The following is a 72,089-nucleotide window of genomic DNA, read 5'->3' as shown; positions in this document are numbered from 1 at the left end:
TCATAAATAGATCATAGCTTCACCAAGATTGTGTTGTAGACCTATCTTTGCTATTATGAAAGAGTATCATGATTCATTCATATCTATAATAGAAATAAGGATGACTGTGCTAAGAATTTTTCACTTCTGTAAGAAGAATAACTAAATTAGGCATATAGAAAAAAGATGTTATCAATTGCAGGAAGTGAATGGAGTTAGCCAACTGAAAGAATAGGTATTCTAACAGGAAAATGTTTTATAAATGCTCATTTATTGCAGTATCAGAAATTTTAATTACTCTGGTCCGGAAAAGGAAGATTTGTAAAGTGTGCTCCTCTTTAGCTGACCTTGAAGAGTAGCATACATTCACCTATGCCCAAATCAAAATGAAAATATCACAAAACACTGGACCAGGATGCCAAAACATATAATTTCCATGATCTGTAGCATAAACACAGTTATATATGATGCCATGTTCTTTATCAATATTTGTTCCCTAAACTTGGAGACTATGAGGAGGAAAACAGTCTTTGATTGAAGAATATCTCCTTGTAGTGAATATATTTGCATTCTTCTTAAGTCAGATAACAAAGGAGACAATACAGAATTGCCAGAGAAATTGAAAACACGATTCATAGGAAAGAAACATCATGATAATAAATGTGATCTAAGGAAAGAGAAGTAGGAGCATAGTTGGGGGTGGGAAGCAGGGCAAAGGCATAGAAGGCAGAGCATGCAGTCTTCTTGTTCAGCAGGGTTCCACTGAGGAAAAAGCTAACACAGTGTGCACACGCATACATGAAACCTCTCCATACCAAATAGGTCCATAAAGTGAGCAGCAGTGATGGGGGAACAAAATATGGCTTGTGGGTAATTAATGGACACAGATGAACATAGTTCACGGAAAGTGTCCTGACCTAATGGGAATCAATAATCTCAGCCTCTTGGAGAAAGAACTAAAATCCAGCAATGATAAGAGAGTCTGTGTTCATCAACATCTGGCAGATGACTTAGAGAAGAAAAAAAGCAAATGGTATGTGACAATAGAAAGACAGCAAAGCAAAGATGAGTAATGTATGAGACAGAAGGCATAAGTGAACCAACAACTGGACAAGGAAGTATGGTGTCCCCGTGCCTGAGCAGCTGGGAGAATCTTCCACTGGAGACTCTGAAAAGACAGTCAGGGAGCCTCAGAAACATTAGCTCTGATGCTATAACATTTTACATGCTGGCTGTGCCTACTTCAAGGTGCACTTTTTCTTGTGATTTATTCTCACAGCAAAGTGAAACTAAGTTGCTCACAGTATGAATATAAAGTTTTCCCTGCCTACAGTTCTCTCAAGAGCAGCCTATTGGAGGCCTTTGAATTCTTTCAGCTTATGCAGAGATCTTTTATAATAAATTGTGTTTTTCATGTTAAAAAGGAAACTTCAAAAGAAGGTGTTAACATAATTGAGGCATGATAAGTTTGACAGTAAGTGTCATTATCAGAGTTCCACTGACAGCTTTTTGAAGTTAAAAAAAAAAATCTTTCTACATAGGCACAAAACCTCTTGCAGTGCTTAAACAATTTCACCAAATATATTAATATTCTACAACAGCCTCTACATTCTGAAGGTTACCCAAGTGAAATGGTTTTCATGATATTTGGGGTTTTTAATCTATTGAACAAAGATGCAGTACTCTCTGGTATTCAATATAGAGAAAATACAAAAGTTTAAAAGATAAGATGAATGATAAAATATGAAAAGGTGTTCTCATGTTTGCCTTCTGCACACCAATGACTCACCTTGTATGCACACCAGCATGAACACCCTACACTTTGAATATCTTCACTAAGTAGTGTGGAAAACATGGATAAATAAAAAGTCAGATAAATCTGGGTCATTCACAGTTTGCCTAAATTTAGCATAAAACCAAGATGTGTTTTCCAAATGAATTTTTCTTATTTTTAGAAGTCCCTAAAAATAGAGTATCCCTTGAGAATCCCATGGACAGAGGAGCCTGGTAGGTTACAGTCCATGGGGTCAGAGAGTCGGACAGAACTGAGTGACTTCACTAGTTGAGAAATTCCTTACCTCTATGAGAGTCCCTTGGACTGCAAGGAGATCCAATCAGTCCATTCTAAAGGAGATCAGTCCCTGATGTTCTTTGGAAGGACTGATGCTAAAGCTGAAACTCCAGTACTTTGGCCACCTCATGCTAAGAGTTGACTCATTGGAAAAGACTCTGATGCTGGGAGGGATTGGGGGCAGGAGGAGAAGGGGACGACAGAGGATGAGATGGCTGGATGGCATCACTACTCGATGGACATGAGTTTGGGTGAACTCTGGGAGTTGGTGTTGGACAGGGAGGCCTGGTGTGCTGCAATTCATGGGGTTGCAAAGAGTCGGACACGACTGAGCGACTGAACTGAACTGAACTGAAGTACAAGCTGCTACCTCTCATATAGGGCTTCCCTGATGGTTCAGAGAGTAAAGAATCTGCCTATGATATAGGAGACCCAGGTTCAATCTCTGGGTTAGGAAGGACCCGTAGAGAAGAGAATGGCAATCCACTCCAAGACATTTTAAATTCTTTCTTAGAGTTTTCTGATTTCTGAGTTTTGGTTTACAAAGAAATTACTACTGCGAATGTCCAATAAAATAGCAAAGAACATTCATAAAGAATTAAGCAGTGATGTGTTGGCAAGTAAATCTTGGAAGGAGAAATGTGTGATTAAAAAAAAAAGTAAGAGACAAGTGTGGGACAGAAAACATCAACTGAAATAATGTAAACAAACAAACAAAAGTCTGCAATTAGATAGAGCTCGGTTTTTAACACTCTTCCTTTGTGGCTCAGCAGTAAAGAATTCACCTGCAATGCAGGAGCCTCAGGAAACACGGGTTCCATCCCTGGGTCAGGAAGATTCCCTGGAGAAAAGAGTGGCAACCCACTCCAATATTCTTACCTGGAGAATCCCATGGACAGAGGAGCCTGGCAGGCTACAGTCCATGGGATCACAAAGAGTTGGACACGACTCAAGAGACTTTGCTCACATGTACACATTCCTTTGAAGTGCCTTGAGGGAAAAAGAATTAAAATTCATCAGAAAAGAAACCTAAGGAAGACTCTGGCTTAAACATATTTTTCCCCCATATGTTTTATCTTACAGAGGGTAAAATTTAGTGAAAGTTGAATTTTTTTTAATTTGTGTTCTACATGTATTTTAAATATCCAGTATTTTAAGTTGGATACACTGTAATGATATTAACTTAGGGCTTGCAGTTCTGAACACATAAGCACAAAGCAGGTGCTGAAAATAATGCCGAATAAATAAATAAATAAAAGTAAATCTATTTATTACATTGTGTTGAAAGAGCTGAAGAAATCAACCACTTTGACATCATTTGACACAATTTATGAATATTTAATCTGGTCTTACCAGTTTTTAAATTTTCTCATCCTTTATAAGACCTATGGGAATAAGTATTACATTATAATTTGTCATTTCTCAAATTAAGAAATTAATATGTGCTGTGCTGTGGTCAGTCATGACTGCTTTTTGCATCCCCATGGACTATATAGCCCACCAGGCACCTCTGTCCATGGAATTCTCTAGACAATACTGGAGTGCGTTGCCATTTCCTCCTCCAGGGGATCTTGCCCAGGCAGGGATCGAACCTGCATCTCTTGTGTCTCCACTTTGGCAGGTGGATTCTTTACTACTAGCCCCACCTGGGAAACCCAAGAGATTAAGATACATTGGCTTAATTATTGTGCTTCCTGGCTGGTCCTCCCTCTAGCCTAAGTTATTTCCCAATATTAATCAATACAGATGGGGAAACCATCCATAAAATCAAATTAATTCCCTAAAATAATAATCCTACCATGATATATCCTTTATATTTATTAACATATTCATTCAACAAACTATAGGCTTTTCTTTGGCTCTATCACTTTCAGTTCAGTTCAGTTCAGTTCAGTCATGTCCGACTCTTTGCGACCCCATGAATCGCAGCACTCCAGGCCTCCCTGTCCATCACAACTCCGGGAGTTCACTCAGACTCACATCCATCGAGTCAGTGGTGCCATCCAGCCATCTCATCCTCTGTCGTCCCCTTCTCCTCCTGCCCCCAATCCCTCCCAGCATCAGAGTCTTTTCCAATGAGTCAACTCTTTGCATGACGTGGCCAAAGTACTGGAGCTTCAGCTTTACCATCATTCCTTCCAAAGAAATCCCAGGGCTGATCTCCTTCAGAATGGACTGGTTGGATCTCCTTGCAGTCCAAGGGACTCTCAAGAGTCTTCTCCAACACCACAGTTCAAAAGCATCAATTCTTCGGTGCTCAGCCTTCTTCACAGTCCAACTCTCATATCCATACATGACCACAGGAAAAACCATAGCCTTGACTAGACGGACCTTAGTCAGCAAAGTAATGTCTCTGCTTTTGAATATACTATCTAGGTTGGCCATAACTTTTCTTCCAACTAGATGCTATTTTTGTACATTAACAGCCTCAAAATGGGCACCCAGTAAAAAATGGATAAACAAATAAGCAACAAAGTAAATAAGATGTGAAGTAAAGATGTGTAATATAGTGACTACAATTTAGAAAACCAAGAGACGTCTAGGGGTAGAATTGTACATATACAATTGAAAAAAGGAGCCACCAAAAATTGTGGTGATAAGTCAGGTTTAGAGAAAAAAACACACAAAATAAATATCTGAAAACTTAGTCTGAGTCATGGCTTTGCCACTTACCACTGGGTTACCTCAGGCAAGTAACTTAAAAATTCTGAATTTCAGTTTTTGATTGATTATGCTGGAGAGAATAACACCAACTTCCCAAACTTTTTACTAGAAAGTAAATAATGATTTCAACTTTTTATAATGGTGGGCCATAATTTGGACCAATTCTCCTGCTAAAGAAACCTATGGCATGTTTTTCAAGCCAAGATCTGGGAAACATTTGAGATTAAGAGAAGTGGGAGTCTGACATTTGGGGATGTTTTTTCCCCTGGGGATGTTAACCAATCTGAAAAATTTCAGTAAGTTTCTGAGCACCTAAGAAGTTTTGTTTTTTACTTATTCTCAGTGTTTTGAGAGTGACACTGTGGATACAGAGCTAGTCATTGTGTGTGTGTGCCTGCTAAACCACTTCAGTCATGTCCTGCTCTTTTTGTGGCTACTTGGACTGTAGCCCACCAAGCTCCTCTGTTCATGGGATTTTCCAAGCAAGAATACTGAAGTGGGTTGCCATGCTCTTTTCCAAGGAATCTTCCTGACCCAGGGATCGAACCCCTCTCTCTTAAGTCTCCTGCATCGGCAGGCAGGTTCTTTACCACTAGCACCACCTGGGAAGCTTTAAGTCATTGCGTAAGTTATAATAAATCTCACGACCTATGTGTTAGGACACTTACAGTTGAACCATAGGTACAAACATAAACTGGAAATAGTAGGTACTGCAACTCAATTTCTGAAATGTGCAATAGTAAAAGTGGAGACAGTATCCCCTAATTGTTGGTGAACCTAAGCATCTGAGAGTAATCTAAATCTACCAATCTTATAATTAAATTATATCTAGAGGTGAATGTTTCAAGTAAAGAGTTCTGTCAAAATGAGAAAAATAGCTAAGCATGGGAAAAAGTGACCAAAGTGAGTCATGAACTAGAAATAGCACAAATACAAGTCCAGATTATGTATTTATCAGAGATAATCATTCATAAAATAATCCGCCTGCTGTGCTTGAGAGAAAAAAAAAAAAGACAAATTGAGAATCTCAGAAAAACTCACATCATAAATAAAATGACATGGAAGATTCCTAAAAATAATGAGCCATTATGCTTGAAATTAAAAATGAAATAACCCAACTTAGAATAACAACAACAACAACAAAAGCTTTTACATGGAAAAGAGAATTCTCAGTCTGGAAACAAAGTCACAAGAAAATAACAATGAATCGTGTGAGGAAAAAAAAAGGGAAAATGAAGAATAGGAGATTTAGGATACAAAAATACAGCAAAAACATGAGGGCAAAAAATTATAATTTAAATAAGGCCTTACCTAGATTATGTTTGTGAGGCCTCTGTTTGTATGAGCAATTTGATTAAATTTTAATAAAGAATTGATGAGTCCATTGTTGTTATTATTTAGTCACTAAGTCATGTCTGACTCTTTTGCAACCCCATGGATTGTAGCCCACCAGGCTCCTCAGTCCATAGGATTTCTCAGACAAGATTATTGGAGTGGGTTGCCATACTCCAGGGGATCTTCCTGAGCCAGGGATCAAATCTGCTTCTCCTGCATTGGCAGGTAGATATTTTACCACCGAGCCACCAGGGAAACCCTGATGAGTCCATAGTGAGTTCAGTCAGTCAGTCAGTTCAGTCACTCAGTCGTGTCCAACTCTTTGCAACCCCATGGAATTTTGCAGGCCAGGCCTCCCTGTCCATCACCAACTCCTGGAGTCCACCCAAACCCATGTCCATTGAGTCAGTGACGCCATCTAGCCAATCTCACCCTCTGTCATCCCCTTCTCCTCCTGCCCCCAATCCCTCCCAGCATCAGGGTCTTTTCCAATGAGTCAACTCTTCATATGAGGTGGCCAAAGTATTGGTGTTTCAGCTTCAACATCATTCCTTCCAATGAACACCCAGGACTGATCTCCTTTAGGATGAACTGCTTGGATCTCCTTGCAGTCCAAGGAACTCTCAAGAGTCTTCTCCAACACCACAATTCAAAAGCATCATAGTGAGTTACTTATACACATTTAGAATAACTGGTAAATAAGAGGCATTTACGTACTTGTTTATCATCCAGTCATTGTAGGTTAAATTGTTTTACAGAATTCAAGATTTTCTCTTCCTATTCAGGTCTGGGAACCATATCTAATGTTTGTTTTAACCAAATGAGTGGTTCTTGGCTAACTTTATATTACCCACTATGAGAATCTGCCTGCATTGAAGGAGATATGGGTTCAATCCCTGGATTGGGAAGATCCCCTGGAGAAGGGAATGTCTACCAGTTTTCTTGCCTGGAGAATTCCATGGATAGAGGAGCCTGGTGAGCTCCAATTCATGGGGCTGCAAAGAGTCAGACACAGCAGAACAACTAACACTTTCACTTTAATGAGAAAAGTTAATAACATTCACTTCTTTCATGAGAAAAGTTAGTAACACTCACTTCTGTCTTGGCTCCTTGGAAACTGTATTGAGTGAGTTCAGATGTTCTTGCCTCTGAAGTTCTTCAGTCCCAATTACTAAAGGCTGGTTGCATCACTACGTATACTGTGGCTTATCCATCATACCTCCCATAAACATTTTTTCCACTCTCCCTCTCTCGTAATTAGTACTATGCTTCTTTGATGATGACCACAAACACAAGTCTTACCCACTTGAAGAAAATGTCCTTACTCATATGAAGAAAATGTCAGCAGTCATTTGTTTTATGCTATGTTAAATTTACTGTTTAGAATTTTATGACAAAAATAAAGGCCACTATCAGGAAATTCCTTCCTTAGATACTGCTTGCTCCCCAGTCTTCCATACAGTGCCCCGGGAGACAATCAGCAAGGGGCCCAAGCAGAAAGCAGAAAGAGTACCTTTATTCACAAAGGAACATGCATTCTTTATCCAGAATGCCTTGGGGCTTCCCAGGTGGCACAAGTGTTAAAGAACCTACCTGCCAATGTCAGAGACCCAGGTTCCATCTCAGGGTCGGGAAGATCCCCTGGAGGAGGACATGGCGACCCTCTCTAGTATTCTTGCCAGGAGAATCCTATGGACAGAGGAGCCTGGCGGGCTACTTTCCGCAGGTCACAAAGAGTCAGACATGAGAGCACACACACACAGACACACATATACCAGAATGGCTTACACAAAAGCAAAGGAAAGTAAAAGTCACTACAGCTGTCAGGGCAAGAGAGAGCAGGATCAGAAAGGCCCACTGGTTTTGTGGTGTAACGGTCTTCAGAGCCCTCAGAGAAGATAGAAACAGCCATCTCCTGGGGACTGCCTGGATCTCCCACAGAGCCTGTGGACAAGGTGGGTGACCTCTGTAGAAAGGGCAAGATCCTGTACCTGGGGTAAAGGAAGCCTGCTGACGCTCCTTCTGGCCTCTGGGGCTGTGGATCAGAAGTAGCAGCCCAGTTAGGTCATGGGTAGGTGTGGGCCCATGCTCTTAACCACATCCACAGGCAGTCGACCACTGGAAGCTCAAAGCCCTGAACCTATACTGTGTCCAGTGTCAATCAAAATCACTCAAGTTATGTCAGTACCATTCTGGCAGCCCCATATGGGTTGATCCCATAAAAGAAATACTGCTGCAGCCACAGTGAGTGAGTGAGTGAGTTATAGTTGCTTAGACATGCCTGAATTTTTGCAACCCCGTGGACTGTAGCCTGCCAGGCTCCTCTGTCCATCGAATTCTCTATGCAAGATTACTGGAGTGGGTTGCCATTTCCTTCTCTAGCCCCAGTCAGAAGGAGCCATCTATTCACCAGGCTGTCCTGCTGAAATTACGATCCAGGCATAGGGTCCCAGGAAGATTCTATGAACAGAAGTTCTGGAGCTACTTGGGGGTCTGATTGACCCACTTGCAGTAGAAAGCAGGGGTCCTCAACATTTTTGGCACCAGGGGCTGGATTCATGGAAGACAGTTTTTCCAGAGACTGGAAGGAGGGATGCTTTGTGGATGATTCACGCACATTACATTTATGGTGCACTTTATTTCTATTATTATTACATTAGCTCCACCTCAAATCACCAAGCATTAGCTCCCAGAGGTTGGGACCCCTGGTGCAAAGGGTCGGAGAGGTCTTCATATGTTCATATGGAAGAAACAAAGACTAGGGTCCACACAAGTCCCAGTCCAGGCTTAAGCATTCTGCCCAGGTGACACTGCCAGAAAGAAAATTTTAAGTTCCCTGAAGCATGGGACTTAGACCATAAATCTTGCTTTCTTTGTCTAAAAACAGCAATTAACAAACATAGATGTTAGAAAGATAACAGAAACAGAATAAAGTCAAAGCAATATTTGAAGCAACCTGCTAAAAGCAAATATAAACCATAAGGACATACCACTAAATTGGCAAAAATTTGTTGCTGAGTTGTTTTTCAGTCACTAGGTTATGTCCAACTCTTTGTAACCTCATAGACTATAGCATGCCAGACTCCCCTGTGCTTCTCTACCTCCCAGGGTTTGCTCAGATTCATGTCCACTGAGTCAGTGATGCAATCTATCTCATCCTTAGCCACCCCTTCTTCATTTACCTTCAGTCTTCTGAGCATCAGGGTCTTTTCCAATGAGATTGCTCTTCATATCAGGTGGACAAAGTATTGGAGCTTCAGCATCAATGAATGTCCTTCCAATGAATATTCAGGATTGATTTCTTTTAGACTCGCTTGATCTCCTTGTAGTCCATGGGACTCTAAAATTAAGGGAGTAAATAATATATTTTAGGGAGGGCATGGCTCAGTGTGAACAGCAGGTGAAGAATAAAATTGGTACAGCTACTTGTGAAAAGAACTTGGCATTATCCTATGCATTTGGACCCTCATTATTCCCTAACTCAGTAATTCCTCTCCTGTGTGTATATGTATATCCTAGAGATAGTTTTTTTGTGTGTATATCAAGAGAAATACAAGAATGATTTGTGCAAGAATAAGTTTTTATTATGGAAAAAATAAAGAATGAATGCTCATACTAGCATCAATCATAGTTTCAGAAAACTAGGAATGACCCAAAGGTCCAAACAAGAGTGAGATAATGAAACAATGAACCAGAAGTGGTTCATGCATTTTGCAGAAGAATCTATAAAGTCAGTTCTATTCTCATTATACTCAAGACTAAATATCATATTATTTAAGCATAGATTCATAATTAAGAAATTGAAAATAATAATGAAAGAATGACTTTTTAATTTGTATTTTTTACAGAAGTCAGGATATTGTTCATCTCTGGGAGAAAAGCAGGTTATAAGATGAGAGAACCACATAGGAAAAAACAAGATATTGGTAATATTCTAATTTTTAAGCTGTCATAAGTTCATGGGTGCTCATTTTATTGCTATAGCTTTATGACTTCCATATATTCCTTTGTATATACAAATATTAAGGCCAGTATTTTAATAAGCAACAAAAATATGAACTAAGAATTTATATTGAGAATGAGCAGAAAGCCTGTGAAATATCTTGAAATGTGCTAGATTCTTAATGAGGATGTTGTAGATTATTAGAATGTATTCAACCAATAAAAAGGTGGGAGAAATATACGAGCTTTAAGAAAGCTGGAAGATTCTAGAAAATAACTATGATGTTAAGTAAATCATGATAGATTTCATGAGGAACATACACAATGCTATTTAAATCGTGAGAGATGGTCATTTGGAAGTGTCCAGCAAGTTTCATCAGAGAAGGCAATGGCGACCCACTCCAGTATTCTTGCCTGGAAAATCCCATGGGTGGAGGAGCCTGATAGGCTGCAGACCATGCGGTCGCTAAGAGTCGGACACGACTGAGTGAGTTCACTTTCACTTTTCACTTTCATGCATTGGAGAAGGACATGGCAACCCACTCCAGTGTTCTTGCCTGGAGAATCCCAGGGACGGAGGAGCCTGGTGGGCTGCTGTCTATGGGGTTGCACAGAGTCAGACACGACTGAAGAGACTTAGCAGCAGCAGCAGCAGCAAGTTTCATTAGAACATGTAGCATTAGAGAGTGGCCTTAAAAGAAGACAAACTTGACTATCAAAGCAATACTGAGAATATCTTCCAATAGAAAAATGAAAAATTGGGAGTATTAGTGAAAGTCAGTTGATGTCATATTTAGAGTCTAGACAGATATTGATTTTGCAATATATGGAACTTTCCTCTGGGAGGGTAACCGGGGATTGTGGACCTAGAAAGTTAACCTTGTAGGCATATGTAGGGCAAATGTGACTTGCGAGTGACCAGAAATGAGGAGACCTGTTAGAAAGCTCCTGCATCTTTTCTAGGAAAGAGTAAGGGCTCCAATTGGAATGGTGGTAAAGGAAACTGAATTCTCTAAGTCCATACAGTTGGGAAAAAAATTTTCCAAGGAGATTTGTAGCCCTGAGTGTAATAGGTAGAATACTTAAAGCTCTGATTTTCTCATGGATACATTAGAAAAACTAGCCCATCTGTATATAATTCTCCAAGCTCAGATTTTAATGACAACCAAGAAACCAGTCTGAATGAATTGTAGCCCCAATCTAATGTTCTTAGGGTCTTTTAACATAGTTTTGCCCTAGTTTTTCTCAATATGAGGTACTCTTTGGTTTACTAGTTTCCATTATAATTTTGAAAATAATCCCAACCTACAATATGAGTTTAATTCTGGTAGCCTAATAGAAAGGAAATCTTAGAGCTTGCCTAGAGACCATAAAAGATGAGGTGTCTAAAAAAGGCTAAATGAGAGGGAATCTCTACCTTCCCAGAATTACAAGAAGACAGCAGTGATTTTCCTTTTCTATGGGAATTTTTCAAATGAATAGATACTGTCTTTTCTGATAGTGTCATTGCCAAAATTATTGAGAACTTCAGTGTTGAAAGTAATTATGCTATCTTGACACTATTGAAAATAATGAAATAGTGAATCAAGGGGTCTTGGCTTTAAAAATATCTTAAGATGTTTACAAAAGCATTAAATGTATGTGTGTTTATATGTATATATGTATGCATATATACACACAAGTATTCAGATTAGCTATTCTTCCCTATATGCACATTTAAGGAAGTAGGTTGTTGTTATTTTTAACAGATTTAAGGAATTAGTGTTATTCATAGTAAATTATTTGTTTTCATTTGCAAAATTGACCCTGGAAAAATAAATTCAGTGTTTAAAAAGCCTCTTAAATTTTGAAAAGATAGTTGACTTTATTAGTCGAACTCTAATTAAAACTACACTGCACTAAATTCAACAGTGGCCAAAATTTAAAAATTGGAAAATACAAATGTTGGCAAAGATGTGGACTAGCCAAGGCTCAAATTGCTGGTGAGTCTGTAGTGTAAATTGGTAAAATTATTTTTCTAAATTGTTAGATGGGGTCTGCTAGAATATGTACATGTTAGGACTCTGTAGTTTCAATCCTAGAGATATACACAGCAGAAATAAGTTCAGATATTCAAAACATGAAGAATATTCAAGGAAACGCCAGTGTTAGTAGGTCCTAATGAGAAGCTTCCAGAATGCCCAACAATAGCAGACGTGCATTGGTCAGCCATGCAGTCATGTTCAACTCTTTGCAACCCCATGGACTCTAGCCTACTAGGCTCTTCTGTCCACGGGATTTTCCAGGCAAGAATACTGGAGTGGGTTGCCATTTCCTACTCCAGAGGATTGTCCCAACCCAGGGATCAAACCCACATCTCTTGTATCTCCTGCATAAGCAAGAGGGTTCTTTACCACTGAGCTACCTGGAAAGTCTTAATATACAACCCTAATTATATATTCTTAATTACATATGTATATATAAATATATGAATAAAGTTTTATAAAGTATTATTAAATCATTTAACTTTTAATGACCACTGAGAAGACAATAACTTCAGCTATAAAATAGGTAGCTGATAAGCATTTCATAAAAATTAAATGCAAACTGTGGAGGAAGTTAGGACTCTCCAAAGAAATAGAACCAAAAGGATATATGTACTACAGAATGAAATTCATTATAAGGAATTGGATCACATGGTTCTCAGTTCAGTTCAGTTGCTCAGTCGTGTCTGACTCTTTATGGCCCCATGAATTGTAGCACGCCAGGTCTCCCTGTCCATCACCAACTCCCAGAGTTCACTCAGACTCACATCCATCGAGTCAGTGATGCCATCCAGCCATCTCACCCTCTGTCGTCCCCTTCTCTTCCTGCCCCCAATCCCACAATCCACTATGTGCAGGAGGAGGCAGGGTGTCAGCCAGGAAATCAAAAGACGTTTGCTCCTTGGAAGAAAAGCAGTGACATACCTAGACAGTGTATTAAAAAGCAGATACTACTTTACCAACAAAAGTCCTTCTAGTCAAAGTGATGGTTTCTCCAGTAATCATGTGAGTCCAGTAAGCCAGTAGGATATGAGAGTGGACCATAAAAAAGGCTGAGCACCAAAGAATTGATGCCCACAGTGTGAGAGACCTGGGTCCGATCCTTGGGAAGTAAAGATCCCCTGGAAAAGCGAAAGGCTACCCACTCCAGTATTCTGACCTGGAGAATTCCAGGGAGTATATAGTCCATGGGGTCACAAAGAGTCGGACATGATTGAATGACTTTCACTTTCACATTCACTTGAGAGTCCCTTGGACTGCAATGAGATCAAACCAGTCAGTTCTAAAGGAAATCAATCGTGAATGTTCATTGAAAGGACTAATGGTGAAGTGAAGCTCCAATACTTTGACCACCTGATGCAAAGAGCCGACTCATTGGAAAAGACCCTGACACTGGGAAGGGTGGAAGGTGGGAGGAGAAGGGGATGACAGAGGATGAGATGCTTGGATAGCATCAGCAACTCAATGAACATGAGTTTGAGTGAGCTCCAGGAGATGGTGAAGGACAGGAAAAACTGGAATGCTGCAGTCCATGGGGCTGCAAAGTGTTGGACCCAACTGAGCAACTGAACAACAGCAAGAAATAAAGATAATAACCCAATCATCTGAAGAATAACACCAAGAACACTTAAGTTCATAAGCATGTTAACCAATACACCAGTTTTCATTCATTTAAAGTATTTGTTAATATTTCAGTTTGTGTCAAGTGATGTAGCAAATGCTCTGGGTACAATGGTGAGCAAACTCTCTCTGGCTATCACTAGCTCACATTCTGTTGGGAGAGACAGAAAATAACCTCACAATCACCTAAAAATATACCTAACATTAAAAGTGTCATGAATGTCATACAGAAGAGACAAATGCTCTGAAATAGTAAAAAAGGAGCATTTGACTGGTGGGGAAGGATAAAAGTGCTGTGATCTGAAAGAACAGGAGATGCCTATTATACAGGGCAGAGAAAAAAGACTGTCAGAGGAGAGACCATGTGAAAAAAGGGGGTACAAGAGAGCATGGCCAATTCCAGGAGAAAAAAAGTCCACTGTGGGAGGAACACAGGCATCTGAAGTGGTGGGTGTCCAACTATCATGCATCAGATTTTCCTGAAGAGCTAGTTTAAATACACAGTGTTGGGAAGGAAACCCAACAAAAAGAGGGCATATATGTATACATACAGCCGATTCACTTTGCCATACAGTAGAAATGAACACAACATTGTAAAGTAACTTTACTCCAGTAAAAATTTTTTAAATTATTTTTAATTGGGGGAAATTTTCTTTATAATATTGTGTTGGTTAAAATGTTTTAAATAAAATTACACACATACACACTGTTGATCCCCCAACTCCTCCACCAGAATTTCCTTAAGAAAAGTCTTATTTATATATTTGGCTGTACCAGGTCTTAGTTTCAGCATGTGGGGTCTAGTTCCCTGACCAGGAATTGAACTCGGGCCTCCTGTGTTGGGAGCACAGAGTCTTAGCCACTGGACCACCAGGGATGTCCCCATCTCTACCAGAGTTTCTGATTTAGTAGTTTCAGGGTGGAGCCTGATAATTTGTATTCTAACAAGTTCCCAGGTGATAATCTATGCTGCTGGTCTAGAAATTATACTTAGGTAGCATTTAGTGTAGAGAAAACAGAGTATAACATGAGGTTTAATAGGAAGCAGACCACTTAAAGCTTCAGTGGATATGTTCAGAAATTAGTTCTTAATTCTAAAAGCAGTGGGAGAAGGACTTCCCTGGCTGCCCACTAGTAAACACTCGGCACTTCTGATGAAGGGGGTATGGGTTCAGTCCCTAAGAGAGGGAACTAAGATCCCACGTGCTGCATGACACAGCCAAAAATAAACAAACAAAAGCAATGGGAAGTACTAACGTGTTTTGAGCTGGAGGTTGATGTGATGCTTGGTTAACGAATGAAAGTACTGGAAATCAGAAAGCTGTTGTAATGCTCTAGGCAAGGGCTGAAAGGTAGCTTGGATTATGGTCATACTGAGGAAGATAGAAAAGTAAATGTTAGGTTTTGGGACTCATCCTTTAACCATAGGACCCTGTGATGGATTGGACATGGATGGTAAAAAAAAAAACAAACAGACAGAAAACAAGGATTATTCCTGTATCTCTGGCTCTCCTAAGTGGATGGTTGGAGGTGTCACGCACTGAAACAAGTAATAGTGAAATTTAGTTTTGATTGAGGTGTTGAAATGTCTTTGAGATGTTCAGATATAGATATTTAGCGTGCCGTTTTGATTTACCAGTCAGGAAGAGTTCTGCTTGTTCAGAGAATGAATGTGTACACTTAGAGTCACTTGGAACTTGGTTGCCATGAAACGGAATTGGCCTAGAGAGAGAATTTAAAGTATGAAGAGAAAAAGGACTCAGGCTTGAGCCTAAATAAGTTCCCACATTTTGCAGCCAAGTAGTGGTGATGAAGCCAACAAAGGAGACAGGGCACGTTGCCAGAGATATGGGGGAACAAAACAGGAGTGTGTGGTATCTAAAAATTCAAGGGAAGAAAAGTGTCCAGTAAGGTGAAGACTTTTCAAGAAATATATCAAGTGATGGAGAAAATAGGGAAGTAACAGGGAGGGAGATTCATTCATTCACTCATTTTGGAGAAGTAAGCAAGTTGAGCCCATTCAGAGGGAGGGTCAATGTCAGTGGACCCCCAGAGATTTTACGTCCTGTCTCTCTGTGTTTGTCTCTCTCTCTCTCTGTCTCTCTCCCTTTGTCTCTGTCTCTCTCGCACCCATGCAAACATACACAGTAATTATGATGAAAAAGTACACCTTGATTGAAGTGGCATTTTATTACTCATTTAGTTGAATCTATTTAATGTAGCATTACCCATTTGCATTACTTTTTTGGCATATGAGTGGCCTACTGATGTCCTAAGTGTATTTTTTTCTACCGGAGAACTCATTTTTTCTTATTGTTTTGTGACAACACATTATACATATATAAGCTACTTGTTTTTTATTTATTCATATTACCTCTTAAAAACTTGTTATCATTTACTGTTTATATTGTATGAATTCTAAAATGTCATTTAATCAAGGCTATCCATATTGTCCTTTTTAAGCCTCTGATTTTGGTGCCAAGCTAAGAAACATTTTTCCCACATGGAAATTACATAAATATTCACATACATCTTATCCTAATAATTTTAATATGCTATTTTCATCTTTTGAATTTTGAATCTAGCTTCTATTTATTCTTCCAAAGTGTGAGACAGAAACTTATAATTTTTTCCCCCTGAATGTTTAACCTGTTTTCAAATACTAAGTGTTTTCAAACTTAAATTTGAAATGTCTAAAAGGTGATGCCAAATGCTGAGCTGAATTGTCACTTTGGATTTTCCTCTGTTCAAATGGAGAATGTACTTATGCTTTTGGAATTTCCCACTCAAGAGAAATTGACTCTTAATGTGCAGCCTTCATATTCCTTCACATTTTTTTTTCTCTTAGCCAAGTTAAAGTACTAAAATTATTTCCTTTCAAACACACACACACACACACCTAGAAAGTTGACCTAGATTGTAGTTGCCCATCTGTTTAAAGAAACATTCTGCCTGAAATATTCTCTTTCTGTTCTGGTTATCTATTAGCAATTTAGAACCTATACAAGGGTACCCAAAATTCATTACATTTAGAATTTTGGCCCCTTTAGAGATTACTTTTTTCCTTTAGCATACCTTTTTAGTAGCCAAATTATATATATAAAGAACAAGTTTTTAAGAATATTTCCCCTGTCATGGGACAAATAGATTATTTCAAGGGTACAATGCAAATAGCACATTTGTAACAGTCATGATGGAAAAAATTGAGGGCAGGAGGAGAAGGGGACGACAGAGGATGAGATGGTTGGATGGCATCATCGACTCGATGGACATGGGTTTGGGTGGACTCCGGGAGTTGGTGATGGACAGGGAGGCCTGGAGCACTGCGGTTCATGGGGTCGCAAAGAGTCGGACACAACTGAGCAACTGAACTGAACTGAATTGAATAGTCATACTTGGAAAGATAAGTTGCAGTCACGATTTCCTTTATTCCCCTCTTCAAAAGGTATGATATTTAAAATTATACAATAATAATAAATAAATGCTTGTATAAGACCCAGGAATTATGACTGAGTAAAAGGAATGTGTAAAAGGCCACTCTCTTACCACCCCCGCACTCCCACCCCGATCTTTGGTTGTATATGTAACTGGAAAGTTTTTCCTGACTAATGTGCAGATTGACACAGTTGCTTTTTATATTTGGGGTCTTTTTGTTTTGTTTTGCATAAATGAGATCAATGGAAATATATTTTTTTGTTGTTCAATAATGTGTCTTGGGGATTTACTAAGCTTATCTCATTCTTTTTAATGGCTATATAATATTCTATAGAAATATAATTCAGCTAAGTCTGTAAGAGAATAATGATGAGTTTAGATTTTTTTTTCCCTTTCTCTGCTACAGTGTTGCAATAGATATGCAAAGATACTATATACTCTTCCTGACTGGTCTCCCCAAGCCTGCCCTTGCCCTGCCAGGCCTCTGCAATGCAGTAGTTAGATTACTTTGCAAGAGTCTTCTTTAAGTGTGGACTTCTCATGTCAGAGAGTAGCTGGCAGTCCCTGCATTGTCTGAACTTTTGTTTTCTCTCTGACCTCACTTCCTCTTTCCTTCTCCTCACTCAGCTGCACTGGTGTTTTTGATGTTCACCCATCACTGCAGACATGTTCCAGCCTCAGCATCTTTACCCTTCAGGCTTTCCCTCTGGAATGCTCAGTCACTTTTTTCCCTCTTCTTCTGGAAGCTTTTCTCAAATGGTGTCACAGTGAGGCCTTCCTTGGCCATCCTCCCTGAAACTGCGACACATGTGCCCAACCACGTGTAACCTCAGCACCCGCATCCTTATTTTTCTCCTGAGCACTTACTACTTTATGTATTGGATGTAACACTAATATACATACTAATGTCTTATTTTCCTTGTTTATTGCCTACTCCATCTAGGCAGTAACAGAGATTGTTTTCTGTTTCATTTCTGCTGTATCTCTTCTGTATCCATCTTCTCTAGAAACATACCTAGCACATAGTTTCCATTCAATAAATATTTTTTAAATTTTGTTCGTTTGTAAGCAGATCGATTCCTAGGAGTGAAGTTGTTAATAGGAAAATTATGGCCATTTAAAATTCCAATGGTCCTCCAGGTCAATGTCAGTTACATTTGCATGAATATTTATGAGTATTTATTTCTTCATATCCTTGCCAATAATGTATATTACCAATTATCTATGTTTGTTTAATTAATATAAGTGATATTCTTTGTTAAAATAAATTTCTAATTATTTATGAGGAGGTAATTTCTTATGTGTATATATTTATTTCTCCATATGACCTAATTGCTTACTTCTTTGACTTTTTTCTAATTTAAAGGTAATTGTATTTCTTTTTTATTTATTAGAACTGCTTATATATCTTTGGGTTTAATTTGTCCCAAAATTTATAAATATTTTCTTTTGTAATAATGCATGATTTTAGTTTTATGACAACTTCCTTTTTCAGAAATTTCTTTCTGATTTTTATTTATTCACAATTTGTTCTTTCTTCATGGATTCAATTTTATATCTGCATTAAGAAATCATCCCCAACTTCAGGAATATATTTGCCTTTAATGCTTTTGTGTTTTACATTTAAGTCTCACATGTGCCTGAATGGTGGTGTTGTTTTGGGGGGCAGTAGTATAATATGAATATTATACTATGGCTTCTTTGCTAAAATTTTAAATGATTAAAAAGTCACCTCTAGACAGTATTTTATGCTTAAAAGATTTTCATTTCCACTGTTTTTGGAAAGATGCATATATTCCCCTTTAACTTGTTTGAATATTTTAAGGCACTGATATTATATGTATTTTGGTAGAACAAAGACATGTTTTATATAAATTTGAAAGAATTTTGTTAAAGTATATTCTCTCATCCTGGATATTATGCTTTTGACAGCTGAACCCGACTGGCCATTAGTCCTTTGATTTTCACAATACCTTTCTTTACTTAATAGGCCCGAAATATTGATTAACATTTACAGACTCAATTCTGAGCTCTTGCCAGAGAGGTTAGGGAGGGCCTAGAGTGAGCTGTTCCTGCCACTCAAATATTAAGGTGTAATGAAGTTTCCCACCGTGCCTGTCAACTCATCTGCTGAGCAGGTCAGTTCCCACATGGTCTCTTGGTGTTGAAAGAAGCCATTTCCACTTCAAATGTTTCATAGACAATGGGAAAAAATGATACGGTGCTAATATTGTGTTCTTTACCCTGCTGCGGTGGGTTGAATAGACTCCATTATAAAGTAATGCTCTTTTAAATGATGGGGTTTTCTGTCTAGAAAGGCTCATGAGCAGCTCCAAGGGCAACATGGCATTTCAGGACTGACTTGGGCATTTCACGAGTCTTTGTTTTCCTCCTCGTTTCCAGGTGTCAGGTACTAGGGATTCACAACTGACTAAGTACAGAAATCACAGGCATTCACTTCAGCCTGATACTTCCACATATAATCCACTTCAGCCTGATGCATATACATATTTACTGACCCAGCCATGTAGGGGGCTGGGCTCTCATTCCTTCCTTTTGATCAATTATCTTTCAGTACCCCTTGCTACTTTGAAAGATTCCAACCACAAGAACTTGGAAACTAACCCAGAGATTTACACTGCAGTTCTTAAGATCATTCTCATCTCACTGATTTGGAAATGACTAGTTGATTTCTTTCTCCTCAAGACATGGTATAATCTAGAATTTCACCGTTCAGACCTTTTCCTTGTTCTTTCCTTAAGGGATATAGAAGTATGGCCATTATAGAAATCACTTTGCAGCCAAAGGTCCATATACTCAAAGTGATTGTTTTTCCAGTTTGGAAAAGGCAATGGCACTCCACTCCAGTTCTCTTGCCTGGAAAATCCCTTGGGCAGAGGAGCCTGGTAGGCTACAGTCCATGGGGTCTCGAAGAGTCAGACACGACGGAGCAACTTCACTTTTACTTTTCACTTTCATGCATTGGAGAAGGAAATGGCAACCCACTCCAGTGTTCTTGCCTGGAGAATCCCAGGGACGGGGGAGCCTGGTTCATGTACAGATGTGAAGTTTGCACCTTAAAGAAGGCTGAGCACCGAAGAATTGATGCTTTCAAATCGTGGTGCTGGAGAAGACTCTTGAGGGTCCCTTGGACAGAAAGAGATCAAACCAGTCATTCCTAAAGGAGATCAAACCTGAATATTCATTGGAAGGACTTATGCTGAAGCTGAAGCTCACATACTTTGGCTACTTGTTGTGAAGAGCTGACTCATTGGAAAAGACCCCGATCCTGGAAAAGATTGAAGGCAGAAGGGGAGGGGGATGACAGAGGATGAAATAGTTGGATGGCATCATCAACCCAATGGATATGAGTTTGAGCAAACTGTCAGAGATGGTGAAGGACAGGAAAGCTGGCATGCAACAGTCCATGAGGTCTCAGAGAGTCAGACTTGACTTAGTGACTGAACAACTAAAAATGATAGAAATCCTGGAACTCAGAGAGTAAACTATTTAAAACATCGGTCACTATTTGTGAGATCTATAAATAAGCAGAATTTCTACCTAAGGGGTAGCTAATTAATGTCATACACTTGGCAACTAAATAGGGTTATTTCTTTTAAAGATAAGAAGTATCTAAAAAGTAACCCATCAAAATAAATGTAATTTTCTTCATTGGAAATAGTCTAGGAGGGCCATTTTACTTCATTATGGTGAATCAATTTGACTCAGTTATTTTGAAGTGCCGTGCATATGTTTATGTGAGTGCCACATCTATTTTCTTAAAAAAGACTATTTGGAAAGATTTGGAGCAGTTTTAAAGTTTGTTTGTGCATTTTTCCTTTTGTTCACAACTTTTTTTCCTCAATGCCAGACACTCTGCCAATGAATCAAAGTGTTCAGGTTTATTTCTGTTTTTATTTCTGTTTTTCTTGGTTTTCCTGGGCTGGATTCCTAACATTCAAGGTGACTGGTAAGCCTCTTACTCTCCAGGCTGACTAAAAGTATTTGTGTTCATCTCTTGAAGGTGCTCAACTTTCTCTGGACTAGGTACATAGATTCACATGCTCAGTCATGTCCAACTCTTTGCAACCCCATTGACTGTAGCGCTCCAGGCTGCTCTGTCCATGGAATTTTCCAAGCAAGAATACTGGAATGGGATACCACTTCCTACCCCAGGGGTTCATCCCAACCCAGGGATCAAACCAACATCTTTTGCATCCCCTGCGTTGGCAGGCAGATTTTTTTTTACCACTGAACCATCAGGGAATCCCAAGTCTAAAGGTTTAGTTAGCAGTAATCTGGGAAAAGCAGAAAACTCAGGTAAGAGCTTGAGAAGACCCAATCTCCCAGAGCAAAAGCCAGCAAAACAAGAGAAAAAAAAAAAATTTGCCTGAGAGGCATGAGCTACGAGGTTACTATTTCTAAAAAGCAAATAAGTGACCATTGATAAACCAGCCAAGAGCCACTTCTGTGTAGGATTGAAGCAGAAATGTAGGAAAAATGTAGGAATCATGATTTCCTGAGAAGGGGACATACTTCCAGTGCAGATCATGAATAAGAAGAGAGATTGGAAGCCTTAAGGCAAATATCCTCAAAACCTACATTGCTTTGCCTCAGAGGAAAAGAATTCCACTACCCTGATGACTCTCACCTCTCTTAGCCAACCAGTCTCATTCTACATCCTCCATAATATTTAATGTGAAGAATCTCCAGCTTTTGCTTGGACAGCACCTCATAGGGTATTTGCTAACTTATTTACACTAATTTTTTAAAAAAAAGAACAATCATGTGCCAGAGAAATATTTATTAAGTCATGGAGGTTGGAAATATTCAGTTTTCCTCACAAGGAAGCAAAAAGCATCCCCCAATATCTAATCTCCTTAAATGTTGAGCTTTGAAAAGTGCAGACTCCTTCTTCCAACACAATCTTACATTTGAAACGAAACATTAACATACATGAACAAACAAGAAATAAGCAAAAATTATCAACCATTCTCAAGATATTTCTCTCTTTTGGTATTTTATCTGTGTGGTATTTGTGCATAATACAGTCAATGTGATTTTAGGTGTGTTGACATTTTCAGAACACAAGTCACCCCAGGCTGCAGTGCTGCTATGGGCATAGACAAAGTTCTTAACTAGGCAACATCTGCATGATTGGGTGCAGGTAGAAAAATCAAATATAATGAATGCAAATTGATAGTGTCAAATATATTAGCCAGGAATAGAGTAACATGGGAGGGATAGGGTTATTTTTAATTATTTTTCTTTGAGCTCTGTTTTGTTATTAACTAGTTTCAGAAATCAGAGAGCCCCCTTACTTCATGGGGTGGTCATGGCAGCAGTCATGATTGCACTAGGGGAAACTAGATTTCAAGATGTATACTCTTCTCTAAACACTTATTCACTCCTTATTTCTGTGGCCCAGGACAATTATCTTTTCCCCTCCTTATCTAAGTCTCTTCATGCCCATAATCATCAAAAGACAGAAAGAGATGAAGGTCATATTCTGGGAACCAGGGAAGCACAGGAAAAATAAAAATGCCACTAGAGATGTTATTAGGGAAAAAAATACTTGTCTTTAAACTTTAGCAGCACTGCAGCACAAAAAAGTTGACTGTCATGAAATCATTACTTCAGCACTGAGTTTGACATAAATAAGCAGATAAGGAACATTCCTAGTGTAAGGGAATTGGTCATGCATGGTCGTTTCATTGTTATCTAGTCGGCAATTTTAAGACATGTAGAAATAATAAGCAATGGTTTAAAGAAATCTAAGTTCCCCACCTTTCAATCAGATTTGTACTCATTCATATAAGCTAGACTTTCTATATAAAGAGAGAGTGTGTTTCCATGGTAAAATACAAGTTGGTAAATCTGAGTTCAACAGACAAAAACATATTTCTCTAGGTCTTCGCAGATGGAATTCCAGTGAAGCTATTTCAGATCCTAAAAGATGATGGTGTGAAAGTGCTACACTCAATATACCAGCAAATCTGGAAAACTCAGAAGTGGCCACAGGACAGGAAAAGGTCAGTTTTCATTCCAATCCCAAAGAAAGGCAATGCCAAAAATGTTCAAATTATCACACGATTGCTCTTGTCTCACACACTAGCAAAGTAATGCTCAAAATTCTCCAAGCCAGACTTCAACAAACAGTACGTGAATCATGAACTTCCAGATGTTCAAGTTGGACTTAGAAAAGGCAGAGGAATCAGAGATCAAATTGCCAACATCCGTTGGATCATCAACAAAAGCGAGAGAGTTCCAGAATAACATCTACTTTTGCTTTATTGACTATGCCAAAGCCTTTGACTGTGTGGATCACAAAAAATGTGGAAAATTCTTCAAGATATGGGAATACCAGACCACCTGACCTGCCTCCTGAGAAATTGGTATGCAGGTCAAGAAGCAACAGTTAGAACTGTACTTGGAACAATAAGCTGGTTCCAAATCGGGAAACGAGTACGTCAAGGCTGGATATTGTCACCCTGCTTATTTAGCTTATATGCAGAGTACATCATGCGAAATGTCAGGCTGGATGAAGCACACGCTGGAATCAAGCTTGCCAGGAGAAATATCAATAACCTCAGATACGCAGATGACACCATTCTTATGGTAGAAAGCAAAGAGGAACTAAAGCACTTCTGGATGAAAGTGAAAGAGGAGAGTGAAAAAGTTGGCTTAAAATTCAACATTCAGAAAATGAAGATCATGGCATCTGGTCCCATCACTTCATGGCAAATAGTTGGGGAAACAATGGAAATAGTGACAGACTTTATTTTCTTGGGCTCCAAAATCACTGCAGATGGTGACTGCAGCCATGAAATTAAAAGATGCTTGCTCCTTGGAAGAAAAGTTATGACCAAATTAGACAGCATATTAAAAAGCACGGACATTACTTTGCCAACAAAGGTCCATCTAGTCAAAGCCATGTTTTTTCCAGTAGTCATGAATGAATGAGAGTTGGATTATAAAGAAAGCTGAAAGCCGAAAAATTGCTGCTTTTGAACTATGGTATTGGAGAAGACTCTTGAGAGTTCCTTGGACTGCAAGGAGATCCAACTGGTCAATCCTAAAGGAAATCAGTCCTGAATATTCATTGGAAGGACTGATACTGAAGCTGAAGCTCCTATACATTGGGCACCTGATGTGAAGAACTGACTTATTGGAAAAGACTTTGATGCTGGGAAAGATTGAGAGCAGGAGGTGAAGAGGATGACAGAGGATGAGATGGTTGGATGGCATCACCGACTCGATGGACATGAATTTGAGTAAGCTCCGCAAGTTGGTGATGGACAGGGAAGCCTGGCGTGCTGCCATGGGAACTCAAAGAGTTGGGTACAACTGAGCAACTGAAATGAACTGAACTGTCTCCAAGAGGAGAAATAGCAGAAAGCATTTCCAAATATACTGGGACATGGAACATCCTTTCTTACAACATACCTATTAATGTTTCAAGATGCATTTTGGTTCTACAGAACAAAGTTTAGGAAATGTTAAGAGGAGTCAATCCAAACAGCTGTTTGATTTCACCTGTATATTCCAGGAAATCAGAAGTCCCCTAGATGAAAATAGAAAAGCAATTTTTCCTTTGTTCTGTTTAGTTTCTTCTATCCTTGTCTTTGTCTTCATCATCTTTTGTTGCTAGGAGATGGGAGAGATATTCTTAAGTGTTTTTTATTTTGTTTGGATAAAACAGTTCTTTAATATTTTAAAACTAATTTAGGAGGAAATCCCTGTAGTTATGGCCTTCCCAGGTAGCTCAGTGGTAAAGAATTCGTCTGCCTAATAAAGATACCAGAGATGTGGGTTTGATATCAGGGTTGGGAATATCCCCTGGAGGAAACAGCCACCCACTCCAGTATTCTTGCCTGGAAAATCCCAGAACAGAAGAGCCTGGTGGGCTACAGTCCATGGAGGTAAAGCAATTAATGCCCTTGACTATTTTAGAAACCTAAAGGGTTATGTTGGAAATACAGTGTGTGCTACTTATCAGTGATAATGCTGCAATGAAGTCCAAAGAGAAAAGCAACTGTTAACCACATTTATGTCCTTTGTAATAAAGCTATATAGAAGGACATTGTGTCGATATGATTCCTCTGATCCCATGTACTTCTCCTGTTCCCTGACTCAGTATCTATATTTACTATGTAATAGATTCTGTCAAGACTTAATATTTCCTGGGTGGAGACTTCCACTTCGCTTTCCCTTTGATATATACAGCTTGGGAGTCTTAGGAAAAGTTCACTGCATTAATCCACTTCTCTTTTGTGCAGGATATAAAGGGAAAATGGGCTTCCTAGGTGGCTATCTATTAAAGAATCTGCCTGCAATGCAGGGGATGAGGGTTTAATTCCTGGGTTGAGAATATCCCCTGGAGAAGGAATCAGCAACCCACTTCAGTATCCTTACCTGGGAAATTCCATGGACAGAGGAGCCTGGAGGGCTACAGTCCTTGGGGTCACAAAAGAGTCAGACATGACTTAGCGACAAAAAAACAACCAAAAAGGGAAAATATGAGAATAACAAAACCACAGACTATTATACTAAAATTGCATAAACATCTGTTTCACAGAATGTGCAATAAATATAAATATATTTACCTCAACAAGAATCTCTCTTAATGAAGAACTGACTGTTTGGGTGCCCACAGGACTCCCTTTGTACGTTACAGAAGACTGCCTGTGCTCAAAGTAGAGTGGAGTTCAACAGAAAACAGCTTTGCTGGGCTCAGTTTGCAGTGCCGTGCTGTGGCAGGCTGCATGAGCCATTCCAGGAAGTGCTGAGGGAGTGGTCCTTCTGCACATCATGCACTCGGGTGTATGTCTGAACGTTGTCTGTTGTCCATCATGGTTTTGTTTTATCAGAGACTTACAACTGTTATAGGCTTCCCTGGTGGCTCAGACAGTAAAGTGTCTGCCTGCAGTGCAGGAGAGCTGGGTTCGATCCCTGGGTTGGGAAGATCCCCTGGAAAAGGAAATGGCAACCCACTCCAGTACTCTTGCCTGGAAAATTCCATGGACTGAAGATCCTGGTTGGCTATAGTCCATGGGGTTGCAAAGAGTTGGACACGACTGAGCGACTTCACTACTACTACAACTGTTATAACAGGATCCATGCTGCTGCTGCTGTGTCACTTCAGTCGTGTCCGACTCTGTGTGACCTCATAGATGGCAGCCCCCCAAGCTCATCTGTTCCTGGGATTCTCCAGGCAAGAATACTGGAGTGGTTTGCCATTTCCTTCTCCAACAGGATCCATAAATATAAACTATCTAGGCCCTTGATGGCTGCAGTCAACATCTGCAGTGATTTTGGAGCCCCCCAAAATTAAGTCTGACACTGTTTCTACTGTTTCCCCATCTATTTGCCATGAAGTGATGGGACCAGATGCCATGATCTTCGTTTTCTGAATGTTGAGCTTTAAGCTAACTTTTTCACTCTCCTCTTTCACTTTCATCAAGAGGCTTTTTAGTTCCTCTTCACTTTCTGCCATAAGGGTGGTGTCATCTCCATATCTGAGGTTATTGATATTTCTCCTGGCAATCTTGATTCCAGCTTGTGCTTCTTCCAGTCCAGCGTTTTTCATGATGTACTCTGCATAGAAGTTAAATAAGCAGGGTGACAATATACAGCCTTGACATACTCCTTTCCCAATTTGGAACCAGCCTGTTGTTCCATGTCCAGTTCTAACTGTTGCTTCCTGACCTGCATACTTACTCCTTGGAAGAAAAGTTATGACCAACCTAGATAGTATATTCAAAAGCAGAGACATTACTTTGCCAACTAAGGTCCGCCTAGTCAAGGCTATGGTTTTTCCTGTGGTCATGTATGGATGTGAGAGTTGGACTGTGAAGAAGGCTGAGTGCTGAAGAATTGATGTGTTTGAACTGTGGTGTTGGAAAAGACTCTTGAGGGTCCCTTGGACTGAAGGAGATCAACCCTGGGATTTCTTTGGAAGGAATGATTCTAAAGCTGAAGCTCCAGTACTTTGGCCAACTCATGCGAAGAGTTGACTCATTGGAAAAGACTCTGATGCTGGGAGAGATTGGGGGTAGGAGGAGAAGGGGATGACCCAGGATGAGATGGCTGGATGGCATCACCAACACGATGGACATGAGTCTGAGTGAACTCCGGGAGACGGTGATGGACAGGGAGGCCTGGGGTGCTGCGATTCATGGGGTCGCAAAGAGTCGGACACAACTGAGTGACTGAACTGAACTGAACTGAGGCCCTTGATACAAGTCATTTGATAAACAAGGAATGAAGACAAGGTGATGGCATTAGTGGCTCCAGACCATGCCAGCATCATCACAGGGACAGGCAGCAGCTGGATTCTACAGGTCTTCTTCTCCGAGCTGGATGAGGGGCTGTTGCTAGCTATCAGAGGTCAAGGCGACATCTGTGCTCAAAGTCCAGGATGACCTTGAAACGTTACCTTCCTTGTGAATTTGAGAATTACCAGTTGCTCTTGTCTCTGTCATGGTTTCTACTCCAAGGATCACGATATCATTTTTTAAAGTCTAAAAGTTACTCAAGTCAGACAGGTGGCCCAAAGTGAAACTTAAAAGAAAAAATAAAAGTGATCAAGTCCAGAAATAGTTTGAACACCACGATCAAGCTTCCCTACTCGTCTTCCTGCAGGCTGAAGGAAATGAAGTCCCATTAATATATCCAAGTCATTTTCATTAGACAAAGAGCAGGTTTCTAGTTCTGCATAAAGTCAGGATCACTATTCTAAACATTGAAGGAATGCTACATTGGTTATATATATTTTTTTGATAAAACAAGCCCACCTAGAGCTCTTAATTTTTAATTTAACATATAAGTAGTAAATCTAGGGTAATAAAACATTACGTATCTTCTGTCTTATTTCATCAGAGATTCTATGCGTATTTGAACATCCCATGGATAAAATACAGTTCCTGGAGAAGAAGGGATGAGGAGTTAGTGACTGTGAGATGAGTGGCTAGAGAAATTCTCCCAAGAAAGAGGTCAAAAGGCAATATGGTGGCAGTTGAAGTGCTGGGGTGTTGCTATGTGGAGGGGCTGTGTCGTGGTCCCCTAGGAACCACATGCAATTCATCTCTCTGCTGTGCATACATATGCATCTCTTTAGTTATTTATTTTATTCCTTCCATTCTTTTAAAAATGACATTTTTATAATTCCATAAATTCTTTTTCACATAGGTTGGGTCTGTTTTATTTCCCATGTCTCTCACACACTATCTTTTTCTTGTGAATTCTTGGTATCATCTACATCCATAATCACTTCCTCCATCTATCTTTTTTTCTGTGGTGGTATCTCTCTCATTTCACAGTTTCACCATCTTGTTTGTCTTCTCTTCCAAATCTTAAATATATTTTTTCCCTTAAGTTAACAAAGTAGTAGAATTGATATATGTTTGCAATTTTCTTCAGAACTTGCCTCTGAATTAATCTACATTTTCTGCTCTATTCAGTATGTTTCTTTCAGAGAACTGAATTCCTCTTGTTTATTAATAGATAGACCGCCCCTTTATTTTGACCCAGTTGCCTTTTTATACTTATAAAGTTACATAGTTTTATAAATTTTTACTGTTTTTCCACGTTTTTCCATGAAGTGGGAAGCACAGCTGGGCTAGTTGTTGTTCAATATGGATGCTTCTGAGGCAAAAGAATTCTCTCTAGTCTGTACACTCACTTCTGACCTTTGTGCAGGTTCTCACCTGGCCCTGAGGGACATCCTACAGAGCCCCTGCCCACAGCGTCAGCTTCCACACTAGGAATCACGCCCAGGGCTATGTTCTCCATCTAGTTCATGGTGGTGAAGGAAGCCTGACCAGGCATTGCAGCAATGCATTCCCGCACAGAGTTTCTTTTCTTCTTTATCTTCCTGTCTCTCATCCTTTCAAAGCAGTGGTGTTTGAATAGTGTAGGGATTTTGTCTCCATTGTGTTGTTTAGTCACTAAGTCCTGTCTGACTCTCTGTGACCCCATGGACTGTAGGCCACCAGGCTCCTCGATCCATGGGATTTCCCAGGCAAGAATACAGGACTTTGTTGCCATTTCCTTCTCCACGGGATCTTCCTGACCCAGAGATCAAACCCCCACCTTCTGCATTAGCAGGCGGATTCTTTACCACTGAGCCACACCAGGGAAGCCCTTTGTCTCTGTGACCTCTATTTATTTCCAGTTTGCCCTCTATGCCTCCTTCATTACATTCCTATCTTACTCCATCTAAAAGGCATTTTAATTTCCGACCTGTTACAATCATCCTTTTGTTGTAGTCATTCCCACTTTCCCTCTGGGACTGCAGTTTCAGGGATTGTTGGGAGCTGAGGTGGGGGCAGGGAGGGGCAGCTAATCCTTGCCAAAAAGTATTTCCTCCCTTGAAGACAGAAAGCACCCCATTCATTTCCCCTCTTTATTCTCTAGTTGCTCTATTGTGGACTGAATGCTTGTGTTCCCACCAGATTCATACACTGAAGCCCTAACCCCCAGGTGATGGTATTTGGAGGCGGGGACCCTAGGAAGAACTAGCTTTGCACTTTACAGGAGGTCGTGAGAGTAGGATTAGGGTCTTTGTTGGAGACTTGAGAGTGCTTCTTCCTCTCTCAGTCTCCCTGTCCCATGAAGACCCTTCAAGAGGACAGCCTGGCAGAGAGCTCTCACCAGAGCCTGTGGAGGTGGGCACCCACATCTCAGACCCCCGGAAATGTGAGGAAATGTTTTTTCAGCTGCTTGTCTTTAGTATTTGTTATGGCAGCTAACAAATATGGAACAGACTGTTATGGAGCAGACCAAGCCATGTTCCTTCTCTATCTTTTCTCCATTCACTTAACAAGCTTTTCTTGAGCCTCCCGTGTGCTCCAAGATGTATGTCAGACAGTAAATAAAGCAGGAAGGAAAACAAGAATCCTTGCCCTCGTGTTGAGTGGAGGAGGGAAGTGCCATATAATGTGTGTTCCATGGCAACATATCCTACAGAAAAAAAAAATGTAGCAAAAAGGAAAGGTGGGAACCCAAGTGAGGTGATTTGCTCTGTTAGACTCAAAAAGGGAAGTTTGACTGACCAAGTGGCATTTGCACAGAGAAATGAAAGACAGACAGAATAAGAGGAGGTCATGTAAATACCTAGGAAATCCCATGGATAGAGGAGCCTGGTGGCCTACAGTCCATGGGGTCACAGAGAGTCAGACAGGACTTAGTGACTAAACAACAACAATGGAGACAAAATCCCTACACTGTTCAAACACCACTGCTTTGAAAAAAAGATGTCCTGAAAGAAGTACAGCAAGTTCAAAGACCCAGAGGTTGGAGCAGGTCCATGGGGCTCATGGAACAGCAGGAACGCACGTGGAAGGATAGTAGAAAGAGAGCCAGTAGTAAGAGGTGGGTTCAGGGAGCCCCTTAGCATCGAACTCCATGTGGTGCTACTGGTAAAGAACCTGTCTGCCAATGCAAGAGATATAAGAGATGTGGGTTCAATCCCTAGGTTGGAAAGATGCCCTGGAGGAGGGCATGGCAACCCACTCCAGTATTCTTGCCTGGAGAATTTGATGGATAGAGGGGTCTGGCAGGCTACAGTTGATGGGGTCGCAAAGAGTCAGACATGACAAGCAACTTAGCACATGAAGCACCTATGCCCAAAACCTTCAATGGGCTGAAACTGCCTGAAGAATATATTTCAGACTCTTTAACATAGAATTCAAAGTCTTGTTTCACCTGGACTTTCCAATACATTTAGTCTTACTTCTTTACCCTCCTTAGTTCTTCACTCTGCTTACATTCACCAATTTCCCAGACATATTTGTACACATTCTGAGCTCTTGGTGGCTATCCCAGAACTCTCCTTACCTACCAAAGAAAGTTTCATCCTTAAAGATTCAGCTTAAATGCTACCTTTTTTTTAACAACTTCCTCCAGTGTGCCTGGGTAAATTTAATCACCCTTACCTCTGTTCTTCCGTAGCATTTTTACTTTATTTTTACTGGTCTATTTACTTAAATTATTATCAGTACTTAATAGTTACCTACATGGCTGATTCTCCTTCTAAATGATAAGCTTGCTGGGGCAAGGGTCAACGTGCATCTAATATATTAATTTTGTTAGTTATTAAAAGAGAGCTAACTCAGAACCGATTCTTTTTATAATCTTTCAAAAGGAAAATGGACATTTGCCCCAAATTATTTAAATACTATTTTCATAAGCTAAGGTGTCTGTAACCAGATGATATCTCAAGGTTCTTTCCATTATTCCAGAGCTGTGTTCCCACCAACAATTTCAGAGATGTGAAATCTAACTGACTCTAGATTTTGTCTTTGGTGGTCAAGGTCATTCACCATGAATTGCACACTGAAGTTCCACTGTAAAGAAGAACATTTGCAGCCCTCTGTCTCTTAGAAGCCCAAATTAAAAAATCTGTAGCATCATAAAGCATGTGAAGTCCACATACTGCTTTTTTTAAAAAAAATTTTGTGTAAGAGAGGCAGCTTCAGGAATTAGCATCTGAATCCCTGTAACTGCAGGCAACCTCCAAGGCATATTATTCACAGCTGCCAGGTACCTAAGGATACTAGTGGTTTGGATGGACTGAAAATAATTGGCAACTCTAAGGAAGTATTAAGATCCTGGACGAAACACCTGCCACCATTCCAGGAGAGGTGTTTTCTGAAGAGCTCCTGCTGCCTGCGTTTCTCACGTCTCCTATCCCAGCTTTTCACCTAGCATGACAAGATGCTTGTGTCCTATCGCTCTGTTACGGTGGGGACAGATCCAACTTTAGAGGATTGGCAATGAGAATAACAAAGCCCCAAACAGTAAAACCAAACAAAAATTCATGATTTCAAACTTTTCCCTTGAAAACCCATATCATCCCAAGAACAGCTCCCTGGAAGTCTTTCTCGGTTTTCTGGAATACGACACGTGGAAGACTGTCCCTATTTGTACCTTGGTTTCAGGTCAGTGATGGTCATTAGACATTTTTCCCTGCAATTAGAATTTGTAATTATAAGTGATCCATTGTTCACTACCACATCTTGCTCAAATTCTGTTTGCAAATACAACCAAACAATGATCTCTGTCTTGGAAAAATTGGTATAGCTTTGAAATAATGTCTGTCAGGAATAGTCAACTGCGACATGAAGATGATGCCACAAAAGAGACAGCATTGCTGTATCCCCCTGGCTCCTCTGCGACCTCCACCAGCACAAATGCAAACACACACACACACACAATCTCACACACACAGGGAATGACTCAGAGATGTCACAAAAATATACTTGAACTTCAACAATGGGAGAGATAAATGTGTTGTGTCAGAGTTTTATTCAGAAAGGTACTGGCTTTTGTCGTGTTGAAGTTGAACATACTAGCTACTGACCAGAAAACAAAAAAACAAAATTATAAACCTTATTCTAGCAGGCCCAACAAATTCAAAGGTTTTAGTGTCTACTAAATGCTCAAAGGGCTTCCTTGATAGCTCAGATGGTTAAGAATCTACCTGCAGTGCAGGAAACCTGGGTTCTATCCCTGGGTTGGGAAGATCCCCTGGAGAAAAGACTGGCTACCCACTCCAGTATCCTTGCCTGGAGAATTCCACGGACAGAGGAGCCTGGTCAGTTGCAGTCCTTGGGGGTCACAAAGAGTCAGAAACAACTGAGCAACTAACGCAAATACTCAAGAATAGTCCAATTCATATAAAAAGGAAGAATGTCTCTTCAAAAATTAAAGCTGATCGTTATAAATGGGAGTTTGATCCTTAATTTGGTGCTTAGCATGGAGGAATCATATTGTTTTTAAAGCCTCTCATAATGTTTTATGTAACCAATATAAATTAAGGAGAACATGGCAGGATTAAAATTCATTGAAACATTAAAGGCCATGAGGATAATACCATGAAAGCCTCTCTGACCTGGACGTCAGGCACCCTGGACTGTGGTGTTGGTCACACCCTTTAACCTTTCTGGGACATGGTTTCCTCTAAAAGGAGATGTTTGAACTACCTATTTTCTACAACCTTCTCAACTCTAGAATGTTATTTTTACCTAATATAGAGAGGAGTAGAGGGGACAACTATAGTCTGAATGATGATCTTGTAAGACAGAAGCATCAACGTTACCTGGGATTTGTGAGAAATACACATGCTCTGGCCCCACTCAGATGTTCAAACTCAGACGTGGTCTGAATGGAGCCCAGCACTGACCTTTCGGGTGCCCTCCAGGTGATTCTGATGCCAACTCCAGGTGAAAACCGCTCATCTAAGGCCAGTACCTCAGCTTCCTATCCCACACTGCTAATGCCACAGAGGTGGCCATTAAATAAGGTTTATGCTTATTCTCAGGTCAGAAAGGGACATCAGAGGTGGATGGGAAGGAGATGAACAGCTCAGCAGCCCTTGGAACAGGAGATCTCTGAGTGAAAAAGTTGGGCTGAATAAAGGTAAGGCATCATTTAGTGACAGCATTAATGCTTCACCACTGACCCTCGCCCCTGGTATTGGGGAAAATAATGTTTAAACATGGTCCTAAAAGGTTAACTTGTGAGGTCAAGTCTAAGCACCCCTTGTTCTCTTAGAGTTTGGTCCTCAAGCAGGAGTCTCCTTGCTGTCAAATCTAGTCATTGGTAGCTTATTCACAGAGCTTTATAACTAACAGCCTGATCCTGTGGGCTCTCCACACCTGAACCCGGGATTCACCTGGGAAAAGGGGGCTTGGCTGCAAGGAGATAGTCAGGTGGCCCTACTATTACACATATCATACCACTCTATCGTCTTAAGGTTATGCTGCTTAGCATGTTGGAAGGATGTTGTTCAATGGTTGTTGGTCTGATTGAGGGATGTTTGTTGCCATTTGGTGGGATTCCCACTTTGGACTGAGGCTGGAAAATCACGTCCATTCACTGTGTTTGTTGTGACCTCAGCACTGGTCATCTCAGGGTCCACCGTTCAGTGGTCTCTTTGATGTGCTGAAATTCTGTTCCTCTGACAATGGTCTCTTAGCAGCTCTCACAAGCCCCTGATGTGCCCATCTGGTGCTCACAGATCTTTAGTGTCTCCTTAGCTTCTGCATCTGCTCGGCCCAACAGCTCTGGACTCCAGTCTCCACCTCGCCTTCTGGGCCACAGTTCTGTTCTTGACATCTGATGATTTTGTCCATGGCACAGATCAACTTGTGAATTAAAAGCAGCCTCCTCCAAGAGTGTTTTTGAAACTGCTGCCATTTTAATTTGCTTTAGGAAGAACTGCCTGTATTTCCAATATGTTCTTTCATATTTCATATCACATACAGTTATTCAGGGTAAAACATGTTAATGTGTAGTTGTTCTGGGATTAGGCAAATCAAACCTAATGTGTCCACCTCTTAGCTCTGTCAACCAAATTTGATGAGTAGAGGTGCGTCTGTGTTTCCTTTTTACTTCTGAGAGTCAGCTAATAATTAAGGCAATTCAAGACAAAAGTATTTTTTTGGAAAGCAAAAGAGAAGAAAAGTGTAATCTCCCTTGTGAGCTACATTTACCCCAAGTCGTTTTTCATAACATGCACTTTGTTTCTGATTACATCACCCGGACAGCTGGGATGAGGAGGCAGCCACACCGGGAGATTGTCACACACTGTCACAAGCTCCTTTGGCTTCTATCGGTTTTATCTTTATCCATCTTCCAACCAGAAAACTCTTGGTTCAATTCCATTTGAATGTCAACAATAAAAAATAAAACATAGCAAAGGCTTCATGAGCAAATGTTCAAACTTCAGGGAAAAATAATCAAAGGACCTTATGTACTTGCCTAAAGATACATAATACCATTTGATGTGCACATACAATTTAATATGACCTTCTACAAAGCTAAAATGGTCAGAACAAGAAAATTCACAATTTGAAATATTTGGGGAAAAAGTTTTGTATCATCTTTTCACGTGAAACTTTTCTGAACAGTGGCTTTCCTGGAAAGTACAGAAATAACATGACTTACATTTTGGTAGAAGTATATGTTTGGGAGGGCTTCCCAGATGGTGCTAATGATTAAAAACAAAACAAAAAAAAACCTGCCTACCAATGCAGGAGATGTGAGAGACGTAGGTTTGAGCCCTGGGTCAGGAAGATCCCCTGGAGGAGCGCATGGCAACCCTCTCCAGTATTCTTGCCTGGAGGCACTCCCATGGACAGAGGACTCTGGTGGACTATAGTCCATGGGGTCTCAGAGTTGGACACAATTGAAGAAACTTAGTAGACACGCAGGCATATGTTTGGGAATATCTTCCCTGTGATGTTCATGTTGTAATAGAAAAGGAAAGAAGACAATAAGAACTATTGGTCTCGTTTCCTAAAACTGGCTCCTAAATGTAAAGAAAATAAATATGACACCCTGAGGCTTTCAATCATTTCTAATGATGACTGTTATTTTAACGATGGAGGAACGAAGCACAGGTGGGTAAGAAGTCGGAGATGACCTTGTAAGTCGGTTGCTCTGGATGAAATAAAATCCCAGAGGCCTCTTCTTTCTGTGCTTCAGCTGCTGGCTTGTGTGGGTTTTTTATTTTAGTTGTGTCTTGGCTATACATTTTTAAAGCATCTAATGGCATGCAACCCAGCAGGGTCTGAATGTGATTAGACCCAAGTGAAGCACCATTAAAAATGGGAGACATGTTCGAATGACATGACATTTTGAATGAGTGCCCAACGTGGACCCCAGTGTGTTGGCTTTGTGTTTGTACTTGTTTCTTTGATTCTTAAACTGATTTCTTTTCAGAAGAAAATGTGCTTTTCTGCAATAGCTAATAGGATGCTTCATAGGTCACATGCTATTTTCAGGACCAGAGAAGAACAGCATGTGTTATGGATGAAGTGAAAAACATCACTGCTGAGTCTCCCAGCCTCTGTAAGCTCAGGTCAAGGCATTATATTTGATTTTACTTTTCAGTTGTTATTAACTTTTCTTTTTTCTTTGTTTACTAACATGCAGCTTTGCTCCACCAATCAACCTTAACACATTCACCTATAATTTCTCTTTGAACTTTAAAGGTGTAATGGCCTTATCAACCCAAACCTTCTACTGCCTTTAAGACAAGCACTTGGTTCCCTGGTTTCAATTGATCTCAATCAATTCAATACATGTTTATGTCATACAAAAAGCCCTGTGCCAGCCATTGTTTGAAGACCATTTTAAAACTCTGTCTAGCCTATGTCTTATTCAAAAACTCACACATTGTGTGTCCCCATAACCTAAATGTAAATGGATGTATGGGTATGTTTTTGGAATTTTTTTACTTTAAATTTTACTGTATTCAGTAATGGACCTGCTAGACGGGGAAACAGTAGAAACAGTGTCAGACTTTATTTTGGGGGCTCCAAAATCACTGCAGATGGTGACTGCAGCCATGAAATTAAAAGACGCTTACTCCTTGGAAGGAAAGTTATGCCCAACCTAGATAGCATATTCAAAAGCAGAGATATTACTTTGCCAACAAATGTCCATCTAGTCAAGGCTATGGTTTTTCCAGTGGTCATGTATGGATGTGAGAGTTGGACTGTGAAGAAGGCTGAGTGCCGAAGAATTAATGCTTTTGAACTGTGGTGTTAGAGAAGACTCTTGAGAGTTCCTTGGACTGCAAGGAGATCCAACCAGTCCATCTTAAAGGAGATCAGTCCTGGGTATTCATTGGAAGGACTGATGCAGAGGCTGAAACTCCAATACTTTGGCCACCTCATGTGAAGAGTTGACTCATTAGAAAAGACCCTGATGCTGGGAGGGATTGGGGGAAGGAAGAGAAGGGGACAACGGAGGATGAGATGGCTGAATGACATCACCGACTCGATGCACATGAGTTTGGGTGAACTCTGGGAGTTGGTGATGGACAGGGAGGCCTGGCGTGCTGAGGTTCATGGGGTCGCAAAGAGTCAGACATGACTGAGCAAACTGAAGTGAACTGAACTGAATGGACCTGAAGGTTTTGGAGTTGGCAATAGGCAAACTATGAGACCATCTACACTGTCATTTCTGACAATGTTATAGGGAGGAAAAAAGCTTAACCTGCCTTTCAATAATATGATCATTTCCCTTCATTATCAAAGTGTTACATTCAAAGTTATTACCATGAACATGTGACACAGGGCAGGAAAGGGAGGGTGAGATGAAATTGGGAGAGTAGGACTGACATATATATACTACCATATGTAAAATAGACAGCTAGTGGGAAGCTGCTGTGCAGCACAGGGAACTCAGCGGCTGGTGCTCTGTGATGACATAGAAGGATAGGATGGGGGGTGGGAGGGAGGCTCAAGAGGAAGGAACGACATGTATGCATATAGCTGGTTCACGTTGTTGTACAGCAGAAACTACCATGACAGTGTAAAGCAATTATACACCAATTTTAAAAAGTTATTACCATAAAAGGCATTAGGTAAGAAATGAGGGTAAAAAGTTGACTGTTTTTATTTACTATGAAGTTGCTATTTAAATGCATTTCAGTACAGTTGACCAAAACACAACATTTACTTGTGACTAACAGCTCTAAAATCACGGTATGTTAAGATTGTAATTTGAGAAGGGCAACTAGAATTTGTTAACTACCTTTTATAGCCCGTGTATCACTAGGTGACTTCCTTTTAGAGTTCTTATATCAAGCATCCACAGTTTAGACATATTGATAGTGGAGTCAAGAGCATTATTAAATCACTTTTTTACTCCTGAGTCAGGAGTAAAACATCATGACCCTCAATATCAAGTGGTTCTCTCTTCACTACTGCCCGTAACCTCTCATTACCTCTGCTGTAGATGAGCCTGGTGGAATCCTTAGTTCGAAATTTTCTTTTATGAATTTTTTCACCCACTCCATCTCCAATTGAAGATCTATTGCTTCAGAAAATCAACAAATTTTTATTATTTGTTGTATACAAAATAAACCAAATAACTTCATTTTGACCCCCATGTGAAGATCAAAAGCCTTATAACTTAGAAAATGACATTGTAGCCAAACATGATTATAATATCATGGAAATTACAGAACCCACAGGAAAATTTGCATATATTGTAGCGTTAAAGATCGCGTTTTTTCCTGTTTTTAGCACATAGAATTCTTCTTGGTAAGTGTAAAGTGCTGCATATGTACAGAGAACTTGTCAGCTAAAAATGCTTGAGGCTTTAGTCTGTATTTCAACAGGATGTGTTTGAACAGATGTTTATTTCAACACTTCATTATTTGAGCCTTCACTGTATATTTGCCTAAAGAGGAAGAAGACAACAGCTGAAATGGATGAAGGAGGGAACAATGAAATACTCAATGTAAGGCAGAAAGAAGGAAGCAGAGAAAGTCACTTTAGGTGATATTCTAAGTGTTTAACACTATACAGGCTCTTGTATCAGAAAAAAATGCTACCCTTCAATTTCCATAGACATGTACCAATGCCTACCAGCTCAATAAACCCCCTCAGTTGTTCATATCACCTCTGTTTATGGTGTCTTGTAAGTTAGTCTCGTTCTTCAAGGAGAGAACACACTAGAGGTTCAAAGCATGTGCTGCTCTCCTTTTCAAGAGCCTCTGATGATGAAATATCAGATGGTTTATCTAATCTGACATTTTCCTCACTGTCCTGTTTTTCCGTTCACTCATGCTCAGTATACTTCTTTGATTTGTATTTGTCTCCACAAGTATTGGCACTCTGTATATTCCCAATTTCTACCCTCTTTACTTTGTATTCCACTTACCCTCCTTTTCAGGGCTGCCATCCTTCCCATCCTTTCCTCACTGGAAAAGACCCTGATGCTGGGAAAGATTGGGGGCAGGAGGGGAAGTGGGTAACAGGATGAGATGGTTGGATGGCATCACCAACTCAATGGACATGAGTCCATTGTTGGAGTTTGGAGTTTGGGGAAACTCCAAGAGATAGTGAAGGACAGGGAAGCCTGGCACACCGCTGTCGATGGGATCACAGGGTCAAACATGACTTAGTGACCAAACAATAACAACAACGAATCCTTTCCTAAGGAGAGGTGGCTTCCAGCTTTGCAAACCTTCATTTCTTTAGACTGATCATACTCTCTGCTCACACCACCACATGCACCCAACTTGCTGCTCCTCCCATATCACCTACTGCAACCAAGTGCCTCCTGGTCATCCTTAATTCCTCTCTCAACTTCCAATCCACTTGCTGCCCATCAGCAATTGCTCTTTTTCTTACCCCTCTCAGTGTCTGTCTGCACCTTAATTGCTGCCTTTATTTTCAGAGCTTAGTACAGCCCCTAATCATCACTAACTTGGAGAAATCCGATGGTCTCCTAATGCATCTTGATGTCTCCATTCTTGTGCAGCTCAATCCACCTTCTATTCTGCTACTGGAGAGCTTTCTAGAAAGCACAGGAACAGTTGGTCATACCCTGCTTTTTTCCCACTTTCTTAATATTCAATGTGACTCCCAGAGGTGAGTTTGTTTGGTTATCTTCTTTGAAATCACTGGGAGAAAAATCAGCTTTAACAAGAAAAACTGTGAGTAATATTTCTGAATGAGCAAGAAAGTTAGAATATTTTAAAAACCATTTATCGGATAAAGTGCATCTTAGCAGTAGCACAAAGAAAACTTTTTGCCTATAGAAGAAATTTATAAGGCCAAAACAAAATTAATAAGGCACCTACGGCAGAGCTAAATTGCAAATTTAGGTTAAAAAAATGTCAGGGCAGCACCTCCTATATTAAACTTAATTGAACTAGATTAAGCTGAGTTAAAGTTGATTAGACCAAGCCTGACATCATTATGAATTTTAATACTGATAATTAATAATGTTTATTGAACACCTAGTTGATGTAAGGTAAGACAAAGTCCCTTCCCCTGAGTTTATAATCTAAATTAGAAAGGGAGACTAAGAGTCTCCTGAAAAAGTAAAAATGAAAAATAGACCTCAGGGAAATGAGTTCTAATAGCACTGACTCCATCAGGAGAGGATAGCTTAGTGTTGTAATGAAAGTAGGTAACTGCACAGAATCTTGGATTCTTTGTAATTGTTTAAGGGAGGGATAACTCCCAGAAACATTATCTTTATAGTAGTTACTGGTGAGGTGAAAACGTTTGTCAGTTTTAGTGGAAAAGGAAAAATTAAGTAAATAAGATACCAGGTACGATGAACCAGGAGGAAAAATTCACATATCAGTTCATTTTCTGAGGAATAAAACTCACTAAACCTATTAATACATTGGTTTCTTATGCATATTTGCAATAGCTTAATTTCTTTAAACCTCAGTGCTTTCTGCTCAATTTTTATATAAACCTAAAACTGCTCTAAAATATGTCTATTAAAAATTTAAAAATACATTATCAGCCCAACTCATAGAGAACCTTCATACCTCCATGCCCAGTATTCCTAAACCATCTATGGATCTAGGAGTCCTCAGGCACAATAACTGGGTTTGCTGCCAACTCGCTTCAGACGTGTCCGATTCTGTGCGACCCCATAGACAGCAGCCCACCAGGCTCCCCGATCTCTGGGATTCTCTAGGCAAGAACACCTGAGTGGGTTGCCATTTCCTTCTCCATAAGTGGGTTTAGGGTCGGTTTTCTGTACTCTGACAGAAACCTATGTGATTTAGTTTCATAGAGGGCATTTTTTTTTAATTAGAGGTGGTTTTTGGTTTGTTTTTGCAAGCAACAAGGTACCATTTAATCTGACTTGACAAGTACTTGTCAAATGTTTTTACATAAGGACCTTCAGTGTACTCAAGACACATGAGATCACCACATTGACACATTTTTTTTGGTTAAGGTAGTTTGACTTCAGTTATTAGAGCACATTCCATGCTCTGACAATGGAGTTGATGGTTGAGTGGTAAACATATTTCTAGCTGCCCTAGAAGTCCAGCATCAAACCCTGTCACTGTTAGCCAGGGTTAGAGGAAAAATCATTTGGCACATTACTGTCTTCTCTATAGACTGGCTTTCCACACACTTTGAATTACAAAAGACAAATACTGATGGAAAGATTTGACAACATAAAGATCACAGGAGGGGACTTCCCTGGCAGTCTAGTGATTAAGACATTGTCTTCCAGTTCAAGGGAACAGGTTTGATTCCTGGTCAGGGAGTTAAGATCCCACATTCCTTGTGGCCAAAAACCCAAAACATAAAACAGAAGCGATACTGTAACAAATTCAATAAAGACTTTAAGAATGGTCCACATAGGAAAAAAAATGAATCTCTGAAGATGGTTCCTTATATTGAAATAAATGGTGACATCAATAGAATACAGATAAACATTACAATTCCAGGGATTTAAATTAGAAGTGTTTTCCTAATTCCTGTAAGTGTATATCATGCAAAATGCTGGGCTGGATGAAGCAAAAGCTGGAAACAAAATTGCTGGGAGAAATATCAATAACCTCAAATATGCAGTGACACCATCTTTATGGCAGAAAGCAAAGAACTAAAGAGCCTCTTGAAAGTGAAAGAGGAAAGTGAAAAAGTTGGCTTAAAACTCAACATTCAAAACACTAAGATAATGGCATCTGGTCCCATTTCTTCATGGCAAATAGATGGGGAAACAATGGAAACAGTGAGAGACTTTATTTTATTGGGTTCTAGACTCACTGCAGATGGTGAATATAGCCATGAAATTAAAAAAATTAAAAGATGCTTGTTCCTTGGAAGAAAAGCTATGGCCAACCTAGGCAGCATATTAAAAAGCAGAGACATTGCTTTGCCAACAATGTCCATCTAGTCAAAGCTATGGTTTTTCCAGTAGTCATGTATGGATGTGAGAGTTGGACTATAAAGAAAGCTGAGCACCGAAGAATTGATGCTTTTGAACTGCAGTTTGGAGAAGACTCTTGAGAGTCCCTTGGATTGCAAGCAGATCCAACCAGTCAGTTCTAAAGGAAATCAGTCCTGAATATTCATTGGAAGGACCGATGCTGAAGCTGAAACTCCAATACATTGGTCATCTGATGTGAAAAACTGACTCATTGCAAAAGACCCTGATTCTGCGAAAGATTGAAGGCAGGAGGAGAAGTGGATGACAGAGGATGAGATGGTCGGATGACATCACCAACTTGATGGATATGAGTTTGAACAAGGTCTGGGAGTTGGTGATTGACAGGGGAGCCTGGCGTGCTGCAGTCCATTGGGTCACAAAGAGTCGGACATGACTGAGCAACTGAACTGAACAGTAAGGCTATAATCATTGATATATATTGGGGGATGAGTTTTAAGATCCACATAGTCTTGAAGGACCAAATCTGATGGTTTTGTCACAGTCAAAGTGTGGCTTCTTTAGTCACACAGGTGTTATTCATCCAAAGAATGACAAAAATGGGAGAAAAATAATACATGGAAGCTGTTTGGGGACTGCTTATAACTTCTGCCTGTGTTCTATTGGCCAGAATTCACTCATTGGGCACATCTAAGTATAAGGGAGGCTGGGAAATACTGAGGTAAAGGAAGTGAGTATGTTGATAAATATAAATGTAGATACAGTTATAGAGGACTTCCCTGGTGGCTCAGGTAGTAAAGCGTCTGCCTACAATGTGGGAGACCTGGGTTCGATCCCTGGGTCGGGAAGATTCCCTGGAGAAGGAAATGGCAACCCACTCCAGTACTCTTGCCTGGAAATTCCCACGGACGGAGGAGCTTGGTGCAGGCTACTGTCCATGGGGTTGTAAAGAGTCGGGCACAACTGGGCGACTTCACTTCACAGTTATAGATAAAGTGAAGTGTTAGTCATTCAGTCGTGTCTGACGCTTTACAGACCTCATGGACTGTAGCTTGTCAGGTTCCTCTGTCCATGCAACTCAGGGATTGAACCCAGATCGCCCACATACAGGCAGCTCCTTTACTGTCTGAACCACAGTTATGGATAATATAGATAGCTAGATAGACACTGTTATATATCTAGATATAGATGTTGTTATAGATGACTATGGGGATTCCATGGTGGCTCAGATGGTAAAGAGTCTGCCTGCCAGTGTGGGAGAGCCAGGTTTGATCCCTGGGACAGAAAGATCCCCTGGAGAAGGAAATGACAACCCACTCCAGTATTCTTGCCCAGAGAATTCCATGGACAGAAAAGATGGTGGGCTATAGTTCATGGGGTCGCAAAGAGTCAGACATGACTGAGCAACTAGCACACACACACACACACACACACACACACACACACACACCGATAACTATACAGGTATGGGCTTCCCTGGTGGCTCAGCAGTAGAGAATCTGCCTTCAAGGCAGGAAACTGCCTGCAAAGCAGGAGATGCAGGCTTGATCCCTGGGTCAGGAAGATCTCCTGTTGAAGAAAATGGCAACACACTCTCCAGTATTCTTGCCTGGAGAGTTCCATGAACAAAGAATCCTGACAGACTACAGTCCATGGGGTTGTAAAGAGTTGGACAAGACTAAGGACTAAGCATACATAGATATATATAGATATATCCTCCAAGTGCATATAACTTATCCTTTTTTACATTAATTTGTATTATGTATATTAATTAAGATAAGGATGGATTGGAAATTGGGGTGAATAAAATTTGATTAATGAAACAAGAGTGAATCTTTCCATGATAACACATTATGTTTTAAGGAATATATATATGAAAGAAATGAGAAAGTTAGTTAGGGCAGTCCTACTAAAAATGGATAGATTTCTTTTCAACTTGTTGAGGAGAGACATCATAAGCTTCTTTCTATTATTTTAAGTTCCATCAAATTTCTTTCTTTCCCAGGAGAGCTAATTTCTCACTGCAGTCTTGAGTCATGACAGATAATTAGGAAATCTGGTCAGGCTTCTGCGGTGCCATATTTCTGAAATTTTTATATTGTTATAAAATAGCTTCAGGGGAGACACACATGCAAAAAAAAGAGGATAATAAGGGTGAGAGTGCATTAGCCTAAAGTATAATTTCATTGTTTTCCATCTGTTGTAATTATAAAAATAAACTCTCTTGTACTCTGATCAGCAGGATAAGTCATCAGAAAGATGCTTGTGTCTTGCTACATATCTTGTTATATGTTATAAATAAGAGCATCTTATCTGTGTGGCTTTTTTTATTCTCTCTCTTTGCCTTAGGAACAGAGCCATTGCAATCTTCCCATTAGAAGAGTAATTTTTCCCCCTAAACCAACATAGCTTGAGGGAGTAGTATTTGTTTCAACCAAATCATTACTGCCTGTGGGATTTCGATTTGCATTTGCACATCTTTCCAAGGTGACTGAAAAAGCATTATTTTAAGAAAAGAACAATTTAAATATCATAGTTTGGAGGATGTGTTTTCTCTGCACATATTGATTAAGAATAATGTATATGCTTTTGATTGAGAGTGGGGGAAGACTCAGGGAGCATCTTTCACCTAAATTTTACAGTTGCAAACAAACTGACTCAAGAGAAAGGAGCTCTATCCTTCCTCTTTCTTACAGGTATATTGTCTGAGCTACTGAAAGCTCTCCTTAAAGTGTGTGCTGATTATTTCAGAATATTAAGGACTGATTTCATTATACTGAAGAGGATGGCCATAGTCAATTGCCTTAACCCTGCATTTATTCTCTCTGACATAAGGAAAGGACCTAACTTTGACACCAATGATAGGAAAAAAATAAAAACCAAAGTAAAACAATAAACTAAAAGTAATATCATTTTTATCTTTTCCTTAAAAATGAAATGTTAATGGCTATTCATTAACTCCTATTGTATCCTACAATGCATTTTTAATACACCTTAGTTTTTGGAGCAGTTTCAGGTTTACAACAAAATTTAGCAGTTGAAGAGATTTCTCCCTAGCCTCCATCTCCTACATATGCACACCACTCCTATTATCAGCAAGCCCCACAAGAGTGGTATGCTTGTTACAAATGATGAACCAACACTGGCACTTCATTATCACCCATGGTCCACAGTTTACAGTAGGTCCCCTCTTGGTATTATACATTCTGCGGGTCTGGACATTCACACACGATATGTTAGCATACACACAAGTGGTCTGTGCTCCAGCTATTTGCCTCTTCCTCCCTCCTAGCCTCTGACAACCAGTGGTCTCTACTGTTGCCATCCTTCTGCCTTTCTCAGCATGTCATATTCTTGGAATCATACAATACACAGCCCTTTGAGATTGGCTTCTTTCATTTAGGAATATGCATTTAAGTTTCCCCCATGACTTTTGATGGCTTGATAGCATTTATTTATTCCATTGCCTGGATGTGCCAGTTTATCCTTTTACTTACTGAAAAATAGGTTGGTTACTTCCAAGTTTTGGCAATTATGCATGAAGGTACTATAAGCATCTTTGTGCATACAATGTAGGTTTCATTACGGATGGGAAATGGAAGGGACGGAGACACAAAAAGAGATTTTTTAGATTTTTGAAGGGCTTTAATTCTCTCAAATCTAATTTTCATAAGTCTCTTGATAAAAGTCTTATACACATACCTTAACATATTGAATAAAAATATCCATGGATGAAGGCGGAAAAGTGTATTTTCAAAAAGTTTGTTAAGTGTCTCTAGTCAGCCAGATTTGGAAGCCACCACTCTTTGAAACTCATTAATTTTAGGAACACAAGAAATGGAGAGCTTAAGTCATTCAGGTAGGGAATAGCAGAGTCAGGGCAGTAGTAGAAAAAAGTGTTCTTGTTTTTAGCCCCATGTGATCATATTAATTATAAATGTGAGAGCAGAGGTTTTTTTTTTCCTTTCTATTACCCAACATAAAAACTTGTTGACATTACAGGAAAGCAGTGATGCACATTCTCTACCTTTACACTATATGAAGACCCAACAGAGTAGACAGAACCCATTCTTAATCCAGGGTGCTCTGAATGGACTCAAATTGTAGCAGTATAGAATATTGTCAGTTTTCTTCTTTGGGCTGTCCTAGTCAATCCATGAAGACTGCTTGAACATTTTGATTTTCAACATCTCTCCATTTTGAGTATTTGAGCAAAGGGTTCCACTTGCAATTTTTTGAAGACCCTGACATGAGTTAGATTTCTAGGAGACTATACACTAAGGGGAAGGACTGTGAAGAAGCCAGTGCATAGTGTGATGGGATTGTGATGAAGGCATTTTTCCTATTTTTGTTATTTCATATTTTTCTCTGAAAAGAAGACTCTTGTAAGTACCTCTTCTGGTGCATCTGCGCTCTTATCCTCAGACCTAAAGACCCATTGTAGTTAGGTTGTATGGCTTTAGCTGACTCCTATGATGTATAATAAATGTGATTTTTTTAAAAAAATTGTTATAATAATATATATGCTGTTCCCAGCTCTGTAAACATGCACAATTCGGGACAGCCTTAGAAAACCATGGAAAGATTAAAGGGGCCTCTTGTCTCAAATCATTCTGCATAATGTCTCCCAAACTAGACAGGAAATTATCACCTCCTCTTGCTGGGAGCCACCCCAAGAGGGAGAATGACTTAAGGGACAAACAAATGTATGAAATGACAATGATTATTTTGTAACCAAAGTGCGTGTAAGGAACAAGCAATTCTGAATGGTGCAAAATACGTTAAAAAAAATTAAACTGTAACAATCTTTTGGTAAAGGGGTAAAGCATTTGAAAAATATTTTGCATAACAGGTTTCATGGGAACTTTGGAGGAAGAAATCTTTCACATGCTTCTGGCTAGGTTGTTATAAATGCATATATTTTCCAGTATGTATTGAAGCTGGATGATATTTGTGGATGGGGAAGACAAAAAGGAGATTGTGTCGTGGCAGGATGGTGATAAGGACCAAAGCCACGCGTTAGAATACCTCGAAATGCCTGTAGGGAATGATGAGTCAACAAGGCTGTGCACAGGATGAAACTCTAGAGACAGGACAGAACTAGCTTGCAACTGACTGAAAAGTATTGAAACAGAGCAAGACTCTCGAGTCTTTCCCCCCATATCACCTGCCTTGTCTTTTGTCTGTGGATTAACTTTAGCCAAAGAATAAGTTTAATCAGAGAAGTGAGACAACACAGAAGCAAAAGAAATAGGACAAAAGAGTAATAGTTTAGTCATCAAGCAAAGCCAAGGACTTTAGTTACTCCTTAAGGGCTGTAGATGATACGCTGAGCCACAACCTGTGAGCTGTCTTACAAATGAAATGCCCATGAGGTGGGTACGTGATGACCAGACTGTAGCCATGACATAAATTGTGGCAATTTGAAGAACCAGCCTCAAAGAAATGGGAACAAATTGATCCTGGAACTGAAGACTAACTGTACTTGTAACAGTCAAGTAGATGCTGATTAGACAACCCACAGTCAATTGCAAGAGGCCAGGCAGAGCTGACTGTGCTGTTTCTGCATGTAGCCTCCCTCCCCTCTTCACCTCTAAAAGCTCCTGCCTACTGATTGTTGGGGGCTGGGTGGGGCAAGAGTCAGCCTTTGAATAGGAGCCCCCCATCCCCCTCTGACCCTCGCACACTCCAGGTTTCCAGCTTCCAATATAAAGCAAACTTTCCTTTCCACCAACTTTGCCTCTTTATTGGACTTAGAGCGGCAGGCAGTCAGACCCCTATTTTTGGTCAGGTTTTTTGGCATCCAGTGTGAGGCTGCTGTAGTCTCGCGGCACCTGGTTGCCCCGGGTTTCTACCATCACCCTCCCACCACCTGCAGAGCAGTGGCCACGATGGAAGGCGCACTGGGAGGGCTGTGAGGAGGCCACTGCTCCTGACTAGCTAGCCCTTGGAGGGGCTTTGGAGGGAAAGTTCCTGGCAGCTGATGAAACCGTTTGTTTCGGGGATTCTCCCTGTTTCTCCCCTGCTTGGCACTGACTGCCAACTGATGTGTACTCCTCCATGGAACGGAAGCATGCATCTGGACGAGCTGAGGAGCTCCAAGACAGTTGAGTCCACCAGTGCATGGCAAGACAAACATCTCTTTTGAGCACAAAGTACTGTGCTCAAGTACTTTCTTTCAAAGGCTTTCTTGTCAGTTGGTTCTGATGTGTGTCTGACTTTGAAAACCATTTGTGAGCACTGTCATTTGGGCATTTTATCAGGTGGTTCTGAGGTGTGTCTGATGCTGAGGGCTGTTTGTGTTGGGGACATGTTTGTTTGGAACTCTGTGTTGACCATCATAAAGTTAAAAACGTTATGCATTAAAAAAAAAACTTTATTCCATCAGTAATGTTCACTTTATTACAAATTGAGGAATATATCATGCATAAAACTTTTATCCTGTGTTGTCTTCATTTAACCTGGATGTTCTAGAAGTTTCAGTCCATAAAGATTCTCATTGGTTAGGTGATTTCTATATTATCCTAGAGCAGTCATGCTCAAAGTGTGGTCTGCAGACTGACAACATCAGTGTTATCAGGAAATTTCTTTGAAACATACCATCTGAAAACCATTATATTAGCCCTGCCAGGTGACTCTACTCGAAGAATGACTAGAGCAGAATTACTGATTTCTTCACTTTATATCTCTGTTATGACTTCAGACAGTACTGTCAAAGGAGTATATGCTAAATAACTATAAAGAAGTGGATTTTTTCCATATTTTTGTTGATTTTACTTCCCATTAGAGGGAGCGTTCATGCTTAGTCACTTCTGTCATGTTTGACTCTTTGAAACCCCATGGACTATAGCCCATCAGATTCCTCTGTCCATGGGATTCTCCAAGCAATAATACAGGAGTGGGTTGCCATGCCCTCTCCAGGGAATCTTCCCACCCCAGGGATCGAACCCATGTCTTTTACATCTCCTGCATTGGCATGAGGGTTTTTTTTTTTTTTTTAATTTTCTTAATTAAAAAATCGTTTTTTAATTTTAATTTTTTTTACGACTAGTACCACCTAGTCAATTGGATCAAACCTGACTGGTCCTTCTGTATGCAGATCCTCAAACCCCCAAGAATCCATAATAGTTTAGTTTTGTGATTTTAGCAGACTTCTAAGGTACAATTGCAGAGAAGGCAATGGCAACCCACTCCAGTGTTCTTGCCTGGAGAATCCTAGGGATGGGGGAGGCTGGTGGGCTGCTGTCTCTGGGGTCACACAGAGTCGGACACGACTGAAGTGACTTAGCAGCAGCAGCAGCAGCAAGGTACAATTGACCCAAAGTATATAATAAATAGATTTTGTATTTTAGAAATTATTGTAGCAACATATATAGACACATGAATAGGCATGTTTAAGAAAAGATCTGAGATCTCATTACCAGCAATGGTTCCTTTCAGAACTGCCCTGTATGGTTGTTCAGGCTGTGAACTGCACAACTTCTGGGAGTGCCATTCACTAAGACTGAAGAATAAATTATATTTCTGGGAGTTGCACAATACAGAAGCCCTGACTCCTATGTTTAGGTGAGAATTATGGATTGTAATAAGAAATATGAGTAGTCTAATCTTCTAAAGAGGTGACTGATGTTTATCTTTGATAATCTCTATTGCCATTTCAAATTGGCTATTTTATTGTGACTATGGTATAAGCTTAGATAAGGTGTTTTTTCATACAGATTTTTAAAGCTTAAGTAAATACAGATACATTCTCATAAAAATGGCTGCCATTTAATTTTGCATAACTGACACAGGAGTGTAATTTTTGAATGAACTAATATATCAAGGATCATTTAATGAAGGATCATTTACTGAAGACTCATTTAGACATTTTAGAAGAAAACAACTAAAATAACCTTTCTTTTGGAGTTATTCTGAAATCTGTTGCTTTTCAAGTCTTCCTATTGAAAATTAGTGAACTTTAGAAATTTATGCTAAATAGATGGTTAATTTAATATTCCTCTGTATGTGCTTATTTACCTAATGTATTCCAAATATTCACATGTGAGATCATCAAGTTAATGTTTTCACGTAGACATTTCTAGATATGTTCTGTATAGTATGGCAAAGGGATACAATTTTTGTCTTCTATAATAACAATATAATTTCTCCTAAAACTGTATTCTTCATGAACAAATGACACATTGACAGAGTGTACAGCAATTTATTTATATCAAACAAATCTTGATTGGAAACATATTCTGTATTTCCTTTGTAATCCTAGTCTTTGTATCTATTTAGTCACTAAATCAAGTTCAGCTCCTTGCAACCCCATGGACCAGAGCCCACCAGGCTCCTGTGTCCATGAGACTTTTCAGGCAAGAATAATGGAGTGGGTTGCCATTTCCTTCTCCAGGGGATCTTCCCAACCCAGGTATCAAACCCACGTCTCCTGCTTGGCAGGCAGATTCTTTACCACTGAGCCACCCGGGTCTAGTCTTCATAACAATTCCAACATTGAGATGGAATCACCTACTGTAGTAGTCGGTTAAGATAGGGAGGCTTTCAAATATCAAATCTTCCAGTAGAACTAGTGACTCCAGATGTTTTAGCATCTGTTTTTTGTTTCAGTATAAAGTTTTCACATGAGGACTCAAATTAAAATGAAAAGAAAAATTTTATTATGAAGATAAAGACATTCACTATGTTTCTAGCTCTGGGATTTGATCTCAAAGGCAAAAGTAAGTGCTAATTTATATACATTTACTTATATACTTTTTTTTAACCCCACAAGGGGGTTTTGGAGGTTTATAAAATTGCATACAATAAATGGAATGTTGTTGGCTACAGTTAAATCCAACCAGTCCATTCTGAAGGAGATCAGCCCTGGGATTTCTTTGGAAGGAATGACGCTGAAGCTGAAACTCCAGTACTTTGGCCACCTCATGAGAAGTGTTGACTCATTGGAAAAGACTCTGATGCTGTGAGGGATTGGGGGCAGGAGGAGAAGCGGACGACAGAGGATGAGATGGCTGGATGGCATCACTGACTCGATGGACGTGAGTCTGAGTGAACTCCGGGAGTTGGTGATGGACAGGGAGGCCTGGCGTGCTGCGATTCATGGGGTCGCAAAGAGTCGGACACGACTGAGCGACTGAACTGACTGACAGTTAAATTCCTGCAGCAAATAAATGTGAACTAGTGGCCAACCATTGCAGGCACTGAGTAGATTGCCTTGATTAATGTTCTCAAGAAGTATTTGGACAATTTTGAGCAACTAAACAAGATTTCCAGGCTGAATATATGGAGCCATAATGTCAAGTGATACCTCACAGATTTTAGTCCCCCAGTTGAAGTATTATCAGTGTCTATAATAAAAGCATAACTTTAAAGGCACTATTGGAAATTCTTGGTTAACTTAGATGTTAGCATCTCGTTGTTCCTGCTCTTTTGGATTTAGTCTTGCGTGCTCAGTCACTTCAGTTGTTTCTGACTCTTTGTGACCTCATGGACTTTAGCCTACCAGGCTTCTCTGTCCATGGGATTTTCCAGGAAAGAATATTGGAGTGGGTTGCCATGCCCTCCTTCAGGGAATCTCCCAACTCAGGGATTAAACCCGCATCTCCTGCATCTCTTCATTGCAGGCAGATTCTTCACCTGCTTAGTCTCAATGAGTGATATTCTTTTGCTGGGCACAGTGAGAACTGTGACAACTCAGGTAGTAAGCAGTGGGACTGGCTGGCATTTTACACCTAAGTGTGCCCATAACATTGACCATAAGGAAAAAGGTCATTCAACATACAGTGAAAGGTCATTACTAAGGAGTGATTTCTAGTTGCTGGAAGAGATGTTCAGGGTGTTCCTTAACATTTTGGAAAGTTTCTTTCTGGTAGGTGATAAGTGTCTCAACTATGGCTAACTTTTATGACAGGAGAACCAGGTGAAAACTGACTAGCCTCAGGAAGGCTTGAAGCTCTTACTATAATTTTGAAGTTAACATATCACTGTTATCTCCTATGTGCAGTCACCATTCGCCCAAATGCCTGACTTAGGAACGATATTTGACATCTCTCTCTTTATCATCCCACTCATTCAACAGCCATTTCTATCAATTCTACCCTATAAGTGTCTTCCTGTTCCTTCGAAGATAAATGTATCATTCTGTCTCATTAAACCTTAATTTGCTAATCACAGTCCACAAAACAGGTTGGGATGTAAATGACTATAATTTATACACACTGTCACACAGTGTGTTACACACACACTTTTTTGTCTTTCAAGAGAAAGTAGCATTGACAGCAGGTGGTGGAGGAGCCTGCCTTGTCTGGGTTTCCAGCCAGTGCTGGGCTTTGTGCATCCATGTTTTAAGGCCATGGGTGACTTCATGGGGCAGGGAGTCAGCTCAGTGGAAACGTGGATTGAGTTCTAAGAGCTGTGGAATTGAGAAGTGACGTACATACTACCATATGTAAAGTAGATAGCCAGTGGGAAACTGCTGTATAGCAAAGGGGGCTCAGTTTCGTGCTCTGTGACGACCTAGATGGGTGGATGGAGGGACAGGAGGGAAACTCAAGAGGGGTGTGATGTATGCATAATTATGCCTCATTTGCATTGTGGTACAGCAGAAACCAGCACAACATTGTAAATCAATTTTCCTCCAATTAAAAATTTTTAAAATCTAGTCAATGATTCATTGATGGCAGATCTTTGAGCACTATGACTAACTAGGTTAGGCAAGCAACATGGGAAGCAGTATTATATTTTTGCTTTTTTTTTTTTTTTTGCTATTTGGTACCATGAGTAGATGATTCAGGGCTTCTGTGAAGATATTACATTGATTTACATAGAATTTGCATGAAATTCATCTATTCTATGTCACAGGTTCCTGGTCCTAGTTACTTTCTAAAAAAAAAAAAAAAAAAAAAAAGTGTTTCAATCCCTTTCACCTACTCCACCTCCATCAGCCTTTAAGACAACTTAAAAAAAAAAAAAGTTAGAAAAAAAAAAGTAGAGAAATAGAAGACTTAACAATTTAAAAAAAAGTTAGAAAAAAAAGAAAGAAAGAAAAAAAGGAATGATTGTAAAAATAGTGAAGATATATCTGGCCCTTCTCTGATGTTATGGGCCGTGTGGGGTCACTCCCAGGGCGGTTCCCTCTGTTTAACTTCTTCTGTTTGCTGGTCTCTTCAGTGTCTGAATTCCATCCTGACACAGGGGGGCGGTGGTGGACACTTTTTTTTTTTTTTTAGGCTCACTAGTTCAGTCACGCTGTGGGGAGGGGGGGATGCTGCAAACAAATAGCACTGTCGTGGGCTGGATTAAAGATCTAAATGTAAGACCAGAAACTATAAAACTCCTAGAGGAGAACATAGGCAAAACACTCTCCGACATAAACCACAGCAGGATCCTCTATGATACACCTCCCAGAATTCTGGAAATAAAAGCAAAAATAAACAAATGGGACCTAATTAAAATTAAAAGCTTCTGCACAACAAAGGAAAATATAAGCAAAGTGAAAAGACAGCCTTCCGAATGGGAGAAAATAATAGCAAATGAAGCAACTGACAAACAACTAATCTCAAAAATATACAAGCAACTCCTGCAGCTCAATTCCAGAAAAATAAACGACCCAATCAAAAAATGGGCCAAAGAACTAAATAGACATTTCTCCAAAGAAGACATACGGATGGCTAACAAACACATGAAAAGATGCTCAACATCACTCATTATTAGAGAAATGCAAATCAAAACCACAATGAGGTACCACTTCACTTCACACCAGTCAGAATGTCTGCGATCCAAAAATCTGCAAGCAATAAATGCTGGAGAGGGCGTGGAGAGAAGGGAACCCTCCTACACTGTTGGTGGGAATGCAAACTAGTACAGCCACTATGGAGAACAGTGTGGAGATTCCTTAAAAAATTGCAAATTGCACTGCCTTATGACCCAGCAATCCCACTGCTGGGCATACACACCGAGGAAACCAGAACTGAAAAAGACACATGTACCCCAATGTTCATCGCAGCACTGTTTATAATAGCCAGAACATGGAAACAATCTAGATGTCCATCAGCAGATGAATGGATAAGAAAGCTGTGGTACATATACACAATGGAGTATTACTCAGCCATTAAAAAGAATACATTTGAATCAGTTCTGATGAGATGGATGAAACTGGAGCCGATTATACAGAGTGAAGTAAGCCAGAAAGAAAAACACCACTACAGTATACTAACACATATATATGGAATTTAGAAAGATGGCAATGATGACCCTGTATGCAGGACAGCAAAAAAGACACAGATGTGTATAGCGGACTTTTGGACTCAGTGGGAGAGGGAGAGGGTGAGATGATTTGGGAGAAGGGCATTGAAACATGTATAATATCATGTAATAATTGAATTGCCAGTCTATGTCCGATGCAGGATATGGCACGCTTGGGGCTGGTACGCGGGGATGACCCAGAGAGATGTTGTGGGGAGGGGGGTGGGAGGGGGGTTCATGTTTGGGAACGCATGTACACCCGTGGTGGATTCATGTCAATATATGCCAAAACCAATACAGAATTGTAAAGTAAAAAAAATTTTTTTAATAAATAAATAAATAAAAACGGGATAAAAAAAAAAAAAAGACAACTTTAGTTCTTTCTTGAAATGCAATGGACTACAAATTGGACACACTGTTTTATTCCCTACAATAGTAGGGTATTTTTTTTGGCCATGCTACACAGCATATGGGATCTTATTTCCCCAACCAGGGATCAAACCTGTGTCCCCTGTAGTGGAAGCATGGAGTCCTAACCACTGGACTACCAGGGAATTCCCAAATCCTGTGTTTATGGTCCACCCCTGAGAGCATCCCACCAACTGTAGTGTGGCCCGGGGTGAAATCTGGAGCCGTCAGATCTGGAGGTCATTAAAATATGCCAGAAATCAGACTGCAGGCCTCTTGGTTCTTTCCTGGTATTATCTATTTCTGATAATAATGGAAAAAAACTGATCCTGCATGAATTCTTCCCCAGATGAGTTGGGGAAGGACCAAAATTAGGGCCCCTCTCTTGTGCCATTTCCCTCCTCCAACCTATGCTGTTTCTTGTCAAACTGGGAGAAAATGAAACCCCTAGAAGTTGCATTGCATAAAAATACAAAAGAGAACCATAGCTTACATATTTCACACATATAATTGTAGGGAAAGAGGGAAGTGGACTTTTGTGTGTTCAGAATTGTTCTCATATCTGGAAAGGGCATAAGTGGAGAGGAACCTGGGCACTGAAGACAGTAGGCAAACCAGGCTTTAAACATCTCAGATAATGAATCCATTAAAAATGTTGTTCTTGTTCAGTCACTTCAGTCATGTCTGACTCTTTCTGACCTCATGGACTGCAGCACATTAGGCTTCTATGTCTTCCACTATCTCCCAGAGTTTGCTCAAATTCATGTTCATTGAGTCAGTGATGCTACCTAATCATCTCATCCTCTGTTCTTTTGCCTTCAGTCTTTCCCAGCATCAGGGTCTTTTCCAATAAGTCAGCTCTTTGCATCCAGTGGCCAAAGTATGGGAGCTTCAGCTTCAGCAACAGTTCTTCCAATGAATATTCAGGGTTGATTTCCTTTAGAAATAGATCTATATTAATTACGTGAACTCTTATTTGTTCCTGCCCTCTTTTCCTTTCATTCTTTTCATCCTTGTAATTTTGCTACTATATAGATATAAATATTATACATTACACATAAATATATGTATTATAGTGAAGATCTGTTGGGACCAAGTAAAAGTACATCATGATAAGTATGTAGACCTTTAGAGTTATTGCTATGATAATTATGGTATTCACTTTAAGAATTGTGCAATTCATTTTATGAGCTGTAAAGTCATCATTCTACCCATAAGTGTTTTTAAGGAGGTTGCCTTCTCTTGTAATCTTTGGCATCCATGTTGAGCCCAACAAATATACAAAAATAATAAATGACATTGAAAGCAAGAACTTCCATCTTTTAAACTCTTCTAATAATTAAGCAAATAGTTCTCTCTTAATTTCTATGACTTTATTCTAAGGCACACAAGGTTCACAGAAAATAAAAGCATTCATTGCATGATGATTGAAGAATAGCTACAAACAATTATTTAAAAACTGAACCATGTTAAGATCTGGAGGGAGGTATTTACAACATGTGTTCATTACATTAAAACCCAAAATGAAGTGTGTAAAAAAGTCTGTTTCTTTTATACTAATTAAAGAAGTTTTTTTCTTTTAACTTTAGCTGAATTATTATTTATTTTCATTACACAGCAATAATTGCCTAACAGAGATATGTAGAGGTTAGAGCACTAAAAATTGTCAACCTGCTATTGGCTGATTGCGCAAACAAAAGGATTTATTACACTTAAAAATGGCTCTGCAGTAAGGGAATTGTTTCCAATGCACATGTATAAAACTCCAGTTTGGGTAAGAGTCCAGAAAAGATAGTCAGTCTACAGCATTTACGGGAAAGAATCAGACATGAGCTGTGGGATACTATAAATCCTAGTTACTATTTTATTATTCCTTCTCAGTGGTCTCTAGATTTCAAAATATTTTATCCTGACTGAAATTTTGAACACTCTGATTATCTTGTTTTCCCTTAAGGATGGGATTTTATGACCCCTCCCTAAATCCCACATCTGTGGTTCTCTTCAACACAGCGATTCTTTAGCAGACATGAGCGTTTTGGAGAATGAGAGAAAATAAATAAATGTAGGAACTTCTCTCCCAGAATTCAAATAGCACATTTTTGGGGGGATGATGGGAGGAACAAACCACTGAGTCCAGATTAATTACTTTTCTCCATTTCTCTTTTTACCTAATAATTATAGTAAGAATATGCTTGGTTCGACTTTTATTCTGCTTTCCTCTTATATTTAGATGTTGTTCATTATAATTTATTCTTATAAGCAATACCAGTAGAAAGAACAAAGGAATTATTTTGGAAACTGTACATGACCACTAAATTTCACAAACATTGCATATATTTTGTTTTATGGAATACATTTATATTATGCTTAAGCACGACTGTCTTTAAAATCTGAGATGCTGATGAAAGCAAAGGGGCTGATGTTTAGTACAGAGAACAATCATTTTGATTCACCAATTATCTCCAAACTAGTAGTAAATAATAAAGTATGATCCAACTTAGGATTAATTAAAACTATTTAAAGTAGATTATGTCATAATTCTGCTATTTCATAGTTTATACTATCTATCCATACCATACATTTAGTCATATCATGAAGTGCTTTTATAAAAAAATATTTATTTATTTATTGAAGTATAATTGATTTATAATACTGTGTTAGTTTCAAGTATATAGCAAAGTAATTCAGTTACATATACATTTTTTCAGATTCTTTTTGATTATAGGTTAAAATGTTGGATATAATTCCCTGTGTGTGCATGCTAAGTCAGTACAGTTGTGCCCAACTCTTTGCAATGGATTGTACATCCAGGTTCCTCTGTCCATGGGATTCTTCAGCCAAGAATACTGGAGTCAGTTGCCATTCAGGGGATCTTCCCAACCTAGGGATTGAACCCACTTCTCTTATATCTCCTGTATTAGCAGGCAGTTTCTTTACTACTAATGCCACCTGGGAAGCCCATATTTTCCTGCGCTATGTGGTAAATGCTTGTTGTTTATTTATTTGGATATAATAGTTTGTATCTGTTAATGCCATACTCCTAATTTATGAGTGCTTTTATAAATAAAACAAGACAAATATGTACAATTTCTAACCTTTAAAAAATTCATCCTATTTAGTTTGCTTTGTGTCAAATTCTCATTTCTTTTCATACTTCTTAACATTTTTTAACTTCTTGTGGTTTGAACTTTTTTTAACTTCTTGTGGTTTCTTTCTGAAAGAGAAAGCCACTCAACTGAATGATAATCTCCCTATAGAATGATTACCTGGAGAAAAAAAAAAAATGTTTTCTATCCCAAAGTCATGACTCAAAGAATAACAAAAATAACTCTTTCCCTTTACAAAAAGTACTAAATCTAAGCAGAAATATTATCAGATGAGTGATAAGTTATTTCTAGGAAAATCAGCCCTGGCACACTGAAGAGTAGAGAGTCTTTTAGCCTGCCAAGAATTTCTTTCCAGCCAATCAATCTGTGACAGGAAGTGAGATTTAAGGAAAGTCTTTTTCTCACTCTGAAATTCTACCATTAGCCCACATAGCTGAAGACTCAACATTTTTTTATCTCATTTGAAAAAAAAAATACTACTATTGTATCATATTGTATAGTTTTTAAAAAGCATTAATACTCTCCTTTTTGATCAGACTAATTAAATGTCTATTACAAAAATATCCTGAGTGTTCAAACACCATAAAATGACTTTAAAACTGTGAGATATTAGAAAAGTATCACACAATAATATAATAACCATGCGAGGGGAAAACTTCAGAATAGAAAATGAAGTCTGTCACTTGGCTATCCCACTGGACTAGGCTGACTTTTTTTTTAAAAGATATTTTACAGCTCCCTGAAGAGCTATGAATCCTGGATCTGCCAAAATAGATTAAGCAGTTGGTTCACAAGATAAGAGCTCTACAGGGAAAACATTTAGGGTCCAATTATGTTGGGATGTCGGCAAAACTAACTGGAAAGAAGGTCCATGATGCCAGCCAATTGGGTAGGATTTACAGCGACTGAAGATTTCTTGATAAGTGCTAAAATTGCAGGTTATCTCTGAGATGGCTTCATCTCTGAGCTGAGAAGCCATTCAATTGCCTTTTAAGTGTCACACAATTATTTTCATGGACTCTTAGAGTCCTACCAGGTCAACTGGCTGTTTTTCTAGCAAATTCTGGATGGTGGTGGTTTAGTGACTAAGTCATGTCCGACTCTTGCGACCCCATGAACTGTAGCCTGCCAGCCTCCTCTGTCCACGGGATTTCCCAGGCAAAATTACTGCAGTGGGTTGCCATTTCCTTCTCCAGGGGATCTTACTAACCCAGGGTTCGAAACTGTGTCTCCTGCATTGCAGGCAGATTCTTTACTGCTGAGCCACAAGAGAAGCCTTCTAAATATCTCTGACAAAGGCTAACAGGTCTTTGTTTAAACTCTTCCAAATGATGGGGAGTTCACTACTTCACGAGGCATGCAATCTTTTTCAATCAGCATTTTGAAGATTTTACTTTATAATGAACTAGTTTTATACCTCACACCAAACTGGTTTAACACTAAGAGTTAAAGAGGAGAATAAAGGTTGTAGAAATTAAGGCTATTTAGTGTGACGAGTAGAGTATGTCAGGTTATGGGCAATAAAAAGAAATTATGGTGATGATGATGAATCCTAAGATTTCTAGAGGGACCTTGTAACCATGTAAACTACTGGGATAATTAGAAACTATTGAAAGATTTTTAAAGAAAACAGTATTATGGTTTATTTGTTGTAAGGAGATAATGTGACCATTTTTCAGGTGGGCCAATGAATCGTGAGAGAATGAAATTGTCAAAGTTCACAGTCCCAGTAATGTTCCTCCACCTTGGGACATTTCAGGGACATAATATATAAACTTTTTTTTTTTAATTACCTTATGTCCCAGTTGTTTTAGGACACTCCCAGTTTAAACCTGTAGTGAAGGCTTAACTATTCTTAGTTACCTCTCCTTGTTTCAGAATTGTCCCATATTAAATGAAAAAGTCATGGTCATTTTCTATAGTACCCAAATTGTCAATTAACCATATGTCAAAATGGTCAAACCATGAAAACTGAATATACCTTGGCTAGTATTTGCACATAACTTCAGTCTTAACCATTCTGACTTCATACACAGTGTATTATATTGACTCTACACAACTCCAAGGGTTAATTCACTTCACACCTGTTTCCCCACAATGTCTTCTCTTAATAATACAGAAATCAAGGAACATTTACACATACAAAATCCATTCCATGCTTGATTGAGGCCATAAAATGAAATGTTGCCAGTTGACCACTGGGAAATGCCTTATTGCCCCTGGAGTCATCTGACCCTGACTTTCAAATCATCAGAAGTTAATGTAATAAAAGCAAAAATTCACCAAGTGTACGCTTCAACAGAACTGAGGAGGAAGGGAAGTTTGCTGACAAAATAAAGGATGCCCCTTTGTACTGCTCTAGTTTAGATAATGCCAGATTTCCAGACTCTGATTTTGCCTCCAGGAAATTCCCATATTTGCAGAGGAAGGATCATGAGCCTGGAAAAATGAACACAAGTGACTCCCTTTTGCAGAGAGAACCTCTTAACTTCAAATACAAGGTTCTGATGGAGTCTGTGTGTCTATCACTCAACAACTTATCTAGGAGTAGGAGGAAGCTTTGAATGCTTACTCTTCATTTAATCCATGTTGAGAAAATTGAATGCAATATTTCTTTCCGAGGTATTCTTGATTGTAAGTAGAAACATCAAAGGCACTTGGAGTTGGCGTTTAAAGAACATTTTTTACCTTGAATGATCTATAGATACTCACCCTAACTTATTTTATTATTACATAGAACTATCCACTATAGTTTAAATATGGATTTTCTATTTGGTTAATTTCATGCTCACAGACTGAAAAAATTAACCCATGCATCTATAGAATAAGGGTCTTTCATATTCAAGATCCAAATTGAAGATTCAGCCATAGGTTGGCAAAAAGATGCTACAGGTTGATGAATGTCTCTGATATCTGCCCTCTACCCTGCTCTGGCTACATACTGGTAGATTGCTTAGCTGTTGAAGTTAGGGACTTTTAATCTACTATTTTCAGCAACAAGAATGGTAGGTATCACATAACATGTACTCAATTAACTATGTGTTGACTGGGTTGCTTCATTCACTCTTTAACTATGTATTGATTTTAACAGTATAGAACATCTTTCAGGGTAATAGAGAAAGGGGTCAAATGCCAACACAACCAGTTCAATTATTTGTGCACAATACCTTCACCTGTAATATGAAGATTAACCTCTTTCTTTTTAACTCTTCTGGAGATAACAGAAAATATTAAGTTTTGAGTAAGATGGGCTCTACCCAAAGTGGGATTTTTCTGCTGGGCTAACTAGAAGCCATCTTTGAAGGTATGTCCCTTTTAAAATGTTCTTTAAAGGAAATGCCTTTCTATAGCTCTGACACTGACTTCCTCCTGCTGGTATCTCTTTCAGAATATTTTCCCACTGATGTATCAGCTCATATTTTTCAAGTTGGATCTCATTTGTCATGTCCTGCCTGTTTGCCAAGTCTCTGTAGTCCTTAAAAGAATTATTATTTTACCTTAGGCCTGATTGGGGTTTATAATACCTTCCTCTTATGTATCATCTCTAAATGTTTTTAATATTTGGCTTGGATAATTTGAGAAGACATCACATTCAAATAGACCTTACACCAATATTTAGAGTCTCTCTGGTCCCCCCCCACTTGATGTCATGTCATTTATAATGTTTCCTTATCCGAAGTGCTTTGCCAACTTTAGACACATAAAGCAATGCTTATACCTAAACAACTGTGAACTTTACTTCAATAATGTCAAGATACCAGACCCTCCTTAAACTATAATAATAAAATATTATCTACTCAGTATCCCTACTCATAACTCTACTCTGACATCATTAAGTTATTATCTTTTTAGTTGTAAACAAAAAGTCCCTGCATGAACCCACGTTGCTGTCAGAAATTTTTTTCTTTTCTAAGCTGCAGAATAATGTACATAGTGGAAGGTTTTTCTTTTTTTCATTTTTATATAAAATTGAAGTTGGACTAACTGGCCAATGAATTTATGGATTACTCCTCTTGTGCTTTCTGAACACCAGAAACAATATTGCTTTTTTTTTTTTTTTTTGGAGTCCTTCAATTTATCGCTTTCCCAATTCTAGAAGACTTTTCAAAAATAATTGCCAGTGTTCCAGTAACTTCATTAGCTAATTCCTTAACAACCTAGTGAGTATGTCATCCAGAGCTGCAGAAATGATACAATTCAGTAATTTGACAGGAAATTGGGGTCAGGTTCTTTGTAGCATCTTAGCCTTTTTTTTTTTAATTTCTTTTTTTTTTTTAAATAGACACATTCCAACTTAATTAATCTGTTCATAGCAGAATATTCTGTCAGAGTTTACCTTTTTAATTTTTTTTTAATTTTAATTTTTACTTTATTTTACTTTTCAATACTGTATTGGTTTTGCCATACATTGACATGAATCCACCACGGGTGTACATGAGTTCCCAAACATGAAGCCCCCTCCCACCTCCCACCTCATATCATCTCTCTGGATCATCCCCATGCACTAGCCCCAAGCATCCTGTATCCTGCATCAAACATAGACTGGTGATTCATTTCTTACATGATAATATACATGTTTCAATGCCATTCTCCCAAATCATCTCACCCTCTCCCTCTCCCTCTGAGTCCAAAAGTCCGCTCTTCACATCTGTGTCTCTTTTGCTGTCTCGCATACAGGGTCATCATTACCATCTTTCTAAATTCCATATATATGTGTTAGTGTACTGTATTGGTGTTTTTCTTTCTGGCTTACTTCACTCTGTATAATCGGCTCCAGTTTCATCTACCTCATTAGAACTGATTCAAATGTATTCTTTGTAATGGATGAGTAATACTCCACTGTGTATATGTACCACTGCTTTCTTATCCATTCATCTGCTGATGGACATCTAGGTTGTTTCCATGTTCTGGCTATTATAAACAGTGCTGCGATGAACATTGGGGTACATGTGTCTCTTTCAATTCTGGTTTCCTCAGTGTGTATGCCCAGCAGTGGGATTGCTGGGTCATAAGGCAGTTCTATTTGCAATTTTTTAAGGAATCTCCATACTGTTCTCCATAGTGGCTGTACTAGTTTGCATTCCCATCAACAGTGTCAGAGTGTTCCCTTTTCTCCACACCCTCTCCAGCATTTATTGCTTGTAGACTTTTGGATCGCAGCCATTCTGACTGGTGTGAAGTGGTACCACATTGTGGTCTTGATTTGCATTTCCCTAATAATGAGTGATATTGAGCATCTTTTCATGTGTTTGTTAGCCATCCGTATGTCTTCTTTGGAGAAATGTCTATTTAGTTCTTTGGCCCATTTTCTGATTGGGTCATTTGTTTTCTGGAATTGAGATGCATAAGTTGCTTGTATATTTTTGAGATTAGTTGTTTGTCAGTTGCTTCATTTGCTATTATTTTCTCCCATTCCGAAGGCTGTCTTTTCACCTTGCTTATAATTTCCTTTGTTGTGCAGAAGCTTTTAATTTTAATTAGATCCCATTTGTTTATTTTTGCTTTTATTTCCAGTATTCTGGGAGGTGTATCATAGAGGATCCTGCTGTGATTTATGTCGGAGAGAGTTTTGCCTATGTTCTCCTCTAGGAGTTTTATAGTTTCTGGTCTTACGTTTAGATCTTTAGTCCATTTTGAGTTTATTTTTGTGTGTGGTGTTAGAAAGTGATCTACTTTCATTCTTTTACAAGTGGTTGACCAGTTTTCCCAGCACCACTTGTTACAGAGATTGTCTTTACTCCATTGTATATTCTTGCCTCCTTTGTCAAAGATAAGGTGTCCATATGTGTGTGGATTTATCTCTGGGCTTTCTGTTTTGTTCCATTGATCTATATTTCTGTCTTTGTGCCAGTACCATACTGTCTTGATGACTGTGGCTTTGTAGTAGAGCCTGAAGTCAGGCAAGTGGATTCCTCCAGTTCCATTCTTCTTTCTCAAGATTGCTTTGGCTATTTGAGGTCTTTTGTATTTCCATACAAATCTTGAAATTATTTGTTCTAGTTCTGTGAAAAATATCACTGGTAGCTTGATAGGGATTGCATTGAATCTGTAGATTGTTTTGGGTAGTATACTCATTTTCACTATATTGATTTGTCTGATCCACGAACTGGGTATATTTCTCCATCTATTAGTGTCCTCTTTGATTTCTTTCACCAGTGTTTTATAGTTTTCTATATATAGGTCTTTAGTTTCTTTAGGTAGATATATTCCTAAGTATTTTATTCTTTTTGTTGCAATGGTGAATGGAATTGTTTCCTTAATTTCTTTTTCTACTTTCTCATTATTAGTGTATAGGAATGCAAGGGATTTCTGTGTGTTGATTTTATATCCTGCAACTTTACTATATTCATTGATTAGCTCTAGTAATTTTCTGGTGGAGTCTTTAGGGTTTTCTATGTAGAGGATCATGTCATCTGCAAACAGTGAGAGTTTTACTTCTTCTTTTCCAATTTGGATTCCTTTTATTTCTTTCACTGCTCTGATTGCTGTGGCCAAAACTTCCAGAACTATGTTGAATAGTAGCAGTGAAAGTGGGCACCCTTGTCTTGCTCCTGACTTTAGGGGAAATGCTTTCAGTTTTTCACCATTGAGGATAATGTTTGCTGTAGGTTTGTCATATATAGCTTTTATTATGTTGAGGTATGTTCCTTCTCTTCCTGCTTTCTGGAGAGTTTTTATCATAAATGGATGTTGAATTTTGTCAAAGGCCTTCTCTGCATCTATTGAGATAATCATATGGCTTTTATTTTTCAATTTGTTAATGTGGTGAAATACATTAATTGATTTGTGGATATTGAAGAATCCTTGCATCCTTGGGATAAAGCCCATTTGGTCATGGTGTATGATCTTTTTCATGTGTTGTTGGATTCTGATTGCTAGAATTTTGTTGAGGATTTTTGCATCTATGTTCATCAGTGATATTGGCCTGTAATTTTCTTTTTTTGTAGCATCTTTGTCAGGTTTTGGTATTAGGGTGATGGTGGGCTCATAGAATGAGTTTGGAAGTTTACCTTCCTCTGCAATTTTCTGGAAGAGTTTGAGTAGGATAGGTGTTAGCTCTTCTCGAAATTTTTGGTAGAATTCAGCTGTGAAGCCGTGTAGACCTGGGCTTTTGTTTGCTGGAAGATTTCTGATTGCAGTTTCAATTTCCGTGCTTGTGATGGGTCTGTTAAGATTTTCTATTTCTTCCTGGTTCAGTTTTGGAAAGTTGTACTTTTCTAAGAATTTGTCCATTTCTTCCACGTTGTCCATTTTATTGGCATATAATTGCTGATAGTAGTCTCTTACGATCCTTTGTATTTCTGTGTTGTCTGTTGTGATCTCTCCATTTTCATTTCTAATTTTATTGATTTGATTTTTCTCTCTTTGTTTCTTGATGAGTCTGGCTAATGGTTTGTCAATTTTATTTATCCTTTCAAAGAACCAGCTTTTGGCTTTGTTGATTTTTGCTATGGTCTCTTTTGTTTCTTTTGCATTTATTTCTGCCCTAATTTTTAAGATTTCTTTCCTTCTACTAACTCTGGGTTTCTCCATTTCTTCCTTTTCTAGTTGCTTTAGGTATAGAGTTAGGTTATTTATTTGACTTTTTTCTTGTTTCTTGAGGTTTCTTGTTTCTTGTAACTTTCCTCTAAGCACTGCTTTTATAGTGTCCCACATGTTTGGGGTTGTTGTGTTTTCATTTCCATTCATTTCTATGCATATTTTGATTTCTTTTTTGATTTCTTCTGTGATTTGTTGGTTATTCAAAAGCGTGTTGTTCAGCCTCCATATGTTGGAATTTTTAATAGTTTTTCTCCTGTAATTGAGATCTAATCTGAATGCATTATGGTCAGAAAAGATGCTTGGAATGATTTCGATTTTTTTGAATTTATAAAGGTTAGATTTATGGCCCAGGATGTGATCTATCCTGGAGAAGGTTCCGTGAGCACTTGAGAAAAAGGTGAAATTCATTGTTTTGGGGTGAAATGTCCTATAGATATCAGTTAGGTCTAACTGGTCTATTGTATCATTTAAAGTTTGCATTTCTTTGTTAATTTTCTGTTTAGTTGATCTGTCCATAGGTGTGAGTGGGGTATTAAAGTCTCCCACTATTATTGTGTTATTGTTAATTTCCCCTTTCATACTTGTTAGCATTTGTCCTACATATTGCAGTGCTCCTATATTGGGTGCATATATATTTATAATCGTTATATCTTCTTCTTGGATTGATCCTTTGATCATTATGTAGTGGCCTTCTTTGCCTCTTTTCACAGCTTTTGTTTTAAAGTCTATTTTATCAGATATGAGTATTGCCACTCCTGCTTTCTTTTGGTCTCTATTTGCGTGGGATATCTTTTTCCAGACCTTCACTTTCAGTCTGTATGTGTCCCTTGTTTTGAGGTGGGTCTCTTGTAGGCAGCATATATAGGGATCTTGTTTTTGTATCCATTCAGCCAGTCTTTGCCTTTTGGTTGGGGCATTCAACCCATTTACGTTTAAGGTAATTATTGATAAGTATGATCCCATTGCCATTTACTTTATTGTTTTGGGTTTGGGTTTATACACCCTTTTTGTGTTTCCTGTCTAGAGAATATCCTTTAGCATTTGTTGGAGCATTAGCTGGTTTGGTGGTGCTGAATTCTCTCAGCTTTTGCTTGTCTGTAAAGCTTTTGATTTCTCCTTCATATTTGAATGAGATCCTTGCTGGGTACAGTAATCTGGGCTATTGGTTATTTTCTTTCATCACTTTAAGTATGTCCTGTCATTTCCTCCTGGCCTGAAGAGTTTCTATTGAAAGATCTGCAGTTATCCTTATGGGAATCCCCTTGTGTGTTATTTGTTGTTTTTCCCTTGCTGCTTTTAATATTTGTTCTTTGTGTTTGATCTTTGTTAATTTGATTAATATGTATCTTGGGGTGTTTCGCCTTGGGTTTATCCTATTTGGAACTCTCTGGGTTTCTTAGACTTGGGTGATTATTTCCTTCCCCATTTTAGGGAAGTTTTCAACTATTATCTCCTCAAGGATTTTCTCATGGTCTTTCTTTTTGTCTTCTTCTTCTGGGACTCCTATAATTCGAATGTTGGAGCATTTCATATTGTCCTGGAGATCTCTGAGATTGTCCTCATTTCTTTTAATTCGTTTTTCTTTTTTCCTCTCTGATTCATTTATTTCTACCATTCTATCTTCTATTTCACTAATCCTATCTTCTGCCTCTGTTATTCTACTATTTGTTGCCTCCAGAGTGTTTCTGATCTCATTTATTGCATTATTCATTATATATTGACTCTTTTTTATTTCTTCTAGGTCCTTGTTAAACGTTTCTTGCATCTTCTCAATCCTTGTCTCCAGGCTATTTATCTGTGATTCCATTTTGATTTCAAGATTTTGGATCATTTTCACTATCAATATTCAGAATTCTTTCTCAGGTAGATTCCCTATCTCTTCCTCTTTTGTTTGGTTTGGTGGGCATTTCTCCTGTTTCTTTACCTGCTGGGTATTCCTCTGTCTCTTCATCTTGGTTATATTGCTGCGTTTGGGGTGGCCTTTCTATATTCTGGGAATTTATGGAGTTCTCTTTATTATGGAGTTTCCTCACTGTGGGTGGATTTGTATCAGTGGCTTGTCAAGGTTTCTTGGTTAGGGAGGTTTGTGTTGGAGTTCTGGTGGGTGGAGCTGGGTTTCTTCTCTCTGGAGTGCAATGGAGTGACCAGTAATGGGTTATGAGACGTCAATGGTTTTGGAGTAACTTTGAGCTGCCTGTATATTGAAGCTCAGGGGTGTGTTTCTGTGTTGCTGGAGAATTTGTGTGGTATGTCTTGCTCTGGAACTTGTTGGCCCTTGGGTGGTGCTTGGTTTCAGTGTAGGTATGGAGGCATTTGATGAGCTCCTATTGATTAATGTTCCCTGGATTCAGGAGTTCTCTGATGTTCTCAGGATTTGGACTTAAGCCTCCTGCTTCTGGTTTTCAGTTTTATTTTTACAGTAGCCTCAAGAGTTCTCTATCTATACAGCACTGATGATAAAACATCTAGGTTAAAGATGAAAAGTTTCTCCACACTGAGGGAGACCCAGAGAGGTTCATAGAGTTACATGGAGAAGAGAAGAGGGAGGGGGTAGTTAGAGGTGAATAGAATGAGATGTGGTGAGATCAAAAGAGGAGAGAGCAAGCTAGCCAGTAATCACTTCCTTATGGGTGCTCCGCAGTCTGGACCGCTCAGAGGTGTTCACGGAGTTATACAGGGAAGAGGAGAGGGAGGAAGGAGACAGAGGTGGCCAGGAGGATAAAAGAGGGAAATGAAAAGGAGAGAGACAGATCCAGCCAGTAACCAGTTCCTTAGGTGTTCTCCACCTTCTGGAACACACAGAGATTCACAGAGTTGGGTAGAGAAGAGAAGGGAGAGGGAAGAGACAGAGGCCACCTGGTGGAGAAAAAGGAGAGTCCAAAGGAGGAGAGAGTGGTCAAGCCAGTAATCTCACTCTCACGTAAAATTGGGTAGTGAAGTTTGGGTTTTTAAATGTACAAAATTGACAACAAATACCAAAAAGCAAAGATTAAAAATCTAGAGTAGAGGTTGGGTTTTCAAAAGTACAATATTAAAGAAAAGAAGAAGAAGTAAAAAAAACAAAGCCACAAGAATTATTAGAAAACAACAACAACAACCACACAAAGACTACATAAGGCATTTGCTTTAAAAAATAGGGTCTTTTTTTTTGAAAAGTAATAGTAGGTTATAAAAATAAAAATTAAAGAAGAAATAGAGGACTTAACAATTTTAAAAAGTTTTTTTAAAAAAAAAGAAGAAAAAACAACCACACAAAAACATCAACAAAAAAGAAAACAAGAAGAATGATCATAAAAATAATAAAGATATATCTGGCCCTTTCTCTGGTGTTGTGGGCACTGTGGGGTCACTTCCAAGGTGGTTCCCTCTGTTTAACTTCTTCTGTTTGCTGGTCTCTTCAGTGCCTGATTTCCATCCTGACACAGGGGGGCCGGTGGTGGACACTTTTTTTTTTTTTTTTTTAGGCTCACTTGTTCAGTCGTGCTGTGGGGAGGGAGGGATGCAGCAAACAAATAACATTGGCGTGTGCACACAGTGTCTCAGCCTCCCTGGGCCTGTCCCTGCTCACATCGCACACCACTCAGGCTCTATGTTGCTCCGCCAGGAACGGTCTGAGGCCGGCCCTAGGCTGCATGCACCGCCCGGTCTAAGCCGCTCAAGTTCGGCGCTCAGGTAGCCCTCAGAGGTGCAGATTCGGTTGGGACTGCATTTTGTGCCCTTCCCAGGTCCGAGTAGCTCAGGCGTTTGGCGAGCGCAGTCGCTGCAACTTGTCCCTTTTCCTGTCTCTGCTGCTCAGTTTTCTGGGTGTACTGCTGGCGCCCCTTGTGAGGCAGATGGTGACTGTCCAGAACCCCCAGAAGTCTTAGCAAAGAAGCCTGCTTGCAGTTTGGTAGGTAAAGTCTCTCCGGGGCTGTGATTGCCCCCTTCAGCCCTTACGGCTCTGGCTGCCTGTCACCGGCAGGGGATGGTCAGCAGCCGACTATTTCTGTTCCGTCCTTTGTTCTGTGTGTGTCTTATGTTCAAGCTTTTCGCGTGGTAGCTATCCCACAGTCTGGTTTGCTAGCCCAAGTTAGTTCGTTCTGGTTACTCATGGGGCGTTCCAGCCTGATTCTTAAAAAGCACTGCAGCCCATGCCTCCCGCGCCTCCCTGCCCTGCCCCCACTTGCTAGTGGCAGATGCAGGCATCTGCGCTGCTTTTCCGCTGGGGGAGTTACTGTTGGGTTTGTAATCTGTTGGTTTTAATTATTTATTTATTTATTTATTTTTCCTTCCTGTTATGTTGCCCTCTGTGCTTCCAAGGCTCGCCACAGACTCGGCAGGGAGAGTGTTTTTCTGGTGTTTGGAAACCTCTCTTCTTAAGATTCCCTTCCCAGGACGGGTTTCCCTTCTGGAACGGAGCTCCCTCCCTACCTCCTTTGTCTCTTTTTTTGTCTTTTATATTTTTCCTACCTGTTTTTGAAGACAATGATCTGCTTTTCTGGGTGCTTGATGTCCTCTGCCAGCATTCAGAAGTTGTTTTGTGGAGTTTGCTCAGCGTTGAAATGTTCTTTTGATGAATTTGTGAGGGAGAAAGTGGTCTCCCCGGCCTATTCCTCCACCATCTTAGGACCATCCCCTTTTTTGGATTTCTTTACTATTTTCATTAAGTTCTAGCATTTTTCTACTTTTTATTCATTTGCAAACTAGATTTCTCCTTCTTTGATTTTTCCCTCAAAGTGATGTTTTCTCAGGCTTTCAACACTTTTTAGACTTATGTCTAAACCTCTGTTTCTCCTACTAATTAAATAAACAGCTTTACCTTTTCAGTCACTAACATGTTATCGGTAAAGAGCATATTGTCATGTTTCAAGTTATCTTGAAAAAATTCTGCCCTTCTGGTCAATAGTATAACTTAAATTTTTCCTGGATAAGAAATGAAATGGATTCTTTTTTCAATATTAGACCATGTAAATATCATGTGATTTCTCAGGTAGTAACCATTTAAATATTACTCTAAAAGTTATATCTCTTTGCTGGCACACTTTTCAGTTCTTTAAACCCACAGATATGAATTATTTTTATCATTATTTGAATAATGGAAAAAATCATATATTAGTAAAAGCTGCACAGACTTTTCTCTTTACTAAATATTTGAACACATTTTAGGCTTCTCTGGTGGCTCAGATGGTAAGAATCTGCCTACAATGCATGAGACCCGAGTTCAATTCCTGGGTCAGGAAGAGCTCCTAGAGAAGAGAATGGCTAATCACTCTAGTATTCTTGCCTGGAGAATTCCATGGACAGAGGATCCTGGTGGGCTACAGTCTTTGGGGTCACACAGACTTTCCTCTTTACTGAATATTTAAAAATCATAATGTTTTAATGTTCACATATAAAATGATAACTGATATACATATTAGGTATGTATACATATAAGCAGGGTTATCTGAAAGTACATACTTCAAGAAGCTGAGAATCTGCCACAGACACAAATGAAAATTTTAAATGAAAACATTTATTTTAGAAACTTGCTTTGAATCATTCCATTGTCCAATCCCATTTAAGTTTTAAAAAAAGATACTTGTTCTTGGAAAACATTTTTGATGATTTTAAATAATTCCACTCCTTAAATATAAAATTACCCTAATAGAACTGTTGGAAGAACTAAAGACAATAACTCATTTTTAACACTGAATGTATAAATTTTGGGATCCTAACAATTTTATTCAATGACTTGTACTAACATGAGCTATGAGCTAAGTTACTTCAGTTGTGTCCGACTCTTTGCGACCCCATGAATCGCAGCACACCAGGCCTCCCTTTCCATCACCATCTCCCAGAGTTCACTCAGACTCACGTCCATTGAGTCTGTGATGCCATCCAGCCATCTCATCCTCGGTCGTCCCCTTCTCCTGCCCCCAGTCCCTCCCAGCTCTCCAGTAGCATAATTAGACTAAAATCACCCATTCTCTAAGAGATACATAAAATTGAAAATATGGAGAATTTATTAATTTTCATAAACTTTCTAAAAAACTTTAAAGATTTTAAATAGTAACACTAACTTAAATTTGGACAGACTTGTATTGCAATCTTTTAATTGTTATCTGGCCTTCCTTCTGTTAGAGAAACTAGAACCCATTTTAATATTGGTTATTATCCCTAATATTTTAAATATACATAGAAGTCAAATCATATGATGTAATAAAAAACAGTATCTGTTTATTGATTGAAGGTTGTCTATTTTATGATGAGTGACTTTTATCTTAAAAAACATATTTCCATATCATTAAGAGGTTTTAATGATATATCTGTATGTCTTATTTGGAAAAATGTCTAGGCAGATCCTAAGCCCATTTTTTAATCAGATTTTTTTGGAGGATTGCTATTAAGTTGTGTGAGTTCTTTACACATTGTGGATATCAAGCCTTTCTCAGATATTTTCTCCTTTTTAGTAGGTTGCATTTTTATTTTGTATCAGAAACTTTTTACCAGAGTTTAGCAAAGATCCAAAAATCTATAGTAAGCAGAGACTTGACTGATATCTCTTCTATATTATCACATTTGGAGAAACTGAGAATGAGAGATGAATGAGTATCTCAAGGTTGCCCACAATAAAAGAAAGAGGACATTAAAATGTTAGTATGTACCATTCTATGTTTACAGTTTTCAGGAGCAACCCCCAAGGTCCACGACCCGTAGTAAATTGGGAATTTTTTTATAAAGTGCCTATTTTAATCACAATTAAGTAGGCTTTGGTAGAGAAATGGATCTCTCAGCATTTTCACCTCAAACGAGCTTCCAAGGGCTCATTTGATTTTCATCACAACTCAGGAAGATAAGTGTTATTGTTTCTATTTAGTAGCTGAGAACAATATATGCTGTAGTTAATTGTGTGAATTTAAAGATCAAAGAAGGTCTTGAGTTAAATCTCTGGTGAATGTCCAAGAAATACTTAAATAATTTGTCACATCTCACTTTTATCCTTCAAGCCTCTTTTGTCTCAATTTCTCCTTCTTTGACCAGTCTGTTACTTAAGAAAATTAATTCCTCAGCAGAATGAGGAATACA

Source organism: Oryx dammah, unplaced genomic scaffold (assembly GCF_014754425.2).
Source record: "Oryx dammah isolate SB20612 unplaced genomic scaffold, SCBI_Odam_1.1 HiC_scaffold_10, whole genome shotgun sequence".
Lineage (NCBI taxonomy): Eukaryota > Metazoa > Chordata > Mammalia > Artiodactyla > Bovidae > Oryx > Oryx dammah.
This window is presented reverse-complemented; position numbering follows the sequence as displayed.